Source organism: Arvicanthis niloticus, chromosome 10, assembly GCF_011762505.2.
Source record: "Arvicanthis niloticus isolate mArvNil1 chromosome 10, mArvNil1.pat.X, whole genome shotgun sequence".
Classification (NCBI taxonomy): Eukaryota; Metazoa; Chordata; class Mammalia; order Rodentia; family Muridae; genus Arvicanthis; species Arvicanthis niloticus.
In genome coordinates this window covers 5,336,973-5,409,061 of record NC_047667.1, presented here as the reverse complement: position 1 = coordinate 5,409,061, position 72,089 = coordinate 5,336,973, and the positions used below count along the sequence as shown (strand labels likewise).

Below are 72,089 nucleotides of genomic sequence, written 5' to 3'. Positions count from 1 at the left end.
TGTTTGCGTGGCCATCTTATTTTGGAGTTGTTGAAAAATTACTTTCTTGCTTTTTTCTAGGTTGTAGTTTCCCTCCTTGTGTTGGAGTTTCCATTTATTATCCTTTGAAGTGCTGAACTTGTGAGAAGATATTGTGTAAATTTAATTTTGTCATGGAATATCTTGGTTTCTCCATCTATGGTAATTGAGAGTTTTGCTGGGAATAGTAGTCTGGGCTAGCATTTGTATTCTCTTAGGGTCTGTATGATATCACTCCAGGATCTTCAGGCTTTGATAGTCTCTGGTGAGAAGTATGGTGTAATTCTTTTATTTCTGTCTTTATAAATTACTTTATATTTTTCCCTCTCTGCTTTTAGTATTTTTTTTGTTTTGTTTTTTGAATTTAAGTTTTGATTATTATGTGACAGGAGAAATTTCTTTTCTGGTCTAGTCTATTTGGGGTTCTGTAGGCTTCTTGTATTTTCATGGACATCTATTTCTTTAGGTTAAGGAAGTTTTCCTCTATAATTTTGTTGAAGATGTTTACTGGCCTTTCACGTTGGGAATCTTCACTCTCATCTATACATATTATCTTTAGGTTTGGTTTTCTCATTGTGTCCTTGATTTCCTGAATGTTTTGGGTTAGGAGCTTTTTGCATTTTGCAGTTTCTTTGACAGTTGTGTCAATGTTTTTCATGGCATCTTCTGCACATGAGATTCTCTCTTCTATCTCTTGTATTCTGTTGCTGATGCTTGTATCTACAAATCCTGATTTCTTTTCTAGATTTTCTATCTCCAAGGTAGTCTCCCTTTGAGATTTCTTTATTGTTTCTACTTCCATTTTTAGATCCTGGATAGTTTTGTTTAATTCCTTAACCTGTTTGTGTTTTCTTGCAGTTCTTTAAAAGATTTTTGTGTTAAGGGCTTCTACCTGTTTATCTGTTTTCTCCTGTACTTCTTAAAGGAAGTTATTTATGTCCTTTATAAAGTCCTTTATTATCTTCATGAGAAATGGTTTTAATTCTGAATCCTGCTTTTCCAGTGTGGTGGGGTGTCCTGGGCTTGCTATAGTGGGAGAACTGGGTTTTGATGATGCCAAGTAACTTTGGTTTCTGTTGCTTATGTTTGAACTTGCCTTTTGCCATTTAGTTAACTCTAGTACTACCTGCATTCACTGTCTCTGACTGTCTCTTTCCAGTTATCTTGGTTATGTCACAACTCCTCAGAATTTATATGTCTCTTTGACATTGTGATCCTGATCTCCTGGATGGAAAAACTGCCGAGACTCAGGCCCCTCTGGGATTCTGAAATCTTGTTGCTCTGAGTGCAGTGGTTCCTCTAGGGTGGCTCAGTATATGGTGTCTTCATGGGCGTAGACCGGCTAGGGGTCTGCCCCAGCCAAAAGGACAAAGAGAGGACAATTACTGAGCCTTTAAGTTGTTAATCTTTGCTCATTTCTATTCCTATTATGCTTAGGTTTCATCTTCTCACTGTGTCCTGGATTTCCTGGATGTTTTGGGTTAGGAGTTTTTTCCATTTTGCATTTTCTTTCACTGTTGTGTCAGTGTTTCCTATGGTATCTTTTGCACCTGAGATTTTCTCTTTTATCTTGTATCCTATTCATAATTCTTGTTTCTATGACTCTTAATTTTTTTCTTAGGTTTTTCTCTCTCTTGGGTTGTAGCCCTTTGTGCTTTCCTTGTTGCTTTCATTTTCATTTTTAGATCCTAGATGGTTTTCTTAAATTCCTTTACCTATTTGGTAGTGGTTCCCTGTAATTCTTTAAGGGATTTTTGTGTTTCCTCTTTAATGGCTTCTCCCTGCTTACCTGTATTCTCCTGTATTTCTCTAAGGGAATTACTTATGTCCTTCTTCAAGTCCTCTATCATCATCATGAGATGTGATTTAAAATGATAATCTTGCTTTTCTGGTGTGTTGTGGAATCTAGGGCTTGCTGTGGTGGGATAACTGGGTTCTGATGATGCCATATAGCCTTGATTTCTCTTGCTTATGTTCTTACACTTGCCTCTCTGATTATCTCTGGTTTTAGCTGGCTGTATTGTCTCTTACTTTGACTTATCCCTCCTGTAAGCCTGTGTGTCAGTACTCTTGGAGATCATTTTATTCTGGGAGAAGTTTGGGTGTGGAGAGCTGTGGTACAGGGTCAGCTCTGGATGCAGATGGAAATTGGAAGGATCTTGTTTCTTGCTGTTTCTTTGTTCCTGTGTCCTGCTGGCTCTGGACAGGTCTTTCTTGGGCTAGGAATTTGATCAGAAGTGGTGGTCTCACCTGTGCTCTTAGGTGTGTCAATACTCTTGAAAGAACAGCTCTCTGCCAGAAAGACCTGGGTATGGAGAGCTGTGCTTTCAGGTGTGTTAATAATCCTGGGAGACCTGCTTGCTTCTGGTGGGAATTGACTGTGGAGTACCATGACACAAAGTCTGCTTCAGGCACTGATGGAAACCGTAAGTATCCTGTCCCAGACTGCTCCTTAGTTCCTGTGTCCCGAGGGCTACAGGTAGGTCCATTGGAGCAGATGTGGAGGTCCTACTTCTGCTCACACATTTGTCACAACTCTTTGGAGAACAGCTCTCTCCAGGTAGAACCCTGGTTTGGAGAGCTGTGGCACAGTGTCAGTTCTGGGTCACAGATGAAAACCAGAAGGATACTATTCTTGGCTTTTGTTGTTGTTGTTGTTGTTGTTTGTTTTGTTTGTTTGTCTGTGCTGATGGCTCTGGGCAGTCCCTATTGCATCAGGAATTTGAGCAGAAGTGGTGTTCTCACTTGTGCTCTCAGATGTGTCAACACTCTTTGGAGACTAGCTCTCTCCTGGCAAGATTTGGGTGCGGAAATCTGTGGCATTGGGTCAGCTTTGGGTACAGACAGAAACATATTGGTCTTCTTCTGGAGGGCCTGTCTTCTTTGTGTACCTCAATTTTTCTCTTAATTCTTCTATCAGACTCCTTGAGCTCCATCTAATATTTAACTGTGGATCTAAGCATCACTTTACATTGGCAGTTAAATGGAATATCTTAGAAGACAGTTTTTTGTAGCAATCCAGCAGCTTACCATTGTGCAGGGATCACCTGAAAGGAGGGATGGAAATAAAAAGGGTGGAGGGTGAGAGAAATATGAAGGCAAGATGATGTTCTGATCAAGGCTCTAAGTTTATTTCTGCAGCTCCAGCTCATAAGCACTTCAGCAAACAAAGCTTTTCTTGAGAAAGTTTCTCTACAGACTAAACATAGGTGTGAATTTCTCTTGGCTGCACACACTATTCTCTGACTTGGCTACACAGATTGTTCTCATGGCAGTCCTCTGGCTCTCCACAGTTTTTTAAAGCTCTTGTCTGAAAGCATAATAGAGTATAATTAGTAGTGTCAGGGATTGCATCTTGTCCATGGGATTCATCTCAGTTTGGGGCAGTCATTGATTGGCTGTTCCCTCAGACAGTGCTCTATCATTGTTCCTGAACATCTTGTAGACATACATTTTGGGTTATAAGTTTTGTGAATGGGTTGCTGTCATTATCTGTCAACTGGGAGTCATTTCTAGCAACATAAAAAGGCCACTGCTGGATCCATATTTGCTACTGTTAGCAGTCTCAACTAGTGTGTCCTCCTTAGGTCCCCAGGAGCCTCCCTTCATCCCAGATCTCTGGCACATTCTAGTGGTTGCTACCAACTAATAGCTGATATCAATTTTGTCTACCCTGCTCTTTCCACATTGGATCACCCTCCATCCTACTCCCCTAATCCCCTCTCCAACTTAATTCCCTTTCTCCATCTACCTTCAATATCTATTTTGTTGGCCCCTTTTAGTAAGATTCAGGCATCCAGCCTTGGGCCCTTCTTATTATTTGGCCAAAAGACCCAAATATTGGGTCTTTTGATTATAGTATGTTTATCCTGTATTTATAACTAATATCCACTTGTAAGTAACTAAAATCATAAGAAAATTAGTATCCTATGAATACAGGACGTAGAATATATGCATATGTGGAAATAAGGATATGCCTTGACATGAGATATGATAAGACTTATGTAAAACTGATACATACCCAGACTTAGAGAAAATGTTCCTATATATATGCCTTCATTTTCCCATTCCTGAAGCAAGAAAAATTGTGTACATGAAATCTCTGACTGGTATTACAGAACAACATAACATATTGTTGAGAAGTTTTAGAATGAATGAGTATATATATAGTTTATATAAAGACAACCTGGTCTTGAACGGACAAGCTAAACAACTTCTAGATACCATAAGTTCAGACTCACAAAAATGTATTACTCAGATTGGTGAGTCAAAATGCTTACCATGGAGCATGCAGATCCCAGAGACTTTTCCACGGTGGAATTGTATGACCAGGATGAGCAGACAGCAGCACTTGTATATGTATCACTTTGATTTAAAGGAACCTTTCCTTACATGGTGGAAGAGTGGGTAGCTACACTGAAATGTACTAGATGTAGTTCTTGAGAGAGCAAAAACAAAATTTTCTCCTTTATAGCCAGGTGGCCAGGTCAGGAATACTACTAGGAGATCCCAAGTCCAGGAGTCACACAATAAAATAGAGACAAGTAACCTTGCTCCAACACAATATTCCTCATTCTTCCTGAGACATGGGGTAGAACAGGAAAAAAAATCCACCAACAACCTTAATTTAGGATCATATATCAGTTGAAAAATGACAGGTGCTTCTATAAAGACATTGAAGCATATGAGTCTACTGAGATTTGGCATCCATCAGAAGTCATGGAACACTCCCACAGTGACTGCCTATGCAGAATTAAGTTGCTGAATCAGCACTCTATTTTCAAACTTAGAAGAAGACATCAAAATATATACAAGAGAGGTCATTCTCATTTTCTTCATGAACCATTCCCCACAAATTTTCTATTGTCTCACTTTGAAAGGATAAATTTAAAAGAGTAAAACAATATTATTAAACCCAAGGAAATAACTTGTGTCAAAGAAACAAAACAACAATTAAAGACAAAAGTCTATGTTTTTCAATAGATTGACTGTAAAGAAGAGAAGTATACTTTAAGCAGCATTTGTTGTTATCTTCTTCAAATTTATGGAGCATGGATGTTATAAAATGAGTGATAAGATAGGATAACAATGTGGGGTGAGAAGCTAATTGAGAGATGAGTAGAAATTAAAATCAAAGCAGCTAGATAACATCAAAGAAGCCTGTGGTAAAACCAAATATGCTCTGACACAATTATAAACATCACACATTATGAAAAAGACAATTCAAAAAGCACATTAAAAGATATGGCGGACATTTGTGTCAACTTGAATTTAGATGCCTCTGAAACTGGAGAGGGATTGTCTCTATTTGAGAAGGCAAAATGTTGTTCCCCTTTAGAAATCTGAAGGAGGTTGAATAATATTACCTTCTTTGTTTTAGTAAAAAAGTAGGATTAGAAAACAATTGAATACATATATGTGTATACATATATACATATACATATATGTATGTGTATTGCTGGGGGCCAGCCCCGGCATGGGGGAGAGGGGAGAGATGCAGCTGCTTCTTCTTTCTTCTCCTCCTCAGTCTGGTTTTTCTTGAGGCAGCCCCTAAGCTTCTGTAGCTGACCTGCAGTCAGTATCCTGGCCCTAAGACCAGCAAGGGGTTAAATAAATAGCCTTGTGCTAACCTAAAATCTTCTTTTGAGGGTAGGAGACTTCAGGCTAGGGTGATTAACACCTGAGCCTAACATCAAAGGATTAGGCAATGTGGCCTTTGTTCTATCTCAGCAGGAACTGCTGGGCTCTAACTTACATCTGCTAATCTGAGGTTGCAAGAAGAAAAGACACTTTAAAAAGTTGCTATAGATTTATTTAAGTGTAAAAGGTATCCTATGTAGCTATCTGAGTGGAAAAGTTCTGAGTGGGGAAGAAGAAAAGATTCTAACAAAGTAAAAATTCTAAGGGAGAAAAATTCTAGGCAGGGGGAAAGGAAAGATTGACAGGCTCCTAACTAACTGACTCACTCACCCACCTGCCCACTCACTTACTTACTCACTCACTCACTCACTCACTTACTAACTAACTAACTCTATTCTAACTAACTGACTATTCTAACTAACTAACTAACTAACTCTATTCTAACTAACTCTATTCTAACTATCTCTATTCTAACTCACTAACTAACTCTTTGTCTTCCATGTTTATACATCCTTCGGAGTACATGGTCACATGTTACAAAGTTCATCACAAGTTCACACCAAAAGTCAAATCATAAATTGAAATAGAAGTTTACAACACAGAATGTTTACATGAATATCCATTAGGAGTAATTATCTAGCTAGACATTCATCACCTGTCTAGCTCCACAGGTTTGCAGAAAGTTTGAAACTATAACTTAAGAAATTAGTGAAGTTTTGTATAGATAAACCCAGGCAAATATTTTCTCTTCTGTCCTGGTACCTGTAATTAATTGTGGATTCCCTTTAGTGACCTAGGTAATTGTTTTACAACCTCTTGGAATGTGCTCTGAGTAGGAGAAGGTCCAGTTACTATCTCTCTCAGGGCAATTAACTGATAACACTCGGGAGACTGGCAGAGTTCTCATTGCAGTTTGACTATGCCTGAGGGACTTAATAGCAGTCCTGTTATAAAAGATATAATTTTAGGAATTATAATCATTGATATAATTTTAGGAATTCTTATAGGATCATCGTTAAGACTTAAGAAGTCATCTATTTGCCTATATAGTGTCACTACAAAACAGTACATCTTTGTGGATCTGCAGAGATCTGCTACAAAGAGGTGTGCTATTGTTTAGTAATAATTGCATATGTATAATAATAATGGGAAAAGCATATTAATAGCAGGAATCTTTCCTAAAGTCATATCCACCACATCCTTGCTAATGGGGCACACTCGTCGCAGATTATATAATAATCAGAGGCAAGCATTTCAGGATGATCATCTGCTCATTATTAGCTCATCCCATTATGGCTCCTGAATATATATATATATATATATATATATATATATATATATATATATATATATTAAAAGTTTAAAAGTTATATGTGTGAATATTTGCATGTGTAGAGTTGCCTCTGGAGGCCAGAAGAGGCTATTGTGTCCTTCAAACTGAAATTACCAGTGATCATGAGACATCTTGTTCTGTGAATTTAATGTGAGTCCTCTTCAAGAGTAGCACATACTCTAAACTTCTCACTCATCTCACCAGTTCCTATAAAAATAAGTTAAAAAAGGATTTTTGTTGCCTAAACCCAAGGAGGCTGAATGAATAAAATGATTCTGAGATGATATTTAAAGATGAGATTCTATTAGGAAAGAGAGACAATGGACATAAAATATCTAAAGTTAAGAGAGGAGAAAATGCAATCAATAAGAAAGACTGGACTGTAAGAGAGCTATTAGAGGGGAGAAAATATCATGAGAATTTATGAAGAGGCTTATCAGGTACTCAGGCATCTGCTTATAAGTTCACAGTATTTGGTGTGCATGTTTGTGTGGTAGTACATGTGCCTGCAGGTGCATGAACATAGGTGTAAATAAGGAGGCCAAAGATCAACGTTGGCCATTATTCTCAGTAACTCTCCACTGTATTAATTTTGAGACAAGGTCTCAAGCTGACCATAGATATACCAATCAGCTAGACTGGGGACCCATATAGTCACAGGGATCCTTTCTTTCCCATCTCATGGGCACCAGGATGATTAGCTAGAAACACATTTTACATGTGCTCTGGAGATTGAACTCAGATGTCATTCTGGTATTGGAAATAATTTAGCTGATGAGCCACCTTTTTCTTGCAGTGGCCATGCAGCTGCTGCAAGGAACAGCATATGAGTGCTTCAATAATAGGATTCTACTGTGGCAAGGCCCATGGAAACTGCTTTCCAACTGATAAGGTATATATAGTGGCCTTTATGCTCAGCACCTAGATTGTGTGTGCTACAAACTCTCCTTTTTCTTTACTATGCTGTATATACTCATAGAAAAGTTAATTTCATCAGTAATGGACAAGGCCACCAGGGTTCACATAGGCCAAAACATTATGGAAAATTCTACATTTTTCTCAAAACTCTTTCGAAGGGTAAAAACCTCCTGTCCTCTTTTTTGCCTCTACCAATCCTCCAGAAATGACCACAAATCCTGGGTATTTTGGGACATTTAATTGTGTTCCTAGAAAAGCCGGTACAGTCACACTGGGTAAGCCTGTGGCAGGTGTGGAAAGCAGTAGGTCCTGATTGTATAACTGTTTTGAGGAATCTATGTTTGCTCAACAGAGACATAGAAAACACAGAAGTTATGTTGGATTGATAGAGAATTAAAAATGACTCATAAAAAATTATATCAGGTATCAATAGGTACATGGAAAGAAGGATTGCTGGGTACAGTGAACTTGTCTCTGTCTCCAATTAAAAAAAGAATCATGACAGGGGATAATATCTCATAACTAAACTTTTATCAACAAATGTTCAATTTTGTTTCTTACACTGCCATTCTATGTAACCACATTTGCTACAAGCTAAGTGATATATGTTCATGTTTATATGACATGTTTTAGCTAGACCTTTATTTTGGGGTTGCTGAAATAGTGCTTTGTAATGCAAAATAAGGTTAGGAGGTGATTGATCCAGAGGAAGAGGAGAAAGAGGAAGGGAAACTATTGGGGGAATTTTGTAATGACAGAACTTTTTAAATGTGGGTATTATAATTTCTCTTAATAAAGTAAGCAATGATATCACCACCTGGGTGAGCAGAATTGTCACTGTATAAATAAAAAAAGCTCAAGTTATTTGGGGCCACTTGCTCGAAAGTCAAGAGGTCATCAGTGCCTTTACTTTTATGAACTTATCTTCCCAATCTCAGGACCTTATCATTACAGCTAGTCCTGGCAACTTTCTAGTGCTTAAAATTTAATTTATAAACATCTCAAAAACATCTTAAAAAAAAGTTTTCTAGCCTGGATACAAGAAAAAAATGGCAGGGCACAGGTGATTGAAAATCACTGTGTGTGACTCGGTTTGAAAGCTTCAAATAAAGTATTATTCAATAGATTTTTTTTCTAGTTGGATATTTTATTTATTTACATTTCAAATGTTATCCCCTTTCCCGATTTCCCATCTGAAAAATTTTTATTCCATTCCCCCTTACCCTGCTTCTATGATTTTGCACCCCATTCACCCCCCACTCCTACCGCACTGTCCTAGCATTCCTCTATGCTGGAGTATCCAGCCTTCATAGGACCAAGGTAGTTCTCTCCCACTGATGCCAGATAAGACCTCTTCAGCTCCTTCAGTCCTTCTCCTAACTGTTCTACTGGGGTCCCTCTGCTCAGTCCAATGTTTGTCTGTGAGCATCCAGATCTGTATTGGTCAGGATCTGACAGAACTTCTCATGAGACAGCTGTATCAGGCTCCTTAGCAAATATTTTTTGGCATCAGCAATAGTGTCTTGGTTTGGTGTATGCATGTGGGATATACTCCCCAGGTGGGTCAGTCTCTGGATGGCCTTTCCTTCAGACTCTGCTCTACTTTTTGTCCCTGTATTTCCTTTAGACAGAAGCAATTCTGAATTAAAAGTTTGGAGATGGGTGATAAGCCCCGTACCTCAACCAGGGAGCCATGCCTAACCTCTGGATATGGTCTCAACTGGTTCTCTCTCCCCTTTGTAGGTCAGTTTAGCTAACCTCATGCCCATGAGGTCCTGGGAGGCTCTTACTTTGCTGACATCTGGAACTTTCTGGTTGTTGTGCCCAGTTCCCCATCTCCCATTGCTACACGCCTCCGTTCAATTTCCTGACACTCTGTACATCCCCTTCATCTCCTCCCATACCTGATTCTGCCCCTCTCTTTCCCCCCTCTTTTTTCCTCCCACCCTTTACTTCTCTTAATTATTTTGTTCCCCCTTCAAAGTAGACTGAAGCATCCACTTCTTTCATCTTGAGTTTCATGTGTTCAGTAAATTGTATTGTGGATATTCTATGCTTTTTGCCTAATATCCACTTATTGGTGTTTATATAGCATTTGTGTTCTTTTGTGACTAAATTACCTTATTCAGGATAATATTTTCTAGATACATCCATTTGCCTAAGAATTTTATGTTTAGTGTATAGCCTCTCAGCCTCTTCCTACCCTACCTTTAAACATAGCCATGAAAATAAATGGGAATCTGCAATTGAAGCAGGTGAGGATGTGTGGAAAATCTCCAAGATGAGACACTGATGTGGGATAAGGGAGGTACTCTAGAATCAGTGAGAATAACCTTAAATGTGACTCACTGCATTGGGAATATGGAACCTGAAGAAGCCACCATCTATATTCAGACAGAAATCTGAGTGGCACAATTTGGACAAAAGCCCACCCACAAAACATTCAACTTAAAATTTATCCTGACTACAAGAATTTAGGCATGTTAGAGGTAGCAGAGTTGAGAGAATGGCCAAAAATTAATTGGCACAAATTGAGACCCATCACATGGGAAAACAATAATCTCTAAATTTATCAGTTATACTCTATTATGCTTGCAGACAGGGGCATGTCATCCTCTGAGAGGCTCCAGCCAGTAGATAATTCAGACATATATAGAAACCCACAGCCAAATAGTAGATGGAGCTTGTGGATTTTTATAGAAAAATAGGAGGAAGGATTGTGGGTGCTGAAGAGGATAGAAACTCCACAGAGTGAATCAAGATGATCCCTTGGGATTCTTAGAGTCTGAGCTACCAACCAACATACACAGGCTGTACCTAGGCCTCCAGACTCATTTGTAGTATATGAACAGCTTGACCTTCATTTGGGTCCTGAACAATTGGAGCAGGGCTCTCCCAAAAGATTTTGCCTGCCATATTACCCAAATATTACCTTAGACAATGCTTTAAAAGATAAAAGGCCTTTATTGCATTGAAAAGACTCATCTTCAGAGGGCAGAAACTGCTGGAAATCAAGATAAATTCAACTATGAAGATGGAAAAACCAGGAACCTAGCATGGCTGTCCTCTCAGAGGCTCCACTGTTGGGGGCCGACTTTTAGCAGAAAGCCGCTATCAGCTTTGCAGCCATCTTGAGCCATATACCCTGACATGAGACTTGGATTACAATAGCCTCCAACAGCTGAGCACACTCTGATAATCTTGGTTTAGATACCTTGGGTGCGTGAGATTAAAGGTGTGTGAGATTAAAGGTGTGTGACTTAAGAGTGACCTAGAGATCAGATTTAGAGACAAGACCTAAGGGCATGATTATAGGTGTGACCAAAAGGCATGGCTTAGAAGTGAGATATATAAAAGGCAGAGGCAGACGGTAGAGAATAAGACACTTAGAGGAAGAGATACTGAAGAATAAACGGGATTGAAACACACTCTGTCTGGTCTCCATTCTTCGAGTCCATCCTCACTCTCTCTCTTTCTGAACCCCTACCCGCAGACCGGAGCGGCAGCCTGGGCCTCAACATTTTGCTGGGGCCAAGACATATTTTGGCCGCCTGAATGTGGGGCTAGTGCGGTTCTCAACACTCCACCAGCAGCTGACTTCAACAAATGCAGATACAACCAACAATTGGACTGAAGTTGGGGAACCCTATGAAAGAGTTAGATGAAAGACTAAAGAAGCTGAAGGCGATGGCCACCCCATAGAAAGACCAACAATGTCATCTAATTCAGACTCTTGGGAGCTCCCAGGGACTGAGCCACCAACCAAAGAGGATAAAGAGGCTGGTCTGTGATCCCTGCCACATATGTAGTAGAGTACTGCCTTGTCTGACATCAGTAGGAGAGGATTGCCTAATACTGTAGAGATTTGGTTCCCTAGGGAAGCAGGTGTGGCAGGGTGAGGTGAGAGTGTATGTATGGGTGACAGGGTGTGTGGTAGAGCACCCTCTCATAGGGAAATAGAATGAAGGTTGTGTTGGAGTACTCTTAAAGTAAAGACTGGAAAAGGAGGCAGCATTTGAAATGAAAATAAATAAAATTATTTTTAAAAGAAATTAAAAAATAAAGTAATATATGATATGTGTGTGGGAGGGAGAGAGAAGGAGAAAGAAGGAGAGAGAGAGAGAGAGAGAGAGAGAGAGAGAGAGAGAGAGAGAGAGAGAAAACAACTGCCCTTAGAAGCCATAAAAAGATTATGGATACTTTGGATCTGGAGTTACAAGTTGTTGTAAGCTCTTGATGAGGGTGCTAGGAACCAAACATCTATGGTCCTGTCAAGAATAAAAAATATTCTTGACTGATGAGCCTTTTCTCCAGTCTTAAGATAGTCTAGCTCTTATTATGTTTCATGAAGAACATTACATTTTGCAAACTGTTGATACGCAGAACCAGGCTTTCAAATATGGTTTTGGAGTATGTTGTTTCATCAAATTATTATCAGCAAATGATAAAATAAATAAAACTTTATAAAAACACAAGTTCTGAGGTTCAATATTAAATTATTGGTTTGAGGAGATGGTTCAAGTAAACAGTATGTTTATATAAAATTAGGCACAATACTATACAGTCTGTAACCCTATGTCCCCATGGCAATAGGAGATGGAGAGGCAGGAGGACTTCCAGATGGTTATTGACCAGCTGGCCTAGGCACACTGCAGAGAAGAGCAAGAGGATCTTTCTAGAGTAAGGCAGATGGTGAGAACATGAAAGGAGACAGACAAGATTGTTATCACACACACACACATACACACACACACACACACACACACACACACACACACACTATCATATGCTGTTTACCCCCATCATGCATACATTTACTAGAGTGTTTAAAATACATTAATGATGTAATTGTTTTATAATTTAAAAATTGAGAATACATTGTATGACACCCTCAAAGAATTAATGAAACATATTATTAAATGTGCATTAAAATCCTGAGGCAGCAGGCATAAACAGTCCAATACCTCACCAAAAAAAAAAAAATTAGTGACATTAAATTTCCCTTCAGCTTCATTTTCAGCAAAGCTATTCAACCGTTTGTGAATGTTGAGATAAATTAGGTTCCTCAAAAACACTCTCCTAAGCCTAGCTGTCACTCATATGAATAAGTTACACGAGGACAATATTAGATTAGAATCTCTTTAGCAGAACACACATCTACTGTTCCATATATTTTATAGATCTATGCATGATTAAAACAACTCATTCCAGATAATCAAATATGGTCTTCACAAGGAAAAATAAATGCATGATATATGTGGTGTTTGGAATGAGAATTGTCCCCATAGGTTCATTGGGAGTGTCACTGTTAGAAATTGTCCCCAGTTGTCTGAGTTGTATGCTTGTTGGAGTAGGAATGGACCTTATTGGAGCAGGTGTGCTAGTAAGTGTTTCACTGGGAGTGTCCTTGCATGTTTCAAATGATCAAGCTTAGCCTAGTGGTTGAATCTCTCTTCCGGCTATTGTTCTAGATGTAGAATTTTCGGCTGCATTTACAGCTCCATGTCTGTGTCTGCCTGAGTGCTGCCATGCTTTCTCCCAAAATGATAATGGATGAAACATCTCAAACTATAAGCCAGACACAAACAAATGTTTTCCTTATTAGAAGTTGACATGGTCTCCCCTCACAGCAATAGAAACCCTAATTAAGACAGTATGGGATACTATTATTAGTTACTTTTCTCATTGCCCTAATGAAATATTCAACTAGTAGCACGTGAAGAAGTGAGAACTTATTTGGGTTTACAATAAGAGGGCATACAGTGCATTGTGGTATGTAGTGGTACACTTGCAGGTACAATGGAGGTGCATGGAATAATATGGCAGGTCACATCGACTATATCTATATTTATGAAAGAGAATGTGAACTCAAAATTAAACTGGGATATAAATGAAGGCCTACTTCCAGTGACTCACTTCCTTCAGCAAGGTTCCACCTCCTTATTGTTTCACAACCTCTCTAGATATCATTTCTGAAGGTCCCTAGCAGGCACTGAGCCTGGCAACCATAGTCATGGGAGGCCTTGCCATTTACTCTCTCCTGTAAACCCTAAAGCTAGCTATCAAGATTTATTCCATTATTTGGACACTTTATTTTGCTAGACTCATTCCTGAGGCTGACTACCAAAGTCCAGACATCAAAGGACCCCTTGGATTTACATAATTAGTATGCCAAATCAGTATATACCACCACAGTTTAGCTCATTCTAACACAGAATGACCATATTTATCTTCTTAAAAATTACATCTGCAATTGGAGATTGCTGTTCTTCTGTCTGCCTGTCAGAAAGCAGTCACTTTTACATCTCTTCCTTACTTAATAAAGAATCTCTCTGTAGAAATAGGTGTTTGGGTGTTATTTGAGTTTAATTTGGGTTAGAAAAGGGAGTCCCCACTTCTACTATCGTATGGGGATTAAGTTATCAAACATGTGGGGACTGTTAACATTTAAACCACAATTGATACGATATATATATATATATATATATATGTATATATATATATATATATATATGTATACATATATTTATTTATATACATGCATGTGTTTATATATGCATAAATATATATGTGTATATATGTCTACACATAAGTGCATATGTCAATATATATTAATATATATGTATAAGTATAATGATGATATAAATATGATGATGAAAAATCTATTGACATTTCAACAACTGAGAAATCCACGAACATTTTGCTTCAGCTGACAATAAAAAATGAAATAATGGTTTGTTTATGAACTCATGGCTAAGGTAAAGAATGAGATGAGTATTAAATATTATGAATAGTGTTTATATATAATTTGAGATTTGTTTTATAATTGTATATATGGTTATATGTCTCTGCATATGTAGTCATGCATAAATGCAGTGTCAGCAGAGGCCAGAAAGTGGTGCCCTGAAACTTATTTTCCAAGCAGTTGTGAACCACCCAACACTGATGCTGGGAAAGGACCTTAAATTCTCTTCAAGTATATGGTCATAACAGTTCTTTGATCTCTTTTGCTTCTGTTTATATAATGGTGAAGATCAATTGGAAGCATAACCTGGAGGTTTGTTGATTTCACACATTTAGATAATGTTGAGCTGGGAGTTTTAGAAAATTATACATACATGTATATAATTCAGGCACATATTCTGAAGACCTTTTAAATTTGAAGTGAATCTGAGCTCACATAGAAATATTACAGTATGTTTTATTTTAATGACATTTTACACTATTTTAAAATGTTATGAAAATGCATAGAGATATTTTAAATTAATAAAACAACATGCTGGCAAGCTCCAGGATGTCAGTTGGGAAGCAGATGGTAAGAGTACTATTTAGGCTTCTACTTAGCACTTGCTTTTAGAATCTCCTGACCATATGCAGTGATGCCCTAGCACTCTGTTTTTATCCTTCTTTAAGGAAGGGAGTCAGTCATAACATACTTGTGTATTCAAATGGCTTCATCAAATCACGATTGCCTGTTAGCAAGGTTAGGCTCAATCTATTATTGTCAACCAGACGAAAAGTTGGTGATATTTTTGGAGTTGGTATATAATATGTGTATAAGTAATTTTTTTTTGCTGCTTGAAATATATTTAATTAAGTATCTTGACTTCATTCTGGGCTCTGATTTGATTAATACTCTTATATATTACGATTGTACAGCATAAGGATATAAGCAGATATTAAAAATTAAGAAAATTCAAAATTTATGTATAGATTACACATGTGGTAATACATTGTTTAATACAGAAATTTTAAAAATGAAAACTAAAATATACTTGGCTAAGGAAATGGTTCGACATGTAAAGTGCTTGCTGTGGAAGTGCAAGTGCCTGCATTTGTATTCCCTGGATTCTGGAAAAGCCAGATACAGCAGTAATCTCATCACTCTGGTAGTGAGGAAGAAGGTGAAGGTAAGAGAATTCCAGAAGTTCACAGGCAGATACTTCGGGTCCTTCTCTCCTAATTGTATTATGCTATTCTTGGGGAATTGGTGAACAAATATTTATTCACCCCCGGTATAGAGCAATGAAAATTAAAAAAAAAAATTATGGCTGCTACCTGTGTCAAACTCAATGAAACAATATGTTTTATTGGAGTTACTTGCAACAAAATGAATGAGAGTATTTATATGAAGCAGAAAAGACTCATAGACTGCTGAGTCACCAATACTCAACCTAAAATGGCTCAAAGCCAAGGCTCTTGAAAGCTAGAACACTTTATTTCACTACACAGATTGTATAAAGTTTGATCAATTGAAGAATGCTTTTTCAAGCTGGTTCAGCCAGTCTGAAAATGTCTTTCAAAAGTCATTTCTGCTTATGTATGCTTGAGGGTAAGGAAGGACTACTGAATTTTGTCAGTTTCAGGGAGTTCTGAGACTTTTGAATTGTTTATTTCCTGATCCTAAGACTTTTCCTGTAAGATGGAATGCATTACATTGTAGAAAATGATGATAGAATACCCGCCAGCCACTAATCACTGCCTTTGGAACCTTAGAACTGTGAAGCGCATATCAGGTCCTCCTGATCAAATGTTAACTCTTTGTCAATTCTCAGGGAGGGATGAGGCTTCATAAGTCCTCTTTCTGCTATGGTGGAATGTTGAAAGATGCACTCTCATGCTGGCCTTGTATTATATTCTGTAATCAACTGCAGAAAAACCAAGAATGCTATGACTATGTACACTTCTAGAATTTAAGAAGCTGAATAATTATCTCTTTCTCATGTTTAGTTATTCAAACATAATGTCAAAGTAATATTTATCCCAAAAGGAAGTAAAACTAGATAAGTACCTAACAGCTGATTTTAAAATGAATAAAAGCATGAGACTGTTCTTCGCTAAGCTCTCTGAAAGAACTGCTGGATGCTGAAGAAAGAAATAGAAAGAAAAAACTGACTTTGTAAGTGTGGAGTCATAATATGTTACCACACACCAGCAAACATGACCCAAACTAAAGAGAACTATTTTAAAGTAGATGTAAGGTGTCTATAGAGAAGCAGGAAAAAAGTTCATCAGGTTCCCTGGAAAACCATGTGATTCAGAAAACTTACATTGTTGACATTGGTGTCTGTCAGAATAAAGGAAATAGTTGCTTTAAACTTGGAACAAAGTAAAATGGGACCTAAATACTTATTTTCCAATCAAAGGGATACAATCAAAAATCATAATGAACCAAGTCCAAAGCTGTAAACAAGCTGTTTTCAAGTAATAAAAGGCAAGGTCTTTAAAAGAAGAATTAATATTAAAGAGAATAAAAGAAGCAGCCTTTTAGACTAAACAATTAGGAAAGAAATTTTGGGAAATAACAGAAGACCTTTGTAAAGGAGCAACCCTGTTGACTTATCAGTCATCCTATACAGATGCAGTCTTCTGCAAATGGGATCCAAGAAACTCAAAGAAGAGAGTGGACTACAGTCTAATTCTCTAGACAACTTTACTTTCAGTGTATTTTATATTCAAATGTAACAAAGAAAGCAACAAACCAAAGAAGGTTGTTTGAGTTCAGATAAACAAGATCAGGAAACCATGTAAATAAATCCCAATGAATACATACTAAATATTCACAAAGAAGCCTTTTCTTAGACCTTTCTTAGGACAGAATAATTTAAATACAATTGCCTAGAACATACTATAGATTATATCTGGGAAAGCATGAAAGCAAGGTAAAGGCATATCCAGGTTTAGAGTACACTAACCAGATTGAAATCTATAGCTATGTTCTGGTGTCCAACAAGGCTAACCTGTCTTATAAATTGAATGTAAATGTTTGTCACAGGGACAAAAATTACATCTAAGAACAATTCAGAGAATAAAATGCACTTGGGTAAAAGGCCCTCTGCCTTTTTTCCTGGAGCCTCTCTCACAGATCTCTAAGGTATTGTTCTGTTGAATATTTTTTGACACAGGCCCCTGAACTCATGCTAAGAAGATAGGCATCATGTGTCTGGCAGCGCTTTAGGGATTGCTGTGGTCTCTTCCTGCTTAAATGCATGTATCTGTAGGTGGTCACACCCCTGCCCCATTCTATGTGTGGGCCATGGAGATACAAGTATGGTACTTAGAGTTGCTCTGAATTCAAAGTAAAAATGTTTCACAATATGCCTAGCAGTATAACATGATATGACTTTGGGGGGCTCTTCTCCCACCAAAACATAAAAAATAACAAACAAAAACTAAGACAAGACCAAACAAACAAAAATCTCATCATGGAACCTGCAGCGTGTCTTTCATTATAATTTTAAGAATACTAAGGGAATACAAGATGCACCAAATCTGTGGCTGGTTGAGTGGCTGCTCAAACATAGAACACTCATATTACTAAAAGCTCTGAAAAACTGCAAATTATAGCAACAATCATCTAGCATTACACACAGCTTCTAAAAGGGTAGATTTTTATTTTTAGGTTGAGCTAAATTCTATTGAACTTTTACAGAAAAAGCAGACTGTAAAGTATTCCTGTAAGCAGAACATGAAATGATTCTGAATTATAGGTAATTGAAGATTACTATGACCCCAGTTGATACATCCCTCTGCCAAAATTAGGTGTTACTGAACTCACTTAGTTGAAGATCATTGTTGGCAATGATAACAATGATTAAATATACTTTATGAACATCACACTTCTAATAATCTAGTGAATAACTGAATATAAATGCAGCATAATGAATACATTCTCAGTAGAAACAGACCAAAATCTTATGTTTATAGTGTGCAGGATGTGAGTACAAAGGTTTAATGGATAATGCTTATTGTGAACTTGATATAATTTAGAGCATCCTAAGGGAGAAGCCTCTTGGTACATCTATGAAGCAGACACAGGTTAAATGCTGTGGGAAGACTCACACTATGGGGTGGTGGCACCATTCCATGCAATTGGATCCTGGGCCAAATGAAAGGGTAAAGGCAAGGAGAGCACCAGCATTCACCTCTCAAGTTGCTTTGTCCATGCACTTTGCACAGTAACATTAGAGCTAACACATATACAGGCTTTAAAAAATAAGTAACATCACTAGTTTGGAGGAATAAGAACTAGCATCAAAGACAGTGAGTTCTATGACTGTTTTGTCAGGTGGGGATTCTTAAAGGACCAGCTATGAGTTTATTCTCAGGTGGCCAATATTAAAGGACAAGAATAAAATTGAATGGAGGTTAATGTCATTCAAACATATGAACTACATATTTCATTGCACTAAAGATAGTATATGCTACCTCAACTGAGTAAAGCCAGACATGATTTTTTAATTTTTTTCCTCTAAAATTGTCATCAACCCGATTCATTTATATCTGAAAAAATATAAGCACTAATGGGATGTGGACACTTTATTTATTTTTTTAATGTCAGCAAACGGACACACAATTCATTTAACAATTACTACAGTTGAGGAGAACCAAGACTTTTTAATTTTGAGTTTACCCTCATCTAATGAAGCTAATGAATATGGGGATATGTGAACAGTTACATCATGGATCCCATTGCAATTCCATTTCACAATAGACTATTTGTGTTGAGTAAGCAATGGTTGTCACTCCAGTACTATATTTTCTGATCTTCCCCATTTGAACTGAAAAAGATCAAAGACCATATAGGCAGTCATTGCTATTAATGTGTTACTGCCAGTTGTATCAGTAATTGATTGACTGTAGAAAAAAAGAGCATGAATGAGCCAGAATGTAGGAAGGCAAACCAGATGGAAATGCCATCAGTGGCCTGCTTTTTCTATTAGAAAACCAATGGACAGCCAGTCACAGCGTTTCAGCTGCCAATCCTCAGCTGAGAAGGCTGTGCTCCAAGCAGTGGTGCTTGGCCCCTAGGTGCTGTCTAGTCTCTCTCCTGGGTGCAAAGAGCGCCCACTGTCTTGGAACACTGGGTACACATTAAGCTCAGTTCTGGGCTCCTCTTAGGGTGGTTTGCTTGAACATACTGCTCATGCTTCTGTGGTGAGAAAAGAGCCTCCCAGTTAGCTCTCTGTAGCATTCATTCTCTGTAGCAAAGGCTCTGATCTTTAAGAACCATGCAGCGTTTGGGAGAGTCAATCAGATTTTGATTTCAACTCTGCTGCATCTTTAGTGTACATCCTTAGTCTCTCCTACTTGCACGTTTTCAAGGAGTGCTATACTTCTATGTGGAAACTCATCTCAAACTAGTTTGGTTTTCTGTGTCGTATTGAATGACAAATGTAAAAGGAATTAAAATTCTAATTAGTTGAAATAAAATCCAGGTATTTTATATGCAAGCTGCAAGCCATATTGGACAGATATTAGAGCTATTTTAACTTACATCCCGTCATATGTCTCTTGTTACTTGTGGTTTTGCCTGGCCACATGATCATGGTTTATCTCCTCTCTCTTCTCATGGCATACTCCTCCTGTAACCTCCTTTATTTCTTCTCCTATCTCTACCTACAACCCCAAGCCAGGTAACTAAAGAACCACTTACCTCTAAATATTGCCCAATCACAGGCTTTGCCTTTTATTGACAAATTAACTTGGGTAGCAAGGTTACATAGCATTACGTGGTGTATATGAGGATCTTCACTACCCTGAAGAGCTCATACTCAGGGATAAACAGATCATGAGGACCAGTATTTACCATTTGAATATACAGTAGTACCAGATCAACCTCTACACTGTCTTACAACAATATAGTTACCCATTATTCACATGATTCATGAATGTATTGCTCCTTGACAATAACACCACATGATTCATCAAGGCTTGTATTTGACAGAAATTGTGGGTGAGATACTTTTCTCATGGTCTATATTTTCTCCACACTAAGATGATACAAGGCTTTCTTTGCTAATCCTGCATAGTCTGTGGTTCTGTGTCCATATACTTTATTTCTCTAGTTTTTATTAATATTTTCAAATATTCATCTACAGAAGAAGTCAGGTGATCTACTCAGTAGAGAGCCTGCATCTTGAAGTCCCATTTCTTATCTATTACTTTCACTCAAGAAGAAAAGAATTATGCAGAATTATGCAGTTGAAAGGTCAATACAATAAAGACAAATTTTTTTTTCAATTATAATTTGGAAGTTTGTTCATCTTCCAAGTATTATGTTGCCATTGTGATATTTTGTGGAAGTTAATATTGACTGTAAACTTGTCAAGATCTACAATGCTTTTGGGAAAATATTTCTCAGCATGTATGCAAGTTTGTATTGATTAACGGAAGTGGGAAGATTCACCCTAAATGTAGCCTGCATTATTTTATGGGCTAGGGTGTTAGGTTTTAAAAAATGAAGAAAATGTGTTGAGCATCAGTATTCATCTCTCTCTTTTTCTTAATGCAGATGAATGTGATTAGTTGCTCCTGGTTTTGCTGCCATGCCTTCTTTATTGTGATGTACTTCTCCACTCAGGTCGACTTTCCTACTGTGAAGCACTTCTCCAGTATGATGAACTTCCCCACTGTGATAAACTTTGCTACTCTGATGGATTTCACCACTGTGATGGACTTTCTGATGGATTTCTCTATTGTGATGTGCTTTCCAACTGTGATGCACTTTCTATCATGATGCACTCTCTCACCATGATGAAGACTTCCCCACTGTCATGCATTTCCCCACTGTGATGAATTTTTCTCTTGTGATGGACTTTCCCACTATGGTGACCTTCTCCACTGTGATGGACTTCTTCAATATGATGGACTTTTTCATCATAGTGCATTGTACCACCATAATGGAGATTTTCTACTGTGATGAGCCCTTGAACTGTATGGTGAAATAAATAATTAATTTTTAAAAATTAATCATTATATTCATTTACATTTCAAAAGATATTCCTCTTAGCAATTACCTCTCTACAAATCCCATCTACCCTCTCTCTCCTATCTTTGCCTGTATGAGGGAGCACCTCCACCCACTCAACCACCTAACTCTAACTACTCTAGCATTCCCACCTAACTACTCTAGCATCCCCTCTGCTGGAACATCAAGCCTCTACAGGACCAAGGACCTCCCCTCCCACTGATGTCAGATAAGGCCATCCTCTGCTACATATGCATCTGGAGCCATGGATTCTTTCATGTATACTTTTTGGCTGGAGATTTAGTCTCTGGGAGCTCTGGATAATTTGGATAGTTGATATTATTTTTCATATGGGGTTGCAATACTCATCATCTCCTTCAGTTCTTCCCTTAGCTCTTCCATTGCGGTCTCTGTGCTCAGTCTGATGGTTGGCTGAGAGTATCTTCATCTGTATTTGTCACGTGCTGGTAGAACTATTCAGGAAATAGCCATACTAGCTTCTTGTCAGCAAGCACTTTTTGGCATCAGCAATAGTGTCCAGCTTGGTGTCTGTAGATGGGATGGATCCCTAGGTAGGGCAGTCTCTGGATGGCCTTTCCTTGAGTCTCTGTTACATTTGTTTGTTTGTTTGTTTTTTCTTTTTTTTCTTTTTTTATTGGATATTATATTTACATTTCAGATTTTATCCCCTTACCCCATTCTCCCCACCACCCAGGAACCTCCTATCCCATCCCCCCTCCTCATGCTTCTATGAGGATGTGCCCCCACCTACCCCTTTTCTCCCACCTCCCCACCCTCAAACTCCCCCCACCCCTATTCGGTGTTCAGCCTTCATGGGACCAAGGATCTCCTCTCCCACCTATGACCAACAAGGCCATCCTCCCCTACATGTACAGATGGTGTTACATTTTTTATCCCTGTCTTTACTTTGGACAGAAATATTTCTGCGATAAAAATTTTGAGAGAGGTGGGTGACCCCATTCCTCATCTGTAGTCCATGCCTATCTATTGGATGTGGTCTTGGTTTGTACAGGTTCTTTCTCCCCTTTGTTTCATATTTTTGTTAAGGTAATTCCTGTTAGGTCCGAGGAGTCTCTTGATTCCCTGATATCTGATACTTTCTAGTGGCTAGCACTAATTCCTCATCTCCTACTGGTACATATTTCTATTTGATTCCTTGACCCTCTGTACTTCTCTCCTGTCCTTTCCAATACCTATTCTGCACCCCTGTTTTCCCCTCCTCTCTCCCTCCCAGGTTTGCCTGTCCCTCTATTTCTTGTGATTATTTTGTTCCTCTTTCTATCTAGGATAGAAGCATCCACACCTTGGTCTTCCTTCTTCTTAACACTATTTGGTTTGTGGGTTGTATCTTGAGTATTCTGAGTTTTGGGGTTAATATCCACTTATCAGTGAGTACATACTATGGGTGTTCTTTTGTGCCTTATGCCTCTCTCAGAATGATATTTTCTAGCTCCATATATTTTCCTGTGTATTTTGTGAAATCATTGCTTTTAATAGGTGTGTAGTACTCCATTGTGTAAATGTACCAAATTTTCTTTATTCATTTTTCTGTTGAGGGACATCTGAGTTGTTTCCAAGTTCTGGCTATTATAAATAAGTCTGCCATAAACATAGTGGAGCATGTGCTCTTATTCCAGGTTAGAGCATCTTTTGGGTATATGTAAAGGAATGGTATAGCTGGGTCTTCAGGCAGAACTATTTCCAATTTTCTGAGGAACCACCAGGCTGATTTCCTAAGTTTGTTTCTTTGAGAACTTTATCAAGGACAATGAGGAAAATATCTAATGACAGCCCAAGGAAACTTGCTGTGACCCTAAATTGATTAAAATGGGTGGGGCAAGATGAAAAGTAATTTAATAAATTTGGTTAAATTTCAGTTGCATACTTCATTGAGGTCACTAGGGCATTTAACAATTGCAAATGTGAATTTTTTTTTCCTCCTACATATATTCTAGGAATGAATATTTACCCTCTGTAAAAGTCCTGTGGTAAAACATAAAAATTTCATTTTCTGACAGTAGTTGTTTTATGCATACTTTTAAAAACTGGAAAAAAAAGTGTGGAATACTTACATGTCCAGTAGTACATCTTTTATTTGGACTTGAATCCAAACCTTTTCATTATCTTCAATTTTTACTTCTGCTCAATAATGGCCTAGAATTTCTACTCAGGGGCTAGTGCCTGTTTCTTAGCTTTTTGTAACTATAATAGATATCTGGTACTGTTAGTTTGTAAGGAGAAATGACTGATTTTTGTCTCATAGGCACAATCACTTGACCTGATCATACTTGGACTCGTGGTAAGGAAATAGTTCAAGCTGAAGCAAAAACTTCTCATCTCATGGTTCAGGAATTAAAAAAGTTAAGTAGATCAAGGTCCCATGATGTGATGTATGGTGGATAGCTTTTTCTCAAATTGATAGAAACTAAAGTCATCTGAGAGGAAAGAACCACAGTTAAATCTTTCCTCTCTAAGACTGGGTTATATGCAAGCCTGCTGGACATTTTTTTAATTAGTAACTGGTGTGGCAGGGTCCAGCCTGGGTTCTATTAAAATACAGGCTCACCAGTCTATGTCTATCAAGTCAGTGACTAGTACCCCTCAATGTGTGTTACATAGAATACTTTCTCCAGGTTCCTACACTGCTTAAGGTTCCATCCTGACCTCATTCAATGATGAACTGTGATATAGAAATATAAGCCAAATAAACCCTTTTCTCTACAACTCACTTTATGGTCATGGTGTGTTATAGTTAATATTTAAATTGGCGATACCAATCTGGCTTGTTATTATGGAGCCCACCATGTTTATGACTAGGCAAGGCCTGAGGCCATGATCAGTAGTGTGCTCCTGCTGCTGCTGCACTCTGATCACAGCTCATGACGGCCCAAAAGCACTGACCCATGAGATGACAGCATGGGAGATGGCTCTGCAATCTACCAAACTGTCTTTATAAGGTTGGGCTGAGCCCAGACCATTCTGCCATTTATATGGTGCTTGGTAGAAATTAGACTCTAATGCTTAAAGATTATCCAAAGGCTTTATATGTTTGGTAATGTTCAATTAACAAGATGGCCACATACTTAGGGGTGTTACCCAATTAACTAACCTAGATATAAGTTGTTACCCAGGACAGTCCTTGACCCATGGTTCTCCATGGCTCTTACGTTCTACCTCTTTTTACCCCTCCCACATTAGCTCTTCCCAAATTACCGAGTTTCTTGTAAACTGTATTGGAGGAAATATTCTGCTACAATGGTGTTTCTTTGCAACAGTAGAAACCCAAACTAAGTCTGTCCATGAGAACATAGCACCAATGACCTGATGCCTTGCAACAGACTGTCTATTGCAGGTTACAACATGCTGTAGCATATAGTTATTTTGAAAATATTTAAGATAAAATATGTAGAAATAGCAGAGCACTATGAATCTAAGCAATTCTTTCTTCATTTCTTTCTTCCTTTCTATCTTCTCTTAACTACACACACACACACACATAAACACATGCAATTAATTAAATATTAAACACTTCAATTCTGTAGATTATTAGAGAAAATACAACAGATTTCATACTTTGAAATTTTTCACACTTAGTGTTTGTTTCTGTCTGTGTGTGCCAACATACTTGTTGCAAGGTCAGAGGCAACTTACATAAATCTTTTTCTCTTTCAACCATGTGAATGTTAGTTAAATTTAAGTTGGCAGATATAGAGACAAGCTTTTTCACCCAGTAAACCTTATTGTTTGCTCCTGAGATTTCTAATTTTCTAAGGTAAAACAAAAAATTTAAGTGCTAAAGGAACCTATAGGTAAACCTTTTCTAATTGGCCACCAAGTTATAAAAGAATAACAAACAGCATTTGTATTTTTGTGTTCTTAGTTAATTTCAAATAAAATAAAATGATTTTTCTGAATATTTAGATTGGACACAAACATTTCAGGAAAAAAATTCAAAATTATTTTGCAATATCATATCACAATCTACAATGTAATATAAGCTATTATGATCCATAATAAAATAAAATACATTATATATGTAGAAAGTATACCTATCTTTATTTTAGTTCAATTCTCTCTTTTTTTCTCTCTCTTGCTCTCTCTCTTTCTCTCTCTCTCTCTGTCTTTTTCCTGTGTATGTGCGTGTTTGTGTTTGTGAATATGTTTGCTCAGTCACACATGTGGAGGTTAAAGAATGACATCGTGGTGTCAGTTTCCTCCTTTCTATCTATAATTTGTGGGTATGCACTCAGATACTAAGACTTGGTTGCAAATATTCTTACTAGCTGTTCTATTTTTACAGACCCCAACACATTGTTATATAATTTTTCCATACTCATATAAAACAAGCAAAACACAAGTATTTGTTACCACTGAGTCATTACACAGGAAAAAAAAAAAACAAGAAACTACAAAACAAACAGTACTTTATATTTGAATTTAAAAATGAAAATAATCATAAAAAGTTTTTTATTTAAAAATAAAACTGCATTTTTATGGGAAATTAACACTCATGCTATAAGCATTATTCTTAAAATAATAGGCATCCAACAAAAATAACTTAATAATGATTTGAATTGGTAAAAGGTCCCACTTGATTCTTCAAATCCTAGGAGGTGTAGGGGCAGATGGAGTGGTTCTTCTAACAAATATCTATATAACAGGGAATATAGTTTAATATAATAAACTCAAAATACAGTAAGTTTAAAGCAAGCAACAAGCTAAATTGAGTCAAACTCAAAGAATAATTAGTAAAATCCAATAAGACAAAATTTTTCATGTTTTTTTATTTCTCAATACTAAAGAATAAACATTGTTATCAATTGCCCATAGGACTTTCTCCAAATTGATCACATATAAGGATACAATTAGAATATAAACAAATTTAGAAAATTTGAAATGGCATTTTGTATGTTATATGACACCAAAGAATAAACTTAGATGATCACCAACAATAAAAATAAAAGAAATGACAAAAAGGGAAGCTAAACAATATACAACTGAATGAAAATTGGGTCAAAGAAAATCCAAGAGGAAAGTTTAAAAATTATTTTGTAATACAAAGAATCTTAAATAAAGATGAAAAGACAGCATACCCCAATATGTGGGACACAGTTAAAGTAGTTCTAAATGAAAAAAATATAAAAGCATATATCAGAAAAATGAAGTAAGTTCTTTTTAATATGTTAACACCATACCTGAAGAAATGGAAAAACAAGAATATGCAATATAGAAAAAAAACAAAGGGGAAAATCAATAAAATTCCAATCTGTAATTACAGAAACAGAAACCAAATGAAACAAAAAAATTCAAATAATGAAATACAGAGTTACTTCTTTGGAAATATTAACAAGATAGGCAACTCTTTATCCAAATTAACCAAAATAAAAAGAGAAGATTCAATTAATGAAACAGAATAAAATGAGAGAAACTATAAAAACTGGGAAGAAATTTAGAGAATCATAAAGACATATACTAAATATGTATACTATAATAAAATAAAAAATCTCAAAAATGAATGAATTTCTATATATATGTGATGACCAAAAATCAAATCAAGATGGGTAAATAAGTTAAATAGTATTATAATAACCAATGAGATAAGAGCAATAGTTAAAAAGTCCAAAAATCTAGTTTCAGATGAAATCTTTCAGGCCTTGAAAAAGAAAAAACACTAATACTCTTGAAACATTATGTAAAATAAAAAGGAAGGAAATTTTTCACAATATTTTGTCTAGCCTGAATTACCCTGATCACATAACAAGACAGTTCCAAGAAAGTCATCCATTTTATCTAATGAACACAGATGCACAAGTTCTCGATAAAATACCTGCAATAAATTCTAGACTATATAAAAAACACACCATCATCAAGTCAGCTCCATCTTAGTAATGCATAGATGCTCAATACATGTAAATCAACATATGTAATTGACCACAGAAACAGGGCCAAGGATAGTAACCACATGATCATCTCATTAGATGCACAAAAGGGCTTGTTCATATCAAACATCACACACACACACACACACACACACACACACACACACACACACACACATATATATATATATATATATATATATATATATATATATATATATATTAATGTCCTGGAGAATCTAGGAATACAAGGAATACATTTCCCCATAACAAATGCCATACTTAATAAGCTCAAAGCCAATATTATGCTAAAAGGAAAAATAGTCTAAACATTCCCAATACAATCCGTCAAGAGAATTTTCATGCTTTCCATTCTTGTTTGATGTAGTGCTTGTAGTCTTAGAGCAGAAAGACAAGTACAAGAGATAAAGCAGATACAAAATGGAAAAATAGAAGTCAAATATTCTTCTTTACAATTGACATAATTATATATCTAGAACACCCTGAAACTTCCATCATAAATATTCTACAGCTGATGAACAATTAAACAAAATATTAGAATAGAAAATTAACACATAAAAATTAGTAGTCTTCCTATATAAATGACAAATATAAGATATCAGGGAAAGAATCTCATTGACAATTTTCTCAATATAATATCCTGAAATAAACTCAACTAAGTAAGTGGAAGAATTTTAAAATGAAATCTTTAAGATGTTGAATAGAAAAATTCAAGAAGATGTGAGAAAATGGAAGGATTTAGAATGCTCATAGATCAATAGAAATAATATTGTAGCATAGGGGCATCCTAGAGTGGTGAGGCAGGAGTGGGTTAGTGGGTGAAGGAGCATCTTCCTAGAGGCAAAAATGAGGGGAAGAAGAGGGATGGGATGGGGGGTTTGTGGAGGAGTAACCATGAAGGCAGGTAGCATTTGAAATATAAATGATTAAAGTGATTACTAAAAAAAAGCCATTCTATCTAAAGCTATTTAAAGACTTATTATAATCCTCACCATATTTTTAACTTAAAATTTAAAATACATTAAAAAATAATCTTAATTTTTTTTGGAAATGCACTTACCCACACACCAGTACAGAATATTAAACAAGCTCTTTAAATATTACCATCCAAGATTTCAAGTTATACTTGGTACAGAAAATTATTACTTATAATTTTATAAAGCATGATGCTGCTTTTAAAAAAAGGATATATTGATCAAGTTCATATACCTAAGGCCAAGTGATTTTGGACAAAAAAGCCAAAAAGGCACATTAGAGTAATTATACTATCTTCAGTGCACTTCATAGCCACATGAAGAAAACAAAGTAATCTCTATCTCTCACCTGGCACTAAGTTGAGTTCTTTCTGGATAGAAGACATACAACAAAACCCCAAAGGAAACAACATCCCCCACAAAAACACATAAATACCCCACAAAGAAAAAGCCCATCTGATAACCCAAAGCTGAGAGAAGAGAAAAATAGAGAATATTAGTGAACTTATAAGTTCTATAAATGGCTTACTAAATAGAATTCCAATAATGCATCATTAAGACCAAAAATGGACAAATGTAACTGTGTGAAACTAAACATTTCTATACAACAAAAGATACCACTATTTAGTTGAAATAGCAGCGTATATGCTAGGAGAATGTATTTACCACCAATATATCTAACAGAGACTTACCGTCTAGAATATGCAAAGAAGTAAATGACAAAACAATAACAACAAAACATCCAAACAAATGAATGAACAAAAACAAAAAACAAAAACAAACCTTTAAGAAACAACATAACTAAAATATAAAGTATAGATCTAAACAGAGAACTCTCAAGAAATAAAATCTCGAAAATTTTTGAAAATGCTTGGCCTTCATGAAATACAAATTAAAACCCTTTTGTGACTTTGTCTTACCCCAGATAGAATGCCTAAGATCAAAGAAACAAGATAAAATAGATGGTTGTATGGTTATAAGAAAGAGAAATACCCACTCATTGCTGGTGCAGATTAAGATTCTACAATCAGCCAGGCGGTGGTGGCGCATGCCTTTAATCCCAGCACTTGGGAGGCAGAGGCAGGCGGATTTCTGAGTAGGCCAGCCTGGTCTACAGAGTGAGTTCCAGGACAGCCAGGGCTACACAGAGAAACCCTGTCTCAAAAAACAAAAAAACAAACAAACAAACAAACAAACAAAACACAAAAACAAAAAAAAACCCAAAAAACCAAAAAGATTCTACAATCACTATGGAAGTTAGTGATTAATTTCCTAGATAGTATTGCTATAGGTCTACCATATGATCCAGCCATATTTCTCTCCAGCATATACATGGAGAACTCTATATCTTATCACAGACATACTTGCTCATTGGTATATTCATAGCTGTTCTAGTCTTGCTTGCCAGGAACTGGACATAGTCTAGTTGTCCATTGTTTGATAATCAGATCATAAAAACATTTAGACATTAGAATCTTATCTAGCTGTTAAGATAAACGGAATTATAATATTGCAGGTATATGGAGCTAGAAACAATTATTCTGGGAGAGGTAACCAAGACATAAAAGTGTGGCATGTTTTCTATTATTTATGGATGACAGCTATGTATCCTCTTTCATTTGGAATATCTGTAAAAGTCATAAATTTAGTAAGTCACCAAGGCAGAAAGGGAGTTTCAAGGGAAGGGAGCTATAAGATATGGTATAAGGAGTTGAAGGGAAGTAATGGAACAAGGAGGGCTAAAATGGGGTAGAAGATGGACCACAGAGTATCAGAAACAATATGTAGAGAGGTAATTAATATCAAAGGCTTTTATAGAAAGCTATATGGGAACCAACTTCTATAGTAATTTCTTAAACACATTTGTGTATAAAAAGAGATTTAATGAAGTTACTCTACTATGAAGGGACAATATACCAACTAGACTCTTTATGCTAGTAAATTAAAAAGAAAAAAAAACCAATGATACCAAGAACAAAGAAATGAAAAATTATGAAATCATATTTTAATTACACAAAACTAAAATACATAAATTACAAAATGAATGAGCTACCCGTTTTTGTGTTGTGGGCATATGGATTCACACAGACCCCTAAGTATTACTGGCTATTATTAGTGCTTTCAACTACCCTTAAAATTATTGGTAGGACACTATTTCTATATAAGAAAATCAAGAAATGAGACTGTTATTTACAGGAAAGCTAAATTCCTAGCAGCTAGCTTTCATGACAAATATAAAATTAACCACTAATTTCACCTAGCTTCGAAGTCTACAACCAGTAGCAAACACTGGATTGAGAAGATATGCCCACTGGGGCAACAATGGTATGAATGTTATTGGGCTAATTACCCACTTGCTGACTGGATCAAAGGCTGCTCCATGAGATGGAATCCATACCTAGCATTGTTAAAGGGTCCAAGAACCTGTTGGTATATAGTTTGCAATTCCTAAAGAAAAATGCAGTATTATTTTTCTGATAAATGGACATGGTGTAAATTGACTCCTTGTGGGACCCTGAAAGAATAGCTTGATTTCTGGTAGAGCACTGGCTAGAGATGGCCGGAGGCTTTGCAAGGGACAGCATACATTTCACCACACTCACAGATTCCAGGCTTCTGACATGAGACCAAAGAACTTCATTGATCATACCTTTCAGTAATGTAGGGCAATGCCCCTACCAGCCCCTCCACAGGTAGAGGGTGTGACTACAGGCCAGACTACAGAGCCTCAAGATATCTACATATGAATGAGATACCTAAAGGCCAGAGGGTGTAGCCAATTAAGCATTCCTTCCCAGACACTCCTCCATCCCTATTTAAAAGTCAGGCTCACCCTGAGAAAACTGGGGTGGGGTACAGCCAGATTTACTTTCTGCCATGACAATAAGCCTTTTATAACCATGGATTTTCTTGTGTCTTTGTGGCCCTGCTGTGGGGAATTGGGGAGAAGGCCTTTGACTACCAAGCTGTCATCTAATCTCCCGCCTGGAGGACTTTTCTATGTTCCCGCTGCAAAGGCTACCAACTCAAGCAAGCTAGCTGACCCAGCCTAGCAAGTCCTGGCAACCAAGAGTCTCTCACCCCACAGGGTGCTTCTGGAGCTCTCCATCTCACCCCTCTCGCTGTGGGCTAGTCCAGTCTGCACGCCCAGTCTCAACACTTTCTTGGCTCCCAATGGCACCTGGGAGCCCAGGAGTCTGAGACTAGTCGATCCCCACAAGCCTTCTTGTCTGGGTGTTTTCATCCAAGAGCTCTGCCCCCATGAGACTTTAGGCTGAGACCTCTACATGCTCAGGCAGAGCCTGGCTTACTGTCTGCCCAGCACCGTGTGGAAAGAACTCAGTCAAATTCCCATGCTTCTGCCTCCATGAGCTGTGGCAGACACACAGGAAACACACCACATCCCAACAGGACCCATGCCCACTCACAACCTAAAGCCCCGCACTTCCTAGCTGCATGACTGTACTTGGAGACCAGAGCATCTCTCAGCACTCATCAGAGAATGTTTCTGTTACAGTAGATGGAAATTAACAGAGACATTCTTTTGTCAAATAAAAAAATAAGTAGCTTCTGTGTATTCAGCACTAAATGGGACATAAATATCTTATCTCCCACCCAAAGCTCAAAGATCATTGAGTTATAGGGGATGAACAAATTGTTAAGTATGTAACACCAATGAAGCAGTGCTTTCTATACAAAACAGTGTAGTTGAGTATATGAACTCACAGTTATTATGAGATCTGCAAGACTCATGCAGTATTAAGCCATATAGTCCATACAATACAAAAAAGGAAAGTAACAAGATAAAAATAAGGGGAAGATGGATACAAAAATGACACCACCAGCTGAGGTTTTTGATAGTGGGTGGAAGAAAGCATCAGTTTCCTGAAATGATTTGATTCCTCATAGGTGGACACATACCATGGCAGACCCACCCCCCCTTTCCAAGAGTGTTGGACAACACAGACTGGAATCTATAGAGAAAAAAGAAAAATTCGGTTTGTGGGAAAGTGGAGGATAGTGGAGAAGCAATTGTGGCAGAATTCTGACATTGACCTCTTGTCTAAATATTTATGTGCTCATACTGGACAATGCAACAATGCACACATGCACACATAAAATTAAAATAGATTAAGTCAAACATAATAAAGACACAGAAATACTTTAAGAAATTAGTTTCTGGAAGAATGGTGTGAAAAACTCATTTTAATTTACTTTATATTTTTAATGAGGACAATGGGTCAGAATAAATATGTAATGCTTTTATTGCCTTCTCTCCTTAAAGATCCTGATTAGTGTCCTGAAGTATGTTCCTTGAAAATACTTCAGGAGGAGGAAAAATGTCACCAGCAAAAATTTGGTGGTGTTCCTTTTTAGTGGCTCTTTCATTTCTTAGTGTATATTATTAAATTGACAATATTTTGTACATGGACTTGCTGAAGTCCTAACTTATAACAGAGACATGGTGAAGAATGTAGTTTTGTCTGCACCACCTTTAGTTCCTGGTGAGTCACATGCACACATCTGCACAGAAGCTATCTTAGATCCATGAATAAAAGACACACACACACACACACACACACACACACACACACACACTCACATTAGCTCATTTTTGAACTGTCTTATTGACTCTGTGGCTGGGCTCTTTTAAGCCTTCTGTGGCTAGTGTGTCTTTTTTACATTCACTCCTAGGTCAATATCTCTAAATCTGTCCTCAGTTTAGTAGCTCAATTACCTTTATCCCTAACTCAACATCTCTAAACCTGCCCTCAGTGTAGTTACTCAGTTACCTTTGCACCTAGATCAACACCTTTAAATCTATCCACAGCTTAGTTACTCAGTTACCTTCTGTGAAACCCATTAGTCTTACTACCCAAGATACTTTCAGGTCACTTTCTATTTCCATCTACATTTTAGAAGATCTCGCCTTTAGTTCTGATACTGTTCCATCTATCTCCCCCAGGTATCTTTATTCTTCTCCTCTTTCCTATTCTGCAGGAATCTAGAAGTCCTGTTTCTTTCTTTCTACTCAACCATTGTCCACAAGCATCTTTATTGATAGATCAAAAACCAATTGGGGCTAAGGGCCTTCAGTATCAGTAAACACAAATTCCCGATAAAAGCATCAAAATCATACTCTACAACATGACAAGACACTAAATGCCATATAAATATTGGACACATGCCTTGACTGCACCAGTGAATTTATATTTCTAAGCAAATTCAATACTCTTTCACATCACATACCTGTCATCTTATCAAAGCCTCAGAATATGATTGGTTTTGTAAATTTATGTTCCACTTTCTGGTTTTGATCAACAATTCACTCTCATCTTTCCTGAATTCTATATCATACACTCTCTGATTTCTTCTTCTGAAGAACAGCTAATTGTATTTAATAAGCATGGTTATATTTTGGTCAGGCATTATACACCTTCACAAACCCAGAACTTTGCATAAGCAGCTGCTTTAATAACTCTGTTTATCAAAAATGAAGAGTAAATGACAGAGAGAAGAGGGATAAAAGGAAGCTGGAAAAAAATGGAAAAGGTACCATTTTTCCCGTTTTTGATAGTTTCTTACATATATGTGATAAATTCCAGCCATTTTCACTTCATTTTTTTCTCTCTCATCCCCTTTCCTCTTTTATTTGTAACCTTCTAAATGAACTTACTCCCACTTACATATCATCATTTTGTGGGACCCACTAAGTTTAATTTGAGGTCATTGTCAGAGTTGGGTGGGAAGATTCTCAGTAGATTCATAGCATTGATTCTCACATTGCACTTTGAACAGTCATGTCTATACTCACACATTAATGTGGTGACTAGCTAGCAATCATCAGAGAAGTTTCTGACTGCAGTAGGTGGTAGTTAAGAGAGAGAGAATAGGTAACAGTAGAGTGCTCAGCCTCAAATGTATTGCTTATTTTATAAAGAATTCCTATTAGTTACAATTCCAACATTTTTATTTTTTCCATAATTTCACAAGTATACAAACATTTATCCATTCACATGTGCTAGTCTTTTCAATCTTTTCTGTAGGAAACATAGAGTAGTGGCAGAAATTTAGGGTTTGGCTTCAGAAAGTTGAGTACCCACATCTGAGAAAACATGAAATTAAAACATATATGTGTATTCTTGTTAAATTTTTGCTATATTGTGTTAGAGTCATTTCTTTTATCTCATTCTAAAAGTTAACACTTTTATGAACCAGAATGAAATGTTATCATACATAGATACGTGCATATATACACAAATGCATATATATGTATATATATTATTTCTATATATGTATGTATACATTTAATATTATTGATATTTTAAATTTATTCTTCTGAATTTTTATTTGTACAATGTATTTGAATCATATCCATCTAATATTAAGCTCCTTCATCTCTAACCATTCCCTTGCTGTGGCACTTACTTTGCCACCTACATATCCTCTTTTGTTAATGTTATTAAAAATGATATGTGGGTCCAATTCATGCCAGCTGCAAGTATATGGGTATAAAGACATGCATTGGAGTATGGGTGACTTAACAGCTGGATATGTCTCAAAAGTAAAGAATCACTCTCCCTCCATCAGCAGAAGCAACAGTTAATTGATGTCCTGAAGAATGGAGTTTCTGGAACTCTCCCCATTCGTGTTTGATTGTTGACCACTTGCTCTTGCTTAGGTAACACCAACTGCTGTGGGTTGTATGTCAGAACCAGAAGTCTGTGTTTAACATCACTCTTCCTCTCCCAACAGAGTATGATTTGAATCCCATAAATGTAGATCTTTTTCTTCATTGTACACCTAGTAAAAAATCAAAGCATTATATAAAATATAGTCATTCCTTTGAATGTGAAATTCTATGGATACGTTGTATATCTTGTAATAGTACTTTAGTGTCTTTTCTTGAACATTTCTACCTTGTTATCATGCTAAAGAGAAGTTTTTCTAATTGTCCCTTCACTCTTCTGATACTCAAATGTTTATGTATAAACTTAGGCAACAGTGGTATCCAGTGAGACAGACCCATGCCTGCTCTTTACTCTAAACAGTCACAACATCTCCTGGCACTCTTGGCTTACTTTCCATCCTTCTTGATGCTAAAGGATTATCTCAGCAAAGCTCTGTTCAGTGGGCTGTGAGCAATGTTGAGATCTGGCTTTAGTAAAAATCAAACAGTATTATATTAATCCACCTCTCACATTCTTCCCTCCAGTCCTTTCCTTTGACCCTGGCTTGGTCCCATACATATCACTCAAGTTGACATTTTTTATTATATTTGTGATATATCTGTATATGTATATGTATATGTATATGTATATGTATATGTATATCTGCTGTGACATCATACTCCAGATATACTTGCACATCCATGTTCATTTCTACTTTATTCACAATAACCAAGAAATAGAAACAACCAGATTGTCCTCCAAGAGATGAATTGGTTCATGTTTTTATTTCATGAAATGCACATAGTTTTGCTCTCTGAGTTGTTCTTGCCTCAGTGAGGCACTTTCTCTTTTTGTTAAGTATTATGCTTTCTTTCACCAGCTTCTCACCTGAAATGGTGGTACTATAGGGAGCATGTAAACTATTTTACAGGAAACTTTGTTTTAAAGTAAAATTTCATTGTTTCCAAAATCCCAGAAAATCACATATTTATTGCTGCTTTTACCTTAAAGAAGTTATACTACACAGAGACCAGGAGGTTGGACAGGAAAAGGAGGGACAAGCAGGAATGTTTGAGTTTCACTTGTAAGGGGGAATTGAATGCCTGTAGAAGGCAGCTGGAAGGAGTGAACTGGGTAGGAAAGGGAATCAGGAAGGGAGTGAGGAGGCTTTGGGGTCAGGAAAAGGGAGGGACAGGCAGGTATGTACATATTCTGCTGAGAATGAATGGAAATCTGCAACTGATGTGCAGAGAGGGAGGGAGGTGGGATCTCCAGGAAGAAACAAAAAACTGTAGGTTTCCAAAACTCAATGGGGCTGTCCTTAGCTACGATTTACAACATTGGAAATATAGAGCCTATGGTGGCTGCCTTCTGTAGCTAGGCAGGAACCCCAGTGGAATGAGACACCAACCCTGCCATAAAACTTTCAAGCCCTAACTTATCCTGGCTATAAGAAATTCAGGGACTTGGTGAATGAAGCGAATGACTGAGGGAACTGCCAACCAATAACCAGACCAAGTTGAGACGCATCCCATAGACTAACAACAAACTCTGACAGTATTTTTGTTATTCTGTAATGCTTGCAGACAGGAGTCTAGCATTCCTGTTCTCAAAGAGTCGCTACTCATGACCTGACTCACCCAAATGCAGAAACCCACCATCATACAATAGATAGATCTTGGGGACTATTATGGAAGAAAAGGAAAAAGCATTGTAGCCCCTAAGGGGGTAAGAACTCCATAGGAAGACCAAGAGAATAAACTAATTTTGACTCTTGGGGCTTTCAGAGACTGACCTACCAACTAATGTACATACATGGGATATACTTAGGCCTCTTTATATAGGTAGAAATTTGCAGCTTGGGCTTATCTAGGCCCAGAACAACTGAAGCAGGGGATATTAACAAAAGTTTGTGCCTATATGTGGGAAAATATTGCATGATAAGGAAAGAAATTTTCAAGCTTTATGTTGATATAAAATTTAGTTTTCACAACTTGTTTTTACATATGCTGCTGTACTTTGCTGCACAGTTGGTTATTTTAATGATTTTAATATATTTCCTGATATTTAAAATATTAGGATGCTCTAATTTAGTAAGAGCTGGCAATAATTCTTGGACTTTACTGAACTTTCTTTGTCTATTATTTTTGCATTGGCATTCACAAGTTAGAGTGATTTTCAGTTTTCTAAGTGTAATTTTCATTATTTTTAGTTATTTACAGTATTTTCACTATATCTCACACTGTCTATTTCTCTTATATATGAATAACTTGAGAAATAATTTCTGCAAGAACAATGTAATCTTATTGAAGAAATTCAGCGTGTTGAAATGAACATTTCAATAACATTTGTTGTATACAAAATATTGCCCAGCACTTGATTCAATTTCCTTCCAAAAACTGTTGGATATAACTGTCTTATTATATATAAATGAAATCTGTTATTGATTAGTCAATCATAGTTCAATCTACGTTGCAGTCTCTAAAGATACCCTGTACATAGCGTGTCTTCCATTTCATCAACATGACCTGCTGCTCTGGCTGAAATGAGGATGGCTTGACTCAATTCATGGATGGTGGTTTGGAACAGTTCTGGAACCTTTAGTGGGTAGAGCATCACTGATGGAAATACACCACTGAAGGTGGGCCTTGCCTGCCTCCATTTCAGGTTTCTTTTCTGCTACCCAACTGCATGGATCCCTCAAACATAAGCTCTCATTGTTTTGTCAACCTTATGGAGTCTACACTTCTGGAACCATGAGCCAACAGAAGCCCTATCCCCAGTAAGCAGCTTTTATCAGGGTGTTTTGTCACTGGAACAGAAAAGAAACCAATTGAACTACTATTTGATTGATTATTAAAAAAAAAACTATTATCCGTAATATTTTCTCATTTTTACTTTAAAAGTAAATAATTTTACTTAAAAAGTCAATAAAAAATTATTGATTTTGTTTTCTCCTATATATTCAGTTCTTCTGGAATCTGTTATAAATAGAATAATCAGCCAGCTATTCTTAAATTTCCCTTATAAATTATATAATACTAAGCGAAGCATCTGTGTATTATACATAGACCCTGGGAATTTTTTTGAAGATATCTCTCAGCTCTAGTGTTGATTTCAAAACTGAGAATGTTTTGTGTTGGGTACAATACCATATAAAATGAGAGAAACAGAGAGAGAGATCTGCTACATAATTCTTTTGAGTCAATTTTCAGTATTGTCATAGCTCTAAGATTCTGTGGTTTTCTATATATATTCCAATAATATACATATATAACAACAAGGAAGGTTATATTTTTGTCTCCTATTTGTTTGGTCTCTAAGTCCCTAAGTCTCTACATTCATAGGTTATTTCAGTCTATTAAGTGCACAATGGCATGTACAGCTAAAGCAGTAGATTAGAATGTTTTATTGCTAGGAAAGGCTGACTCTGCACTGTGGGAAACGGGAAGCTGATCCTCTATTTTCTACAGCAGATGTGAGAAGTTGTCTACCTATTGGGTCCAGACAAAAGGCTCCAGAGTTAGGAGCATGCATTGTTTTTTCTGAGGGTCAGCACTGATTCCTATGTAACCACTAAGTGGTTCATAAATGACTGTAACTCCAGCTTTTAGGGCTTTGACACATTATCTGGTCTCTGGGCACTGCACACACACACACACACACACACACACACACACACACACACACTACTCACAAATGAAATGAATCCTAAAAACTAAAACCTTTTTTTTTTTTCAAAAAGGAAAGTTTTTGGAAGCATAGTAATATGAAGTTTTATAAAATGAAATGTTCTCATTGATGACTAGTGGAATAAAAGCAAGCATCTTTGTCTGATAGGGGTTACATTTTTCACTGTTTTCTGTTAAGCAAGAATTTAAGCATATGGCTTCATAATGCCATTTTCATTCCAATCATGCTGCCCAATATCCAAGCTTTCAGATTTCCCCCCTAGGAATAGGCTCTTTTATATTCATATGTTTACTCTGCACCATGTGGTGATCATGTACCATGCATCTCCTCATTAACAAAATTCATTTTGAAGCTACTACATAGTAATCCAATATTAAAACCCCAGATGAGCAGACTGAACAACAAAATACAGAATGTTCAAAAAGCAATAGGTGGGAGCCATATAGGTAAGTGGGCATAGATGCTTCACCCCTTAAACACATATAGAGATGGAAGTAGAGAACTAATTTCACAAAACGGCTCTCTGACTTCTGCACATGTTCTGTGGCACACTGATACCCTCCTACATGTACATCACACAAATACAAAACACAGATGATAATGATAGGAGAGAATCTGTGTTGATAAATAAAATAATCCTCCAGAATATGTCACAAAAACTGTTGGGAGCCGACTTTTAGCAGAAAGCGGCTATCAGCTTTGCAGCCATCTTGAGCCATATACCCTGACATGAGACTTGGATTACAATAGCCTACAACAGCTGAGCACACTCTGATAACATCTTGCTTTAGATACCCAGGACTTTCCTTGGGTGTGTGAGATTAAAGGTGTGTGAGTTTAAAGGTGTGTGACTTAAGAGTGTGACTTAGAGATCAGATTTAGAGACAAGACCTAAGGGCATGATTAAAGGTGTGACCAAAAGGCATGGCTTAGAAGTGAGACATATAAAGGTGAGAGGCAGACAGAAGAGAGAGAGAGAGAATCAGACACTTTAGAGAGAACAATTTGGAGTAACAGAGATTCAGACACTAGGAGTAGGAGTAGACATTAGACACTTGGAAGAGAACAAGAGGAGTACAACTAGGAAGTAGAAGGAGTACAACTAGGAACTAGGAACTAGGAACACAAGACTTGGGACTTGGACTAGGAAGAGAGACTGAAGAATAAACAGGATTGAATCTGTCTGGTCTCCATTGTTCGAGTCCATCCTCACTCTCTCTCTTGCTGAACCCTGACCCGCGAACCGGAGTGGCAGCTTGGGCCGGGATACAGTGGCCCCCAAGTGCTGAGTGGACAGGGCCTCAACATTTTAGGGTGCCCAAAGTGGGCCAGCCTATGCCCCAACATTTTTGGTGCCTGAACAGGGACTAGTGCACTTCTCAACATTTTTGGCGCCCGAACGTGTGCTAGTGTGGTTCTCAACAAAAAACAAAATGATGGAAGAAAGAAACATGGAAAAAGAAATGATAAAATTATAGGAGAGGATTGAGTGGTCTAGAGGAAATATTTGAAGAAGCATAGATGAATCTCTTTTTCCTCCATATAATCAAGAAAATATATGAAACATTTTTTCGCTCTTGATGAGTAATAAAGTAATTGATCCTTATGTTAATTTATCCTGCACCCTTCAGGAGAAAAACAATGAAAATCCTTGAGCATAGTGAGTCTAATTTTCAGATTTGGGAAGTTTATTATCCCTGTTTTAGTAGTATAGAATAACACCTGCCTGCTCATATCAAAATGGTCTCAGACTCTGCCAGCCAGGAATGGGAAAGGGGTAGCACACAGCTTATAGCCACAGTAAAGCTACCTTACAAGAAGTGCCAGGAAGCCTTATGCACAGCCTGTTTTCTTCACCAGTCATGAAGCATGAAAATCTCCACAAAGCTTATGCTTCCTTTGCTGATCTATGACATTTGTGCTTGCTGGGTCCCTGGTAACTGCCTTATAGAACAAGTCTGTATTGACAGTTTCCTATTTCTAGAAGTCTAACTTGAAGGTGGTAACTTCCCACTTTCTCCTGTTTATTTATAATATATAGCAAAGTTTTATTTTAAAACATGCTGTACATTTGCAAAAGTTACCTAAGGTACAGAGAAAAAAATCAAGTCTTATAAAATTTAAAACCATTTAAATCACAGAGAACTTATTTAGAGACAAAAGTAGAACTAACAGAAAATTTATACACCATAAAAGATAACTGGAATGATTCATGTATTTAAAATTTTTGAGAAACCATTTTAAACAAACCATCATACATCAGAGTTAGCATTTAGAATTGTTTTTCGAAACATGCAAATGGATATATCACATAATGTGATTGCATTTATCCCATTAATCTCTCTTTCCCCCTTCCTCCTACTTCTGGTACTGTTGACTTCCAAAAACAATTCCTTATATCTTTATGATACATTCACATGTACATTTATATATATATATGATATTTGTTCATATATATATTGAACATATATATTGATATTTGTTCATACCAGTCAGGTTTATTTCACTTAACTCTATGATCTTCAGTTCCTTCATATTCCTTAAAATAACATAATTTTATTCTTGATAAGTAAATAAAGAACTACCTTGTGCTTGTGTGAAGGTGTTAAGCACAATAATGTTCATGGGTGCCAATGACCATACTTGTGAATGAAGGCCACAAGAGGATGTCAAATATTTATTACTTTAATTTCTTATTTATTTTGAGACAGGGTTTGTCACTGGACCTGTAGCTGTGCTCATAGTCAGTGATCCTCCTGTCTTCACTCTACTGTGCTGGAATCACAGGTAAACATATAGGCCCAGTTTACTGTATGATATTGGAAATTTGGAGTCTGGTTCTCTTGTTAGTTTGTCAAATATTCTTACTATTGAAGCACATAGTTTGTTCTTTAAAAAATCTATCATCAATATATCTATTTGTCTATCTATCTATCTATCTATCTATCTATCTACCTATCATCTATCTATCTATCCATTTATCCACCAATCTATATATTTTTCATGGTATGTGTGTTTGTCTATGGCAGCTTACCTGTATCACATGAGTGGAAGCCTATGAAAGTCAGAAGAAAGCACAGCATTGGATTTCCTGGAATTGAATTTACTGGAGATTTTATATCACTATGCTAGTTTGGGAAGCAAAGCATAAGTCCTCTACAAGATGAAGAAGCACATTTAATTAGTGATACGTCTTTCTAGCCTCCGTAGCCAATATTTTCTCTCCAGATGATATAGGGGTACTATACTTTGACAAAGTGAGATTTCTGTTGATCTGTTACATATCAGACCAGAAGCTCCAACTTCAATTCACTCTTGGGAAGGCTTTTGTCTTATGCTGAGTATAGAACTTTCATTTTTTTAAAAGTTGTCTCTGCCTTAACCCTATATCTTACCAGTACACTATACAGTTTAGATTCTACCCTATATCATACCAGAAGATTATATAGCTGAGGCTTTACTCCATGCCACATCAGCAAACTATGCAGTTTAATATATGTACCTGTGTCAGTGATGTATGACAAGCATTTTCCTGGGGAGTCACATCACATACATGTACAGATAGTAATCTCAGGACAGATCAAATGTACAAATACAATCAAAGACCATTTTGGAATAGTAATGAATGTTATTGGGGTTACTTACAGCAGTATAGGTGAGGGGTTACTTACAGCAACAGAAATGACTCAAAGACAGTTGTTGGGGACCGCACTAGCCCCAAGTTGGGGCGGCCAAAATAAATGTTGCAGCCCAGGCAAAATGTTGAGGCCCGGGCCGACCCACGTTTGGGCGGCCACTGTATCCCGGCCCAAGCTGCCGCTCCGGTCTTCAGGTCGGGGGTTCAGCAAGAGTGAGGGTGATGGCAGATTCTACCTAATGTCTGAGATTCGTCTCTGATGATCCCTCTATAGTCTCTGATCTCCGTCTATATATTCTCTGATCTCTGGTTCTGTCTTCTATAGTCTGACTAATGTCTTCTATCATCTCAATTCTGATCTGTTCTGTCTCTGCCTTTTATATGTCTCACTTCTAAGCCACGCCTCTAAGTTACACCTTTAATCATGCCCTTAGGTCTTGTCTCTAACTCTGATCTCTATACTTCTAAGTCATACTCTTAAGTCACACACCTTTAATCACACACACCTTTAATCTCACACACCTTTAATCTCAAGGTATCTAAACCATGATTATCGGAGTGTTCTCAGCTGTTGTAGGCTATTGTAATTTAAATCTCATGTCAGGGTATATGGCTCAAGATGGCTGCAAAGCTGATAGCCGCTTTCTGCTAAAAGTCGGCCCCCAACAGACAGTTACATAATTACGTCTTTTCCAGGCATATGTGACATCTCAGAAAAGCTGGGAAACTTGGAATACATGGCAGAGCCTACAGGAAGCTCAACAGATTGGAGAATAGCCTTTCCAGTTGACTCTGGTTTAAACCTCTTCCAGGAATTTTGAATGGTTTCTGTTTATTCTAGGATGCTGAATTGGTCTCAGAGTCTCTTTTGCAGCTAGGCTTCTCTGAGGATAACTCTCAGCAGTTGCTATTGCTTGCTCTGGAAAGGAGTAGCCTAGTGAATCTGGTCAGTTTTAGGAAGTACCTGAAGATCTTGTGTTTTAATCTCATAGAAAACTGTTACACAACAGAGGGGTAGTTTGGCTGCCAACATCATACAACCTAGAATCACCAAGGAAGAGAGTCTCAAAGAGTGATTATATACAATGAGTTAGACTGTGGGCATGTCTGTAGGGAATTGGCTTAAGCTAATTGATGTGAGAGGAGGGTGGCACAATCCTCTACACATGGGTTCCTGAAATGTGTAAGACTGAATTCCAGCTGATCACAAACAAAAACCAAGTAAAAATGTATAGCTCTATTTCTCTCTGCTCTGTATTTTGAAAATGCTCTGAGAATCTGTTTGAATCTCCTGCCTTAACTTTCTGACAATGATAGACTATGTATGATATGGAAATATGAGGTAGAATAAACTCTCCTTAGTTGCTTTTTGTAAAAGTAATACCTCTATTAGAGATATATAAAACAGGATTACAATATTAAATTAAGTAATTATATTACTTACTTTTTAAACTTTTTATTTATATTGAAAATATATTTGTCTCTCGTATAATACATGCTGACCACATTTTCTACCCCCTCTACACTTCCCAGCTTTAGCTCATCTTCTCTCTCTCCCCATTCACTACTTCTTCATTTTCTCTTCATATCTTCAAGAGACAACATCAAGACACCACAAAACTAGGTATAGAAAGACGAGACGAAAAACTCACACTGAAACAGTACAAGACATCCCAGTAGGCAGAACAGAGTCCCAATCACAGGCAAAAGAGTCAGAGATACACCCACCCCTGCCTTTCGGAGTCCCCCCAAAATGTAAGCTAACAGCCATAACACAAGCAAAGAACTTGTACAGACACATGAGGAACTTCTGCTTAGCCAGTAGGTCTCTGTGAACCCATCAGAGCCTTAATTAATTAATTCAATGGTCATGTTCTCCTTCTTCTTTGACTTAAAATGTCTGTTCTTCCCCTCTTATGCAGTGTTCTCTGATCTCAGGAAAGAGTCCTGATGGAAACCTCTAATTTAAACTCTCTCTCTCTGCATAATGTCTGGCTGTTGATTTCTGCACACATTCCCATCTGATGCCAGAGGAAGGCTCTTTGATGGTGACTGGATACTACATTGTTCTAGAAGTATAGCAGAATGTAATTAGAAATAATTTAATAAAATCCTCAGGCAAATGGATGCAGCCAGAAAAATCATCCTGAGTGAAGTAATTCAGAACCAGAAAGACAAATATGTTATGTAAACACCCACTTACAAATGGATTTTAATTATTAAGTAAATTATAATCAAGCTACAATGCACAGAAACAGAGAGATTACATAAAGATAGAAACAGATAACTCTACATATGGCCACCAAAATGTTCATAGATAAATATTTCTGAGATCATTTTTTATGAAAGTTAATACTAGCATAGTGCCAACTCTGCTGAGTATCTCCTCTGAACTAATGAGCCACGGAATGTTATACTAAGAAAAAAGAATGAAGTAAACACTTAAACACAAGTTTGTGGATCAGAAGTGCAAACTCATCAGTATAAAAAAAACAAGACTAAATTGCATGCACATAGTGTGACTCAATGAATGAAGCTTTTTATAGTAAGCAAAATTAGCTTATGTTGTTTTGAGTACATTTATACACTAGAATGCAAAATTAGAGTAATAAACTAGCAACCTATTTTATCTCCAGAGAGTGTTCTTCTATAATCTTTCTATTAGTTAAAGGTAGTATCAGTTCAAATAATCTGTCTCCATGGTATGAAACTCCAGTACTTGGCTTTCTAAAACTCTGGAGGTCTTCTTAGTCTATGCCTTTAACTGTCTTCTAGATACTGGCTAGAAGTATATCAGATAAGATACTTGTAGGAAACAAGAACTTTTTTGTCTCTCAGGCTGCACACAGCGGGTAGAGACAGTGGGGTGGAAGAAGGGTGGACAGTAGCTGGCTAGCTAGACTTGACAGAACTTTTGAGATGTAGGTTCATAAAGATACCTTACCTCCTGAAAGTGAGCTGAGAGAGATGAAGAACACAACTCTATATCAACTATATGACTTCACATTTATGTATAAAGATGTGCTCCTGAAAAATATCATATGCAATACATGCATGCACACTCAAATTAAATACAAAATAAGTCACCAACTATCATCTCATTGACAGCTTCCCAAAGTCACTTCTGTGGATGCTTTGTGGTTGTATTCTATAAGAGACAGGTCTGAATATTACTCCTAGATCACTTCTCAATATATTTTACACTGTTTATACTCAAATTAATCCTGTGTCTCTTAAAGACACTGCATTTTTATTATCTCTCCAAAATATTCATCACTTTCTCTCTTATCTCTGTATTGGCTTGAGACAGCTGGTAGCACTGTCAATATTTATGGTGATTTTAAGTCACGGTCCTCCACTTCCATTAATACAATGATTACTTTCAACTGGTAATCTGCACCACTCTGAACTGTGCATTTATTTACATATATTATTTCATGCTTCACTAGCTTTCTTGAAGGATTGAAAATTCTAATTCCTAAAAAAATTATTATTATTTATACCTCATCCTGGGGTGGTTCTTGATCTTTCCATAAGCCATTGTGTGTATGTGTGTGTTGGAAAAAAAATATAAGGCTGGGGATCCCAGGGTTCCTCCCGCCATGCTGTGGGTACTTGGCTGGGAACGCTCTGGGTTCCTCCAGCTGGAAGTTGGGTTCGGCTGTTCATTAACTAAAAGCTTCTCCCTGGCTCCTCATGGTTCCTCATGGCGGCGCAGCCCCAACACACAAGGAAGCCCTTGGGTTTCCAAAACTGGTTTATTCACATGGCAGATGGTGGATGGATCTGGATGCATATCCTCATAAACCCAGGATTGACCTGAGTTAAAAAGGGAGAGGAGAAGGGGGGAGGGGCTGGGGAAGAATGTTTAATGGCTCCACCTCTGACCTTCAGGTACCTCATTAGTATGTAAATCTCTCTAGGGCCTGTTCGTGCCCTCCACCTGTGCAATGGAGATTAGACCTCCTGTTAGGCCCAACATGTGTGTGACTGTATGTCTGTCTCTGTGTGATTGTGTGTATGTCTCTCTCTCTTTCTCTTTCTCTTTTCCTCTTTTTCTTTCTCGTGTGTGTGTGTGTGTGTGTGTGTGTGTGTGTTTATCTACTACTAAAAAAGTTCCTTAGCTTTTTTCTTGGCTAAATAGTTTTCATGATTTGTGCATAAACTTATCTTGCTTAACATGAAATATATCCTCAATAGAATCTTATCTATTTCTAACTGTTCACTTTAGCCATTTAAAATTTTGTAAATATCTTCCTTCTTTGTTCCGCGTGCCTCCCGTGTCCACTTCGCCCATGGAAGAGAGACATGAGAGGCGGTGTTCTGGTGGTTACCACAGCTAGGCTTTATTCGTATAAGCAGAAGCGGAAAGGACCGAAAGACTGGAAGAGGCACAGCTTAAATACACCCTAGAGTGACGTGTTCACTTCTGATTGGCTGTTCACTCATTACCCATAATACTCCCTGGGATGGGCAGCGACTTTGGCGAGCTTTCTGCCTTTTTCACCTGCGCAGTCAGTTGTTTACTAGTGGGAGGACAGGATGCCCGTGCCATCTTGTGATGGCGGATGTATCACCGCATGTATCACGGCTAACCGCGGCTTCCTACATCTCCCCCTGTTTAAATTATTAATATGGAACAGCCTTTTGCCTATCAAGCGCAGCACCAATCAAGATTCGAACTCAAGCCCGATCAAGCAAACTCCTTCTTGGGGGAATAAGCGATCAAGAGCTTATAGCCCGAAGGTTCTCCCTTACCCTACCAGGTGCAATGGAAACAAGTCCTCTGGGTACAAGGGCTAAGGGGATGTAAAGAGGAATTGACACCCATCCCTGTGCAATGGAGTATAGTTCCCAGGAGTGCAAGGGCTGTCAACCTACTATTCAGGTACCACAGCTATTTAGGCAAGGGCTGGCTGGACTTAGACCTCTCATCGACCCAGGGCAATGGTGTCCCGCGCTACCTCCTGCCAGCAGGAAAGACGCGGTACACGCAGGATCCTTCTGCAGTAAAGCTTTAATGCATCTTGAGAGGGAGAGCATAAGCTTACAAGTGAAGAGGACCCCGAGGGGCGAAATCCCAGCCCTTATATAGGAAACTGCTCCCCGCCTAGGACGTGGCACCCAATGGTTGGCTGCAGCCCGTTGGCCGATCCTGCATCACAGGTGAGGCAGAGCACAAGGAATGGAACGACACCCCAGCACATGTGCAAACCACTTGTTTGCCAGTTGGAACAACAGATGTCAGCGCCATCTTGTAATGGCGAATGTGAGGGTGGCTCCTCACATCTCCCCCTTTCTCTTTTAATTAGCAGGCAATAGACCACCCAATGTTGAGTGTGGAGATAGAGGTCAAATCCCCAGTAAGCAAGTTAGAGAAGGGCAAGATCACCCTATCGCGTGCTACGGGCAACACCCCAGCGATGTGCAAGGGCTGATCTAGCCTACAGACCTCTCTGTGCTGTTTTTCCTGGAGGAAAGTTATTTAGGCACTCAACCTTCATGCAAGATGACATATCTCCCCAGAATAGGCCCAATTTACACTGCAGGGCCATTCCACTGCAGTGCTTAGCCATGCAACTCTCCTGGGCTGCTGAAGCACACTCACTCTACCCAGTGCAGTGAGGGCAGCCTCTTGGGGTGCAAGAGCTGAGCAGCCAGCGATTTATTGCCTAAGCATAGAGAGCCAAATATCGGGGGAGGCACCTTGTTCTAGTGCAGTGAGTGCCTGGGTGATAACCACTTGCCTCTTTTCATTTGTGCCTTAAGCTTGCAAACCAACCAGAGGAGTAACACACCCCCACAGCAGAGTGCAGCTCCGAACAGGCCAACTCCCACCCACTCTTTGAAGAAGGAGACGGCTGAATGGATCCATGACGACAATCCCTCGGTCAAGAATAAATCAAGGCAGGTCGAATTTACCTCAATTATGGCAAAGCATAATTGACGAAGCATTTCTTCGAATTCTAGGGTCCAATTCTGCAATAAAAACTGAGAAAAAACTTTTGACAAATTAGCGATGTGGGTATAATTATCATAAGGTATGGATGTTATACATAACCCAGGCATCTTTTGTTCACATTCCAATTGAGCCAACTGCCATAAAATATCAATTTGCTCTTGAACCAGGTCAATCCTCTGATTCACTAGCATCAATCCCCCCATGATTTGCGAATTGGTGGAGGCTTGTACATCCAATGCTGAAGTGACTGATGCAGACAGTTGGTTTATAGAATCTGCCGCCTGCACCAAGGAGGATAATGCAAGGGCAGAGGCCGTAACCAATCCTATTACAGCGGTCCCTGCAATAATGCCCACTATAATGGCAGAAATTCCAAAATCTCTCCTAATTCTAAAATGGGCTAAAGTGTTGGGTGCCTCTACTGGCACAAGAACAAATCTCGGCAAGCGGGTAACCATGGCAAAAGGGAACATTGTAGCATTCCAGCAGAGAACAAAAAAGCAGGTATTAGGTGTGCATGTCAAGGTCTCATTCCAGATAGAACTATCATTGCTCACTATCCAAACAAAAGGTGGACATACACAGACCGGGGTAGGTCCAAATGTGATGCTCTTAAACTCAGTATACTTGGTGTTAGCAGATTGCCAACTAAAGCTACCCCCCGATTTTCCTTTACCAAGGGAGCCACCAAGGGTACCCCTCCAGTCAAATGACAATTGTCCCTTAGCAGTGGCCCCCTTCCCTAGCATAACAAGGGGTGACAGATCGGTGCAACTTCCGTTGACCCCACAAAGGAGCCATTGGTCAAACGGATTTGCATCTGCCTTTCTAGGATTCATGTATGTGAAATTAAATCCCATAAAGGTATCATTATAATATGTGCTAATATCTGGGGAGAAAGTAAAATATAAAACATAAACTTCCTAACAGGCGTTAGCTATTATTGGTGGGCATGCTCTGAATCTGATCATCATAAGGGATATAGGCCAAGCCCAAAGACTTATTGGTCACCGGCATGGGAATTGGGAAGGTTGTCATAATCCCCCACAGTGGTGTCCCTGTTACCATCCTCAGGCTTATCAACATCTTCATCATGATGATCAACTGTAGACCTTGGCAGCATCAGTTTTTCATGTTCAAAGATCTTGCGGGTCAGTCTCTCTGGTACCCAGAAGGGATTCTCGTCCTCCTGTGGGAAGATACAAACAGCTCCCCAGGATCTTATTAAAATAGGATCCGGGCCTTTCCATTTTCCTGTTAGGACATCTTTCCATTTTACCATTTCTTTTGGCCTGTCAGGCTCTATACAATGATGCTCAGCCGCAGTGTGGCCTTGAGCATCAAGATTCAAAAAATTAAGGGTAAAAAGTGCCATGGAAACAGCTACTCTTGGTACTGGGGGGAGAGCCTCCTCGACTCCCCCTTTCTGTTTTATTAAATATGATTTAAGCGTGCGATGGGCATGTTCTACAGTGCCTTGTCCTTGAGGGTTGTATGGAAGTCCAGTCAAGTGAGTTACTGCCATTTGGTGACAGAACTGTTGAAATTTTTGAGAGGTATAAGCTGGTCCATTGTCTGTTTTGAGGAGTTTGGGTTTCCCCCAGGCACTCCATGCTTCCAGACAATGTTGGATCACATGTGAGGCCTTTTCACCTGTTAGAGGTGTGGCAACAATGATACCAGAACATGTATCAATAGAGACATGTAAGTATTGAAGCCTTCCAAAGGAAGGGACATGAGTAACATCCATCTGCCAGACCTGTAAAGGCCTTATGCCATGTGGGTTTATTCCCACATGAGGAGCAGGCAAGAATTCACAGCAATTTTGGCATTGAGTAACAATCTCCCTGGCTTCTTTTCTGGTAAGGGAGAAACGGTGATGCAAGGTCTCCGCCGTCACATGAAAATGTTTGTGGAACTCCCTTGCTGCTTCTGTTTGAGATGATAACGCAATGGCCACGAGCTTGGTAGCTTTATCTGCTAGCTCATTTCCCAAAGTCATAGGGCCAGGGAGTCCTGAATGGGCTCTGATATGAGTAATATACATAGGAGATATTCTATTCAACAAAGCAAGATGTATTTGTTGAAAGGTGCCATGAACTCTGCTGGAGGGCTTTATGATTCCAGCCACTTCAAGAAGGTTAACTGCGTTAACCAAATAAAAGGAATCTGACGCAATGTTAAGAGGCCCTGAAAAGGTTTTAAGGACCTCCAGTACCACCAAACATTCTACAAGTTGAGGTGATGTTTCACTGAACTGTTTTGACACCACTTTATTATTTACTACATAAGCACCTATACCAGTCTTTGACCCATCTGTATATACAACAATCCCATCCTTAAGAGGTTGCCTAGCTGTAATTTGTGGAAATACTATAGCCTGATTCAAGGCAAATTGTAAGACAGGATATTTAGGATAATGATTATCAATCTGTCCTGAAAAAGAGGTAACCAAAACTGCCCAATCATTAGAGGTGGCCGGCAGAACTTGTACTTGCGCAGCAGTATAAGGTGTAATGAGAGAGTTAGGCTCTCGCCCAAAATGAGTAATGGCTGCCTTTATTCCACGAAGCGCAAGCTGGGCAATTGCATTGGGATACAAGTCTATAATTTTGGCAGGAGAGGCGTTCGGATGAAACCATAATAAGGGCCCTTTCTGCCACAACACGGCAGTTGGCAGCCAAATGGTTTTCATAACACACAGGATAAAAGGTTGTGATTCATCAATGTGCTGCAGCTGAGCTCTTTGCAAGGCATCCTCTACCTTCTTTAAGGCCTGACTTGCGCAGGAGTAAGGGCTCTAGGAGAGGAGATATGGGGGTCTCCTTCTAAGACATCAAATAAAGGTTTCAACTCAGCTGAAGAAATTTTCAAAAAGGGTCTGAGCCAATTTATATCTCCCAATAATTTCTGAAAATCATTGAGGGTGTGCAGATGGTCTCTACGGATTTCCAATTTGGGGGGAATTATATTGGTAGGAGAAATAACAGTCCCCAAGAAGGTGCCCACCTCAGAGATCTGAACCTTCTCCACTGCTATTTGTAACCCCCATTGTGCCAAAGTTTGTATCAAACAGGGGTAGGCTTCTTGTAATATTTTTAACTCTTTATGTGACAAAAGTATGTCATCCATATAATGCATGACAAGTAAGGTGGGAAACCATTGTCTTAGCGGTCCCAAGGCTGTTTGAACAAAATGTTGACACATGGTGGGGCTATTGGCCATGCCCTTGGGTAAGACTTTCTATTGATACCTCTTGTCTGGTTCCATATGATTAATGGAAGGAACAGTAAAAGCAAATCTAGGCCTATCTTTAGGGCACAAGGGTATGGAGAAAAAGCAATCTTTAGTATCTATAATGAGGAGCTTCCAGCCACAAGGGATTGCAGAGAGCACAGGAAGGCCCCTCTGGACTGGGCCCAACAATTTCATCTGTTCATTAATTGCTCTGAGGTCATGGAGTAATCTCCATTTTCCCGACTTCTTTTTGATCACAAAGATGGGAGTATTCCAAGGTGAGGTAGAAGACTCAATATGATCGAGCTTTAACTGTTCCCCCACCAATCTTGTTACAGCTTCTAATTTTTCAGAGGATAAAGGCCATTGGGGAACCCACACTGGGTCCTCTGTTTTCCACGGTGTAGGCTGTACTACCCCAATGGCCCCCAGGAAAAACCCAACCCTTTTCTATCTTGTTTTCTACTAGGGGATATAGGCTCCACCCTGCCCTGTTCCAACTTTCCCAGTCCTTTTCCTTCCCTGTAGCCCATCTTAATCATCATGTCTCTTGCCTGGGCAGAATATGGTTTTGTAAGAATAGGTTCATTTGACAGGGTGAGACCCATACCCTGCAAGACATCTCTTTCCCAGAGGTTAACGGGGAGAGGAAGAACATAAGGTATAAATTTTCCCTGCTGTCCTTCAGGGGATTCCTAGGTCAAGGTTGTGGAGCCGATGGTGGGGCAAGACTGATATCCTAGGCCTTGTAACAAATGTGATGACTCAATGGTGGGCCATGCTTTGGGCCACCAGTGTGAGAAGATGATACTTTTATCAGCCCTGGAATCTAGAATACCCTCAAAATCTTTTCCTTTTACTTTTAAACGCAGTTTAGGCCTTTCATTCAAGGGAATCATTGAGTAAGCTAGATCACTGCCTGAGGAGCCCATCTGTTCTGTTCCTACTCTATTGACGTCTCCCACTTCAGGGAGGAGTAGCAACTGGGCTAGTCGATCTCCCTTTGTAATAGAAAAAACTCCTCTAGGGCTAGAACATAAGACTTGTATTTCAGGAGAATGCTGGCCATCCACTACCCCGGGGTATACTATTAAACCTTGCAGGGTGAGTGATCCTCGGCCGAGGATAAGGCCCATGATTCCGGGAAGCAAGGGTATTATAGGCTCCACCGGAATTGGCTGAATATTCATTTGTGGCATTAGTAAGAAGTTGGAGGCGGCACGCAAGTCCACCCTTGTGGGTCTTCCTGGGTTATTTCCTGATTTCTCTTTCTGTTGGCTTCCTGGGTTCTGACTAGTCGGTTCCCATATCTTTGAGGGCCCTGGGACCGGGGGCCCGATGTCCCATTTTTTGGCATCTCGTCTGACTGATTATCCAGTGGGGGGAGGAGTCTGCCCCTAATATCTCTTGCTGAACGGCATTCACTAGCTTTATGATATCCCTTGCTGCATCTGTCACAAAGAGTGGGAGTCTCTACCTTTCTATTCAAATTTGTACAATCCTTTTTAAAATGACCGGGCTTCCCACAATTATAGCAGACCTTTGGACCAGGTCTCATCGGGGGATGCCTCTGTGATTGAAGAATAGCAGCCGCCAACCCGGCATTAGTAAGGGGCCCTCTGAGCTCTCGGCAGACCCTAAGCCAATAAGCCCTTGTTTTTACATGGAGCAATGGCTGCTCGACACTCCTGAGTGGCTTGTTCAAAAATTATCTGTTGGATTAGGGGCTCGACTGGACCTACGTCTCCGAAAATACGCCCAGCTGCCTCTGTCATTCTGGCCACAAAATCTGAAAAGGACTCTTGGGGTCCTTGAATTATCTTTGTGAGTTGTCCATTCGCTTCCCCTTTTCGGGAAAGTGCCTTCCATGCCCTAATGGCCGTGGCAGAGACCTGGGTATAGGCTCCCCAATGATAGTTAGCTTGATCAGCAGTATAAGCCCCTTGACCTGTTAACAGGTCTAAGGTCCAATCTCTCTGTTCCGGGGTCAAGGCAGTAGCGTTGACCAGGGCTTGCGCTTGTGCGGCCTCATACCACAGTGCTTTCCATTGCATATATTGGCCCATATTAGGGAGGGCGGCTTTTGCAATCATTTACCAATCGGCTGGTGTTAATGCTGAATTGGCGAGTCTATCAAGCTGTACCAGGGTAAAATTAGCATTGGTCCCATACTTGTGAACAGATTCGGCCAGTTCCTTAAGCTGGTTGAAATCTACTGGCGCATGAATTCGCCCTCCATTTTCTGTTTCAAAAACAGGGAATACAGTCCTGATCTTTCTCCTCACCTTTTCTGGTACAAGCGAGTAACCTGATGGAGGATGCACCTCATAAGGCGGAGGTGCAGAGGGCACCGTCTTTTGAGGAGAAATTCTAGGTAATTTTATATTTTTTGTTATCATCTGGGTGATATTTCTCTGCCTCATATCTAGCTGCTGCTTCATCTAACTCAGCCTCCTCCTCTGAGGTAAGAGTATCCTTATCAGAGGTGTCATCATCACCGGAGGTTTCCAAACTGTCGAGGGTCAGTGCCTCCAGCTCCAAAGAGGAGTAGAGCCCACCCTTTCTCTCCTTACAAGGGATACTGGACTCCATCGGGGGTTTCTCTCCTGTCTTAGGAGGGTGCCTATCCTTCTTTTTTGGGATGTTCTTTTTCTTGCGAGCGTCCAACCTCTCACTCCATTTGGTTTCTGACATGCTGTCCTGAACTCCCTCGAGAGTAACCTGCCCTTCACTTACTGCTTCCTTACAGTTTTCATCTTGTAAACAGTTTTTAATAAGCTTCCATATGGCCTTAGTATCCAGTTTCAAGTCCTTGTCTGCGTGATGGCGATCAAGATCTTTTCCCAATTTATTCCAAGAAGCGAGAGTCAGGGAACCCGAGCAAGCGTACCAGGGAGTGACCCGGTCCACTTCTTTCACAAAACTCCTCAACGTTTTCTGTCCAATTTTAATGTCACGTTGTTTTAGAATGGCCTCCAATGTGGCGATTACTGACTGTGAGGAACCCATGGCAGGCGCAGCTTATCTACGTCCAGCTTACCGCCGCCAAGAAAACGAAAGTAAGATGTTCTGCGCCAGCAGCTTATTTATGTCCGTCTTACTGGTAGCGAAGATGAGGAGTCTGCATGCCACTCTTTTATCTACAAGAGATTCGAGGTGAGATCTTGGAGGTGTCGCCACTCATGTACCTCAGACTGACAAACACCAACCGAATTAACAAACGCCACTGCAGAAACAAGCGATCAAGAGAACTAGGACAAGGACCATGAAAATCACAATGAAGATCAGGCCAAAAAGTTCAGGGGCAGACATACCTCTCTGAACGTACCTCCCTGCAGTTCTGAATCCTCCTCTGAATCGAGGGGTCCTCTGAGGTGCTGACGATGACGAGGTCGAGGTTTCCGGGTTTCGGCACCAGATGTCCCGTGCTACCTCCCACCAGCAGAAAAAAATGCAGTACACCCAGGATCCTTCTGCAGTAAAGCTTTAATGCGTCTTGAGAGGGACAGCATAAGCTTACAAGTGAAGAGGACCCCGAGGGGCGAAATCCCAGCCCTTATATAGGAAACTGCTTCCCGCCTAGGACGTGGCACCCAATGGTTGGCTGCAGCCCGTCGGCTGATCCTGCGTCACGGGTGAGGCAGAGCACAAGTAATGGAAAGACACCCCAGCACATGTGCAAACCACTTGTTTGCCAGTTGGAACAACGGATGTTAGCGCCATCTTGTAATGGTGAATGAGATGGCAGATCCTCACACAATGGGCTGAACCCTTGCGGTGCATTGACTGAGGGTCTCAGTCATCAGCTACTTTCTTAGCCTAGAAAGTCAAATTTCAGGGGGAGATCCTTGCTCCAAAGCTGCGAGTGCTTGGGCGATAGCGGCCTTGTCATGTTTTTGCTGGGCTTCGATCTTATAGACCAACCATCGTGAACACCAATCCACAACACAGGGCTGCATCAAACAGACCTATCCCCACCCTTTAAGAAAGAAGGAAAAAGAAGAAGTAAGCCAAGAAGTAAAATCACCAAGGGTAACAGGGTCCATCCGCGCTCCATCAAGGCTCAAGATCTGGATCTGCAATTGCTACTGCATCTGGTCCAGCTACCCAGTCCAATTCTCATTTAAATAAGCAGAAAGATTATGGCTTTGAATAAATGTATCATTCACAAATCTCAGAGGTGTAATACCTGGATGTGGGGTTGCTGACACACAGCTTATTTGAACCACATCCGTGAGCTGCTCCACATGGGCTTGGAGCAAATCAACTCTCTGATTGACCAACAGGATGTCTGATGCTAATTATGCATCCACTTTCTGTGAAATGGTCAAAGCCTTAGAGGTCTTTTCTCAAATTTGATTAACAACAGTAGCTGCTGTAACTTGATTAACCATACCTGTGTCAGCTGTCACAGCTGCAGAGATGGCAATAGTAGCGACAATGGCTGTAGTAATGCCAAAGTCTCTTTTATGTCTCAATAATGATGTAGTAGGGAAAGTTTCAGGATCAGCTTCTACTGGGATGGGCACAAAGGTAGGCACGTGCACAACCAAGGCTAGGTCTAGTGATCCATTCCAGCATTGTGCCAAAAGGCATGTAACATTCTTACAATCCAAGATATCAGAATTATTTTGAAAGTTGGATAACATAAAGAAAAATGGAGGGTCCACACACACCGACACCGGTTGTGCAGATGCATTCCTAAAACACCTTATTAATTTTAATGTTATTCAAATGGCTAGAGATATTAGATCGTGTAGCTGAACCATTTTGCACTTCATAAAATATTCCATTCAACAAAACAAAGGCAGATACACCCTTTTAAACATTCTAAACAGTGGCTACAACACATAATTTAATTGTGTAGAAGCAGGATAAACTCAAGAAAATACACATATGATTTAATTTAGGACTTGCATCCCTTTGAAAATATCAAACAGAGGTTCAAATCCTGCTATGGTAAGCTTAAGATGAGGTTTTAGCCAATTAATATCTCTTAACAACTTTTAAAAATCACTAAGAGCAAATCAAGATTAAAAGTAAACCATTTTCTTTTTGTATGTACACTCACAAGTCAGAAGATGGCGTTAGATCCCCACCACAGATGGTTGTGAGCCACCATGTGGTTGCTGGGAGTTCAGCCTTTATATTTTAAAAGTATAGCCTTTAACGGCTGAGTCATCTCTCTAACCCCATCTGATTAGGATATAACTGAGGTCTCAAATATTGAAAGACACTGTCTTTGAATCTTTTCTGGAGCAACAAGTAGTCCAAAAATTTTTTAAAGCTCGTTATATTGGAGCAAAGGCTTGTGGAAAACTTCTTTAGAGAAATCCACTAATAAAGTATCACACAATGAATAATATACACTAAAAGATTTAACCTCTTAATTTTTTGTATTAAAGCAACAACAATATTTATATATATAAAATGTAAAACGATTAACCATTTTCTGAAGCAATTATTTCTAACAAATATCGCTTCATGGGCTCTTAAAAATTATGAATAAATTTACTGCCTGTAAACCTTTCACCTTTACCAGAAATGTAAAGGGGTGGTATAAAAACATCTTTTATATCTATAATTCTATAAGCATTTATTGAAATGGCAGCTGGAATCGACAAGTTAGGCTGTATAAATCTTAAATTTGAACTTTATTTTGGATTAATTTAATAACCAATCTTTTTTTTTTCCAATGGAATATTGGATAAAAGCCAACCTTATTCTCTAATAATTGTTACATATATTAGAGGAATCTAAAGCATCTCATTTTTAACAACTTTGAATATAAAGGAATGAAAACAATTTGAACCATATTTTATCAGCAGGTACAGTTATACTCATGGAGGGAAGTAGACATAATTTTAATTTCTCCAGCATAATCATAACTTTTAGCCCACAGACTGTTGTAAAGTCTTTGGATCTTAGATTTATCCCTCCTCTCACAAGAAACAATGAGGACAAAAGACGAATTCCAGTAAGCACAGTTCTAGGACCAGGTCTTAAAGACCTAGAACAAAAGGAGCCTTTAGCACCTGAGCTTCTGCAGCTCAGTCTGCATTGTCTCAATTCAAATGTAAATGTAACCTCTCTCTGGCCTGTTCTCTGAGGCTTGGCTACTCCTGAATTGTGTGATTTTGACCTTAACTTTAACTTTAAATCTTAAATTTAAACTGTAAACCTTAAAAGACTCATGTTGTATCTTTTCTCTATAAACATAAGCAAATCAAAAATTTTCAAACTCTCGTTTGAGCTACCAACTGTAGCCAATGGAATATTAGCAGTTTAATTATGTTTTTAAGCCTCTTTTGTAATATTAGGGTATACCATAATTTTGAGAAACAAAACCAATCTTTAATGATATAAGCAATCTATTTTTTCTAAAATCAACACCAAGTAGATTGCCTTTATGTTATAAAGCTTTGCTGCCACAAAACAAAGTGTAAAATTTAATGGAAAACTTGTAGCATTATATAACTCAGGATGCTGGAGGGTGCGCCTGAGGACAGGGCAAACAAGTAACACTCAATAGCTGTAAACAAAGGCAGCGCTGCAGCATTTGAATGTACTGGCAAGGGAACAGGCCAAGATGTAACTATGTCCCATAGTGGTATACTTATTGCCAAATCGAACGTCAGTATCAGAAAAATCAGGGTCGTCATCTTGCAATCTGGCTTCCTTCTTCACAATCTGTACAAGCCGTGTAGGGCCCCAAATTGAATTGTTTTCACCTGTGGAATAAGCACAAACATCTCCCTTCCCGGGCCACAACAGGCCCTCAGCCAATCTTGTATCCTCCTGTTCCTACGAGGGACAATGGCTGCACGGCATTCAGCTGTGGCATTTTCAAAGATCATCTGTTCTATCACTGGCATTGCTTGCTCTGAGCTCTTGGGGCACTTCCCGTGTGCCCACCGGCAGGATGCTGCTTCCCAGAGAATACTGTCTCCCTCCTCTGCCGGTCTTTCTCACCAAGCTCCCTTGCTCTCCCTCTGCCGGGCTACAAGCCACTACAGGTAGCAGAGCACAGATGCCCCTGTAACTGGTCTGGCCCGGGCACTGTCGCAGCACCTCTGTTCCCACAGCCTGAGCCAGGAAGCACGGCTGGGATGAGTGGCTCAAGGTCTTTTTGCATAGGTGGCTGCCTCCTGTTCCTCTCCTAGCGTTAGGTCTTCTTCAGAGCTACTAAGGTCTCTGGCCTCAAGCTCCTTAATGAAGTACAGGGGGTCCCCCTGAACTCCACTCTCTCTTCACCAGCCGAAGGGTCCTTAAGCTTAATGAGCTCTGCAGTAGCCCTTGTTCCTTTTGAGTACTCTGTCTCTCCAGGCTCTCTGGCCTTATCTGTTTCTCCAGGCTCTTTGGCCTGATGCCGGCTAACACGCCCTGGTTCTGGTATGCTAGAGTGGATCTCTTTCTCACAACATAAATAAGCTACAAACAAAAGCAATGCAACGAAAGCTTCCACCCCAGGCATATCTTCCAAAGGCATACCTCATTCCTGTACCTCATTCCAAAACTTGGGGGCCTCCTCGTCGCCTTGAAACTCTTGGGTTTCGGCTCCAGTTGTTCCGCGTACCTCCCGTGTTCCCTTCGCCCCTGGAAGAGAGACACGAGAGGCAGTGTTCGGGTGGTTACCACAGCGAGGCTTTATTCGTATAAGCAAAAGTGGAAAGGACCGAAAGACTGGAAGAGGCACAGCTTAAATACACCCTAGAGTGACGTGTTCACTTCTGATTGGCTGTTCACTCATTACCCATAATACACCCCGGGATGGGCAGTGACTTTGGCACGCTTTCTGCCTTTTGCACCTGCGCAGTCAGTTGTTTACTAGTGGGAGGACAGGATGCCCGCGCCATCTTGTGATGGCGGATGTATCACCGCATGTATCACCATTAACCGTGGCTTCCTACACTTCTTCCCTCCTGTCTCTCCTCTCTTCTCAACTTCCCATAGTCTCATGTGATTCGAAGCTACTCTCTAAGTTGTTACATGTCAAGGATGACCATAATTTCTTTCTGATTCTTCTGCCTCCAACTTCTAAGTTCAGAGGTTATTGTGCTAATTATTACTGCTTATTATCACAGATTATCAGTGTGGATGATCTGATTACCCCCTGGACTTTTTGCATGCTAGTAACACTGTACACACTGTACTCCATAGTCATCCCTTTGTTCTTATTATCTAATCCATTAATCCTTGGATACCACAAGCAACAGCAATTTTCTGTAACTTCATTGTCCTTCATACCCTATTCTCCTTATTTTCTAGTTATATCATCTGTCACAATCTTTCCCTTGAGTATAACGTAAACTCATTTTTCAATATTCACCTACTAGCAAACTTTCAATCCAAATTAATTGCAGCTCAGTGTTTAATGCTTAAATCTATCATCTGAATTTAGCCAACACTAAGCTTTATGTGGTTACAAATGTCAACAATATGTAGTTCTGACTGTGTCATCTACTTTTGTGAAAGTTGTTTTATCCTGTCTTCTCCACAGGTTGAAATATCTTCATCCACTTTACATTTAGTCACTGACTTTATTCCTTAGTTTGATGGTAACAATAAACAATACTACATAGGCCCATATCTGATTTCAGCCTTGCTCCTTATCACCTTTTCATATATTGGATAATCTATTAAGCATCCACTTTGTAAATCACATTCCAGGCACAATGACTTTTTGTTATTAGACTATATTTTTTTCTTTTGTCCCTTCATGAAGGCAAGTCCATTAAGGCGGCTTAATTAAGACAATGCCCAGAGAAACAAACAATAATTTTATTAAAAAAAGAACAGCTCAAGGGAAAAAGAAAAGCCTTTATAATAACACAAAAGAAACTTACATAAAGATACCACATAGAGCTTTCCATATCCATCCCCTTCTTATGAGAGATGGGACAAACTTCGCATTTGTGAATGTGTGGCTAATATTGACTATCAGCTTGGCAATATCTAGACTCATGTAGAAGATAAGCTTCTATACAAGTCTGGGCAACAGAATCTACATTAGGTCAACTGAAGTGGCAAGATCCATCTTTAGAATGGGTAATGACATTCCATGGGTCAGCATCCTGAAGTCAATAAAAAGAAAACTTAAACTAAACTCCAGCATTTTATTTTTCTTTTTCTTGACAGATACTGAGATGTTTGTAGCTGCCTCAAGCTCATGCTGCCGTATATCCCTGCTTGGTGGTATCTGCCTGGAAATGGAATCCAAAAGCAAACCTCCTGTCTTCAAATTGCCTCATGGCTGTCCTTTGACACTAGCAATAAGAAAAGTAAATAACTAAATATTTTTATTTATGATGACTTATTTAATTTTATCTCTTGTTATAAATGACGGAATTTCAAGAGTTTTATAGCTGCATGGTATTTCTTTTAATATATCTAAATATGTCTAAAGTTTTACTTTAATAATTTATTTTTATTTTCAAATTTTATTTTATTTTTTTTATTTGTACTATATTGTAGTCTTATTCTCCCTTCCTCCCCACTGCTGTGCTGGTCTTCCCTGGGCCCACAGAACAAAGAACATCCAGGGCCACCAAACAATGAAAAACTAGATTAGATGTCTTTCCCTCTCCTATTCTTTTTTCTGTTCCCTGGGGCATGCCTACCTGCTCTGAGCTAGCTGTGGGCTGTCCAAACTGAGCTTCATTGTCAGGACACTATTCTACCAGCCATGGTTAGGCCCTTCAAACAGGATCATCTTGGTCCTCTTCATCAAAAACATCTAGTCCAAGGCTGCCCACCATAGGCCTGAAACAGGTTAAACATAGAGATTAGGTCTATCTTTCAGGTACCTGATACAGCAGGTGCATTCATGGACAACCAGATGGCTAAAGGCCATCATAAAAACACAAACTAGAGTCAGGCCAATATGGTACATTCAGAGCAAAGCTACTCCACTATAAGGAGGCCTGGATAACTTAACACAACCAAAGCACAATAAAATGACCTTAAATCCAACCTTATAAAATAATTGATGACTTTAAAAAGAAAATGAACAAATCTCTCAGATATAGTCAGGAACAACCAAACAGGTAGAGGCCTTTAAAGAGAAAACAAATAAATTCCTTGAAGAAATACAGGAAAATATAATTGAACAGGTAAAGGAAATGTTTAAACTGTTAAATACTTGAAAATGAAAATAGAAGCAAGCAAGAAAGCATAATATGAGGGAATCCTGAAGATGTAAAAACCCAGGAACAAGAACAGGAACAACAGATACAAACATCTCCAATAGAATACAAGAGATGGAAGAAAAAAATCTCTGAAATATAAGATAAGACAGAAGAAATTGATTAAGCAAAGAAAATGTTAAATTTAAAAATATCATGAGAGAAAAGTTTCAGGAAATCTTGGATATTCTGAGAAGACCTAATCTAAGAAAAATATTAATTGAAAAAGGTAAAGAGTCCCAGATTTATGGACCAGAAAACATTTTCAACAAAAAGTTCAAATACTATTTTCTCAATCTAATTAAAGAGATGTCTATAAATATACAAGAAGCTTTGAATGCCAATTATATTGAACCAGGGAACAAAATCATTCTGTTACATAATAGTCAAAACTCTACAGACCAACCACAAAAGTAATGTTAAAAGCTGCAAGAGAAAAGGGCCAGATAATATTCAAAGACAGACCTATCAAAATTATTTTCGATTTCTCAATAGAGACTCTAGAAGCTAGAAGGTTATAGACAAATATGTCTTACAGACTCTAAGAGACCACAGATGCCAGGAAAGATGACTATACAAATAAAAATTTTCAATAACCATGGATTGAGAAAACAGAATATTACAAGATAAACCAAATTTAAATAATATGTATCCACAAATCTAGTGCTACAGAAAATACTTGAAGGAAAATTACTATACAATGAGGTTAACTACACACAAGAAAACACAGGAAATTAATATTTCCACACCAGTGAAAATAATTCATTTTTCATTCACTTTCCATTCAAATCACAGTGCCCCTCTTCACGTCCTATTTCTGCCCTATTAATCCATTCACTTATCACCTCTTCCCCTTCTCAAAGAAGGAGAAACTCCCCTTCAGTTTTATTCCACACAGAAACATCAAGTCCCCTCACATTTTTTTTTTTCAGTGAGATCCAAGAAGGCAGTACAGTTGGGGCCAGGGAAACTCAATGACATGCAACAGAGTCTGTGCCTCTAGTCCAATTGTTAGGAGACCCACAGGAAGACGAAGCTTCACATCTGCTAGAAATATTTAGTTAGGCTATGCCCAACCCCTGCATACTCTTTGTTGGTCATTCTGTCTCTGTTAGTTGCCTCTTTATGTCTTCTTGTATTGTCCTTGATTTCTCCAGCTTGCTCAATAATATTCTGTGCTCCTTACCAAGACTCCTGATCTCTGAGTGATATTTACCTATTTGTTTTTGCATTTGTTTCCATCCGCTGTTTAATGAAACCTCCCAGGACACAGTTATGCTAGATTCTTGTCTGCAATCATAGCAATGTATTATTGATAGTATCATGGGGTTGGGAAAGAGGGTTAGCTCTCTCACATGGGATAGGTCTCAAGTCGGGGCAGTCATTGGTTGCCTGTTCCTTCAGTCACTGCTGCATCTTTATTCTTGAATATATTTAGGTGGAACAAATTGGGGAGTAAAAATTTTGACTATCAAGTCTAAGTGGAACAAAGAAGTCATTGTAGATCATTACAAACTAAACCTATTGAAGGAGTAAGTCAGGAACTGCCTTGAATTTATTGGCACAGGAGACAAATTTCTGAACAGAACACAATAACTCAGGCACTAAGGTCAAAAATTAATAAATGGTACCTCATAAAATTATGATTTTTAATTTACTGAAGCACGGACTATTTATTAAGTGGTAGGAAGTTGCAGAACAAACTAAAAGGCAAAACACATCTACATGAGTGCAGTCATCTGGAAGGATCAGAGACTCAGATATTATACTGGAGAGTATTACAAGGGATTTCATAGAAATGTGCCACATGATTGCAAAAGTTTGTGAGCAACTTCTTCTACATACTGCATGTCAATTTATTTATTTTTTAGATGTATTTATTTGTGTGTGAGAGACTTTCACCTTCCTATACACATAAGTACACACATAAGAAGGGCTATTCAAAACCCCTGAAATGAACTTTCAGATGGTTGTAAACCATTGTGTAGTCTAGAAAATGAGGCTACAACCCACGTAAGAACAACCAATGCTCTTAAATATTGAGCTATCATTCCATTACACACACACACACACACACACACACACACACACACACACACACACAGATCTGCTATAACTCACTTCAGTTTTTCATTGTGTATAGCTTAAGATACATGGAAAAAATTGTATTTACTGTGTACATTTCTTATCTTCACTCACATACTCTTGTTCTGATTTATTTTACATTGGTATTTCTTGGGTTTTACTATTATTTTGACCAAAAACTTTTAATGCTTTCATGTTAAATGTTATAGTTTATTCCACAATATTTCAACTAGAATTGAATGAAAAGTGTGAAAAGATGAATCTCTTGGTAAGTGATTGCTGTGCAAATATGAGGATATGAATTAAGTCTCTCAGTATTCATATAAAAATGTGGGTTCCGGGTAGTGGTCACTTACATCTTTAATCCCAGCACTTGGCAGGCAGAGGCAGGTAGATTTCTGAGGTTGAAGACAGCCTGGTCTACAGAGTGAGTTCCAGGTCAGCCAGGGCGACACATAGAAACCCTATCTTGAAAACAAAACAAAACAAACAAAAAAGTGGGCATGGTAGCATATACTTGTAATGTTAGTACTAAGGAGACAGAAATAGAGTTTCTGGGGCTTTACTAGTTAGTCTGTCTAGATTAATCAGACAGCTTCATGTTAAGAGGCAGATGCTGTTTCAAAGTAAAATGAAATAAAGTAGAATAAAATAAAAAATAAAATAAAATAAATGGATGGGATCAGAGATATGGCTTAGAAATTAAGATCACTTGTTGCATTTGCACAGGACCCATTCTGGGTTCCCAACATTAACTTCAGGCAGCTCACAACAACTGGACACATGGGTTGCACACATGTGTATAAAGACACTTACACATATAATGAAATTAAAATCCTACTGTACCTGATAAACACTATAATAACTTGACCAACACAATAATTGTACATGCTATTTAATTAATGAGTTTGGTGTTTAATATCAGTAAGAAAGTGGTTATGATGAATTGGATAGTCTGAGGGAAAATAATCAAAACATTAGTGTAGTGTTAAGTTTGTTGAAAGTACAAGAATATTGCCATTTAGATTATATTTTAGAATTAGACAAAGGTACGAGGTGATTTTTCTCTGTGATCTCATTTAGACTTTTTATTTAGGGCTAACATTAATCATGAGTAGAATCAGGTTGAGAGTATATTCATTCTCCTTGATTTGTTTTGATAACTTTAATTAAGACCCCCTTTTCATTGACTGGAGAGATGAATCGCCTGCTAAGTCATTATACTGTGTTTCAGAGGACACAATTTCATTTGCCAAGTACCCATGTTTGACAGCTCACAACATCTGCAACTGCAGTTTTAGGACAATCAGACTCTCTCTTTTGGCATTAAAGGTACTGCATGTGTATGCACAACCATATCTCAATAGACAGTTAATACACACAAAATTTAAAAATATTCTTTTAAAATGTCCAGTAGTCTTATGTTTGCATGTACACAAACCATTTGTACATTTATTCTTCCCACTTTCATATTCTGTTCTCTTCTTTATGTTGATATATTTTGTCTTATCTGTAATTTAAATGAGAAATTTCAAATGTTAACATACAATTTTATACAATTTTAAATGGTATATTTCATTCAGTAATGTAAAAAGTATTAAAGGGCTGAGGAGATAACTCAGTCTTTTAATGTCTATGCATAAATGAAGAACAGACTTCAGTTCCCCAGGACATATTTGAAAATGTGTGAATGATGCATACACCTGTATTATCAACAATTCTTCCCATGGGAACCAGAAAGAAACAAAATTACATGAACCCTGAGTGAGGAAAACATATATATGCTTATGAAAATCCCATATATGTCTCATGGTATCAACTAAAAACTCCAGTACCTGGAATGAGTTACTTTTTTAGAATTGTTGGCCAGTGAGTTGGGAAGCAGCTCCTAAAACATTAAAAGCAATTGCTATTGTTTTTAGTTACTTGCCATAACTTTCTGGAAAGAATATCCCTTAAAATACCATAAATTTGTGTTTTATACAAAGAAAAATTCTAACAAATAATTTTTATAATACTGGAAGATGCTATGCAAACTATCAGGGAAGAAAAGTAGTCTAGTATCACATAACTGTGAACACTGTTAGCTGCAATGACTACATGCAAAATTATGCCTACTGATATGGTCAGATTATAAAGACTATTATAGTCATTTTGTGACTGGAAATACTACTTATTCAACAAGATGGAATCTCATGCAGCCAAGAATTTGTAGCTGCATAGGTCAATAAGCCCTGAAGAAGAATCTACTCTTATTATTTTTCTTATTGGACCGAGTATGAAAAATGACTCTTAATGGCTTATTACTATACCCACAGACTAGTGTGTCTCTCAGCCCTCATCAGAGAAGCTTCTTGCAGTAGATGAAAATAATTACAGAGACTTGCAAATGGTCAGTATTTTTGGATAAAATTGTAGAGAGTTCAGAAATCTCAGTTCTAAGTGGGATTTCTGTATCACACACCTCCACTGAACATTTGTGTCTCTATATAGAAGATAATGTGGTAATACTGTAAAAGAAAGAAATAATAGACAAATTTAAGGAAATAATTTGTTTTGCGTACATCATGGCTGGTGTAGTTATAAACTCACAGTGTTTTCAATAACATGTATAAGACCTATGCAAGCTTAAGCCATAAAAATTCCCACCTTGAGATGGCCAGGGTGAGAAACGTAATTGCATCCTTAGCTGGAAGACTACAGGATTTTGATAACTGCTGGGAAAGGCACAGTCAGTTTTCTTTAATAGTGTGACTTCTGGTATATACAATACACTCTAGGGTAGATCCCATGTCTAAGAATATTTTGTGAACACAAATTAGATCAGAGAGAGAGAGAGAGAGAGAGAGAGAGAGAGAGAGAGAGAGAGAGAGAGAGAATTGAATGCAGTGGGAGGAAGGAGTGGATATCATCAGATCAGTGGAGAGATAAATATAATGAATGTATATTGTATTGAACTCTCAAAATTAAAAACAATGTCATTTAAATATATTTTACACAAAATGTGCCAAAGCCAACCTGAATGCAAACATTAGACTGGGTCTCATATCTGTATTTCTGCTTTTACTATACCAAGTGCATCATTTGGAATAATAGGCCCTTCACCACTGGCTCAAATAGCTGAAAGAATGACATAGATACAGGGGTTTGTTTTGTTCATAGTTACTGAAATCTCAGTCCATTATGGTAAATAAGGCTTGGTGAGGGACAGGGTAGCTCACTTTAAGAAAGCAAGGAAGGTTTGGGAGGGGAGGAAGAAAAATAAAAAGCAATGAAGGAACAATGAACATACCTAAGCTTGCAAGCTTGCCTCTGCTTCTCTTCTCTGGAACTTACACACAGAACAGGGCTTTCTCCTTTTATACAGACTAACACAGGTATGATATTCCTAGTATCCTCATCATTTCTCACCAATGGAATTGACAATTTCATTAAATATCCTTATTGTCTCAGCTTAACGTCCACCTCATCTGTTGAAATTGTTATCATTCCATGTCTAATTCTCCAAAGGTGTATGTCTCTCTCAGAGTGCAAAATGAATCCAGTTTATCTCCATAAATTCTTGAAGTTGTAATCATTCTATATTGCTTGCTTTTGGTATTTTGGTTTTTATTTTTGTGTTGCAAAGTGCCAATAATAACTAGAACATGAGACAATCACAATTGTGTTTTCATGTAAACTTTGTGTCTAAAAAACTGTATTTACCCTATATAATGCAAAGTTCAAAAATAACTATGCACACATAAACATACTCTCTCTCTCTCTCTGACACACACACACAAAACACACACACGTGGTTGTGTGTGTGTGTGTGTGTATGTGTGAGTGTGTGTGTGATGGCTGTATATGTATACATGTCTGTGATGCCTATGTTTACTGGGTCTGGCATGGCCCTGGAAGGGACAGTGTGACACAGTTTCTATCTCTAGAGCTGACCCTGCAGGATGTGGGCTTCCTTGAGTGCTGATGGTTGATGTGAGCATAATAATAAGACTTGTTTGCATAATAATGTATATGTTTTACTTCATGTTACTCCTTGAGAGATTGTTCAGCCTGCCAAGGTCAATGATTCCCTGATAATCAGAAACTGAATAATTATGGGAAAGCAAGAATATTTCTAGTGATACTGAGCAAAATGATGAGGCTATGACCCTCATGACAGCTTTTAAGGCTGTGGGAAAAAACTCAGAGAACATAAGTTCAAAAAAACATAAATCAGTTTAAGAGCTATTCTTTATGGGATTTCTCAACTATGCAAAATATAAGGATACAGTATGAATTTTCTGAGTGACTTCATGAATGTGAATGTTCAGAGGCAGTTGCACAAATAAGTTACTTTAGTCAGAAAGATATTAAGGAAACAGATATGATTTGGTCAATAGGGAAAAGAATCTGGATCATGAAATAAAAAGGAATAGTTTTAAAAAGGTTCAAATATATACTATTATATAATTTTAGTGGTAAAATGATCTCTTCTATGGCAGCCCTCAACAAGGAAATGTGACATAGATATGTAGATATAGATATAGATATAGATTCACTCCACTCCCTAAAAGGTAGTTATATGTACAGTTAGGGATGGACAAAAAGTCTAGTATCAAAAAAATAATGATAGATTAATAATATTCCTAATTTCTGGGATGGAAATAATAAGTCTTGGATTTGCTAAGATAAAAAAGAAAAAGGAATCAAAATAATAAAGAATATATTGAGATAGCTAATAATTACAAAAATGAGCTTCAATACTGTTTGCAATTGCATAAACAAAAGCTTGCTAAGTTACAAAAAACCTGAAAAGAGTATCATACTTAAAACTTATTTTCTCACATAAAAATAGCCTCTGTGTCTAGACTTGGCAACCAAAAGTGCTGTGCCTAGGGAACTGCACAGGGCTTACTATGTTCAGATATATATGCATATATATGCATATATATGCATATACATATATATACACACATATATACATATGTATATATATATGTATATATATATGTAAATGTATACATATACATATATATATATGCTATACGGTTCATTTGCCTTGAATATGCTCTGTCTTTCAGTTTCTATGAATAAAGTGGCTAATTTCATAAAATGTTGTTTCATGGGATGATCAAATGAGAACATCGATTGCCAATTTCTAAGAATGTAGCTCATGCAAATAAATGGTTTTGTTATGCAGGAGGGAGTTATCTCTAGCAGATTCAAGAGTTGTCAGCTTGTATTCATTAGTGACACCAAGTCATTCTTCCACTGCTCCTATTTATTTCTCAAGACCTTCTGTCAAGCTGATGTTAGTCCTCAGCATATAAGATGCATTCAAGTGATGGCTCTGTGTGTGTGTGTGTGTGTGTGTGTGAGAGAGAGAGAGAGAGAGAGAGAGACAGAGAGAGAGAGAGAGAGAGAGACAGAGAGAGAGACAGAGATAGAGACAGAGAGAGAGACAGAGAGAGAGACAGAGACAGAGAATATGTGTGTAGCGTTGTATATCTGTGTTTGAGTGATACCTACATGTGCTAATGTGGATCATGCTTACATTTGTGTGTATAAGTTATGCATATTCATGTATGTATGTGATGTGTATATGCATGTTCATGTGTTTAATTCATATGCATGTGTGTGTGAAGAAGAAAGAGCATGCATATGCCACCATATCTGTACAGTGGTGTGAAGATACTTCAAGTTTTGGTTTGGGACTTTCACATTCTTTGACCAAGAGTCTTATTGAATCTCATTACAATAGGCTAGCATCCCAATAAGCTTATGAGGAATTCTGTAAGTACATTGAAATCTCAATATAAATGTCTGCATCTACTGAATTCATGCTGCACAGAAAATGCTTTATCCTCTGATATAGCTCTCTGAACCTGAGCCATATTTTTATAACTATAGAAAAATAATGAAGACCTGGTAACATTATAACCACTTATTAATATCTGAAAAAATTGAAAACAAATCATACACTAATATATTTTTTGCCTGTGTACAGAGATAGGTAAAGTTTCTTAGCTACAGGTGGTGAATGTTGCTTCATATGTTGGTGACAGTGACTACATTGCTAAATATAAAAGATATTTAGAAAACAAAATCTCTGAACTGAGTAGTTTGGGTCTATGATCACTCATGCTCCATTTACTAATATTCTTATTGGAATGTTTCATACAATCAGCAAAATATTTTCTATTAGTTACTGACTAATCAAAATTGCCCTTTTCACATTTAAATTAAATTTTATTGGAATTACTAAAATCTGAGGTTATTATAATTGAGCAATAAATCTAGAGTCATGATATGTTTGTTCTATTTTGCCTGGGACTGTTCATTCCTTTTCTCATTTTATTTTATGTGTACTTGCTATTATTTTATCATATTTTGCTGTCAAAAGTGACATGCTTTTACTGCCCTTTGACAAGATTCATCATCTATTAAAGGAGTTTAGTGTAGAAGATAGTAATTTACTCTTATAAACTGAAGTATGTATAACTGCTAATCTTTTTGTATATATGGTTTGTGTGTGTTATCTGCACAAGTATACACATCAACAAAGGAGTGCAAAAGCCAAAATTCAATGTTAAGTTGGATATAATCCACAATTGCTCTCCATCTCTCTTTTTTAGACAGAGATTTTCATTGAACTTGTTGCTTACTAATTGGCTAAAATGTCTGGTTAATGAGCTACAGAGATATTATTCTACCTCTGCTTCAGGCATTTAGTTATTGCCAAATTGCACTATGCCTGTCTTTTTACAAATGTTCTGAACTCCAGTGGTAAAAATTTAACTGAAAAAGCCTGTCCTAATGAGCCTTACTTTGTATGACTTCCTTTCCATGTAATATACAGAACAATGAATATTTCACAGATAAAAAGTAAATTAAATATTAGCCAGGGTTAGAATCAAGAGTGATGGAGAGGATGTTAGACATATATGACATTAATTTTCTTAGAACAAGACATCTAAAATCATAAAAAGACATCATGAAATTTGCAGGCAAATATGTGGACCTAAAAATATATTATGCTGAGTGAGGTAATGTAGATCCAAAAAGACATTTATCATTTGTACTCACTTATAAGTTGACAATAGCCATAAAGTACATGATAACCATGCTACAATGCAGAGACCCAAAGAAGTCAACTAACAAAAAGGATTAAAGGGATTGTGCATGAATCTTCTTCACAAAGAAAAATAATAGACATTAGAGATGGATGGAGGAAGGAAACTGGGTGGGAGAGTATTTGGGGAGAAGAGCAAGATAGTAGGGTCAGGAGTAGGGATGTGAGGGAGAATGGAAATCAGCAGCAGGCAGGTGGGACATCTCTAGGGCTTACCAGAGACCTGGAACAGGGAGTGGGCAGGGATATCTATGGAAGGATAAGGACACCAATCTACCCATAAATCCTGTTGTCTCACCTCTAAGATGTACAGGGTCAAAGATAGAGCAGACAGAGTATGGCCAACGAATAACTGGCCCAAATTGAGACCCATTCCATGGGCAAGAACCAATCTCTGACACTATTAATGATACTCTGTTTTGCTTATAGACAGAATCTAGCATAAGTGTCCTCTGAGAAGCTCAACCCAGCAGCTAATGGAAATATATGCAGAGTTCTATAGCCAAACATTAAATGGAGGTTGAAGAGTCTCTTAGAAGAGTTGGGTGTAGAATTGAGGGACCTGAAGGGAATAGGGACTTCACAAGAATTCAAACAAAGTCACCTAACCTGGATCCATGGGGTCTCCCAGAGACTAAACCACCAAAGAGTAAACATAAGCTGGATATTCCCCTCTCTGACCCTCCATCACTGAATACATGTAGTTTATGAGCAGCTTGGTCTTAATGGGAGTCTCCCAACAACTGGAGCAGAGGCTATTCTTGAATCAGTTGTCTGCTGGTACATTCTGTTCCTTTAACTGGGCTGTGTCGTTTGGCCTTAGTGCGAGAGGATGTGCATATTTCTGCAGTAACTTGATGTAGGAGGGTGGAGTGATATTCAGGGAGGCCTCCCCGTACTAAGTGAAGAAGGGAAGGGTGAAATGTGTATAGAGGCTCTGTGCAAGGGAGTT

At 38.2% G+C, this 72,089-nt stretch overlaps 1 protein-coding gene across 1 annotated transcript; it reads right to left on the bottom strand.

Moving 5' to 3' along the window:
* Positions 1-52,952: 52,952 nt before the first annotated feature.
* Positions 52,953-54,763, bottom strand: LOC117716411 (endogenous retrovirus group K member 6 Gag polyprotein-like). The gene is given in 3 exon segments (XM_076941731.1): positions 52,953-53,400; positions 53,402-54,124; positions 54,423-54,763. Coding segments are annotated over 3 exon segments (1,512 nt in total).
* Positions 54,764-72,089: the final 17,326 nt, after the last annotated feature.